The sequence below is a fragment of the Cygnus atratus genome, chromosome 2 (genome assembly GCF_013377495.2).
Source record: "Cygnus atratus isolate AKBS03 ecotype Queensland, Australia chromosome 2, CAtr_DNAZoo_HiC_assembly, whole genome shotgun sequence".
In the NCBI taxonomy this organism is placed as follows: domain Eukaryota; kingdom Metazoa; phylum Chordata; class Aves; order Anseriformes; family Anatidae; genus Cygnus; species Cygnus atratus.
This window is the reverse complement of record NC_066363.1, coordinates 145,909,220-145,981,308: the sequence shown is the minus strand read 5'-3', so window position 1 is coordinate 145,981,308 and position 72,089 is coordinate 145,909,220. Positions and strand designations below refer to the sequence as shown.

General features: G+C 40.3%; 1 protein-coding gene across 3 annotated transcripts; it reads left to right on the top strand.

The window, feature by feature from the left end:
* Positions 1-39,692: 39,692 nt before the first annotated feature.
* RAD21 (RAD21 cohesin complex component) lies at positions 39,693-64,263 on the top strand. 3 transcript variants are annotated; one of them, XM_050708439.1, is made up of 15 exons: positions 40,102-40,303; positions 45,883-46,457; positions 46,795-46,968; positions 48,803-48,932; positions 51,212-51,311; positions 52,279-52,385; positions 53,319-53,522; positions 54,121-54,246; positions 54,445-54,567; positions 55,814-56,037; positions 56,350-56,515; positions 56,872-57,023; positions 58,498-58,647; positions 59,959-60,042; positions 62,443-64,263. In XM_050708439.1, the coding sequence occupies exons 3-15, from the start codon at positions 46,825-46,827 to the stop codon at positions 62,632-62,634; spliced, it is 1,902 nt and encodes a 633-aa protein (XP_050564396.1). In that variant the 5' UTR covers positions 40,102-40,303; positions 45,883-46,457; positions 46,795-46,824; the 3' UTR covers positions 62,635-64,263. The 3 variants fall into 3 exon arrangements, with proteins under 3 accessions (XP_035412056.1, XP_035412057.1, XP_050564396.1); XM_035556163.1 differs by lacking the exons at positions 40,102-40,303; positions 45,883-46,457 and adding an exon at positions 39,693-40,014; XM_035556164.2 differs by lacking the exons at positions 40,102-40,303; positions 45,883-46,457 and adding an exon at positions 39,725-39,912.
* The last annotated feature ends 7,826 nt before the right edge of the window (positions 64,264-72,089 follow it).

Genomic DNA, 72,089 nt, shown 5'->3' with positions numbered 1-72,089 from the left:
TGTTGCTGAATTTTCAGTAGTTCCTCTTCACTGTGCCACACTGTCCTTTATACCAATGGCCTGACAACACAGTGATGCTTCTTCTCCACATAACTCAAACCAGAAGATCTGCAGCATTTTGGAACTGCCATATCTCAAGATGCGGTCGCATCCTTCCTTCTAGCAATGAAGATCCTATTAACCAGAAAGTCAGTCAGCTTATCCACTTTTAGAACTAAATGGAAGGGGAAGAGTTCAAAACGGATGTAGCTGAAAGATGGCATTGTGCATTGGATATCATGTAAAAGTGGGTTTGTGTTTGGATTTATTCTTTTTAAACTGAGCACGGAGGGCAAAGAGCCATTATTGACACTATGCATCATACGTCACAGTATGAAAACATGTCTAGCAGACTGGCAGATGGAGCTGGAATTGCATTCTGTACTTCCATATGTTCCTGTTTAATGGAAGAAGCCCAGAGGTCCAGCCCCGTGGCACCAGTGCAGGCACATAAACCCTGTCACAGGCAGATTTGGCTCTGATGGGCTCCATCCCACCCAGAAGCAGCTGAAGTGCTCCACTGCAGAGTCCTCCCCCCAAGGGAGTGCTCGGTGATTTAACTGCATACAGCTCTGCTCACAGATTGTCAGACTAAATGGGGTCAGTGCTACCTCCACCCCACAAAGACAACAGCTACCGACTCTCACAATGTACATAGAATCAGTGGTTTTATAATATGAAGATTTGACATCTCTGCTCCGATGCAGCAACTTAGATTTTCATGTAATTCAAAACCTCCTTCGAAGAAGAGAGAAAGAACCAAGCATATTCTTTGACTGAAGAACCTAAATATTTAGTTTTGTTCTTGTTCCTCAAGGTGTTGCCATAGCCCAAACTTACAAATATGTGCAATAATGAAGCTTTTAGATAGCTTTCCCTCTTTTAGGGTAAGAGCCATTTACCTCAGCATTAGACAAGGACAAACACACTGTTTGGCACGAGGAGGACATCCCACCACCCCTGCCTGGCTGTCCATCACCACTCACCCTCCCAGAGGATACAGCCCCTCAGAGCTGCTGGAATAGCTGCTTGCATAATCGATCCTTGCAGATTTAATCAAAACTCCAACTAAAATTCACGACTGCATTTTTCTGATCTAGTTCTGGTTAGAACCTAGAAGTGAGTGGGAGAGTTTTTGCATGCTGAATTTTGTATCAGCAGAACTGGAAGGGCGGTATCTTCCAAGGTAGGGTGGTACCAGGCTGCTCTTGACAAGTGCAGGGCTTCAGGCTTAGAGGTCTGTGTTGGCCAGGACCAGAGAGGAACACAGCCCTTCCTCTGGGAGCAGGAACCTCGGCACAGCCAAGCTGCTTGTAGCATCCACTGGAGCATGGGACAGAGATCATCTCATTTCTGCTAGGCAAGCTAGCTGGAGAAGAAGATGTCAAAAAGCTGCATCATTTGGCCTCGGTTACCAAGTGTGGTGCTGAGCTGTGACAAGTAGATGCAGCCTTGGAGATTGCTTTATTGTCTTTTATGTAGAGTTATTCTGCAGATTGTTTCAGAGCCTACACATCTCCTGAAGGCCTTGTCTGTTTGTTACTTACTAGGCCTATAACATATTTACTTCTTGCAGATGATTAGCATGTCTCTTGAAAGTATTTTTCTAAAGCTGTCTCTAGCACATGCCTCAAAGCCTAATAAAGTTCTCTGTTTTTGTTAAGCACATGTTGCTGTCTGCTTAACTGTGAAAAACATGGCAGAAAAACAGAGAGGCTGCTGTGACTTTGCCAAAAGGTTTCATATAAGTATTAAAAAAACAGTGAGCCACCAAGACGTCATCATGTTCCTGGTCAGAAAGGAGAGAGAGTTGCATGTACGGTGTTATTTAATATAGTGAATAAATTAATCCTCCCCCCCCCCCCCCAGTATATTTCATCAAGTTAAAGAGGTTCAATACACTTATTGTCAATTACCTGTCCCCTCACATTAGGACTTTAAAAACTGAGCAAAACTAGCACTGAAAACATTGGGACGTACCAGCGCGAAGATGCCCATCTTCACTTTCCATGGACAGAAGGTTTTAGCAGCTGATCTTTACAACACAATTGAGATGATGTGAGCCCCACTATTTCTTTGGCCTGCTTTCATCCCAGGCCTGGATTTCTTTTGTGGATATCTTGTACTTGTGTAAGTCAGTTTTCTTTGTGTGGTGCTTGCTTTGTGTAGAAGCCCTGCTGTGTAGCTTTAGAGGATTTCAGCAGTGCACCAAACCAAGACATCTATATGATACTTTTCAAACCTGAATTCAAAAAAAAAAAAAAAAAAAAAGAGATTTCTCAAGCAATAACCAATTTCTACAAGTTCTGGAAGTGCCAGTGATTTATTAGTGCACCTCCCAGATGATGGGTAAATTTGACATCTTAATGTGTGGTAAGATGTCCTGTTCAAATGAACAAGGGACTGCTAAGAGAAGTATAACTGGAATTTGACTGGGAAAATTGTAGTCAGTCATCCCTACCGAATATTTTCATGCAGAAGTTCTGAAGCTACTGCTGTTTAGCTCATCTCTGCCAAAGGACTTGACCTCACCATATCACACCAGAACTCTTCCAGAAATGCCCATGTGAAGCATAAAAAAACGAACAAACAAACAAACAAAAAGTATTAACCACAGTACCCATTCTTTTTCATATCTGTCTCTGTTTTCTACTGATGTCAGTCCAACAGCCATGCACACCTCTGCCATGCTCTGATGGCACTGTCAGCCACTCTTTCTCTCTGTAAAAATGGCAACATAACATGAAAACACCAAATGGTGTTAGGAAAATGTCATCCAATGTATTTAAGTACTTTATCACCTTAACACATGGACAAAATTAAGCATTACCTTGGGTAAATACAAGTCTTATGCTAACGCCACCAGCTAAGGAAATGCCAATACAAGACCAGGGAGGCATAACTTCAGCACTGGTTCTACATAGAGGGTTTGGAAATGCGATATTTATTGCCAGCAGACCCCGCACTTCATACATGTACAAGTAAGCCCTGTGGACACAGGCAGCCAGAGCTTTCAACATGTCAGAAGTGTGTGTGCACAGAATTCGATTTGCCTTTCCAAAAGTACAAGATGGATGTCAGCATCCAGCAGTGAGGACATATGTGCCGTGGTAATATTTCAAGCAGGGTGTGAAGTGGTGACTAGAGAGATAAGCCAATTCCACAGGAGCAACTTTTTTGGTCACTGAAAGAACAAGGTCTGGACTATTAATTGGGAAGAGTATAGCTGCCTTGGCTCCAACAAAGTTAAAAGGCTTACTTTGCCAAGGCTGCGAGTGAGGATTTCAAGGATTCTGGCCAGGTCTCTACTACAAAGTTTTACAAGCATATCTGGCGTGCTACGAGCATGGAAAAATCACACCTATCAATGCCAGGAACAACCCTGATCTGGGCACCACTGAGAATACTTCTGTTTGTTGAACTCATGTTGTTGGGAGGTTTTGAGCTGGGCTGGAAGCAAGCCCCGCTAGGTGACTCTGCTGAGGGCTGTGGTGGGGACACTGCCAGCAGAGGCCAGGTGGACCTGGGACACCCAACCAGTGCTAAAGCCTCCTGCAGTGGGACGAGGGAGCCTTTGCTGCCAGAAGCTGCTCGAGGGCTTGTTCAGACTGAAACTAGCTTTCCTCCAGGGGCTGGTAAATTCTGGTTTGCCAGCCAGGACAGACTAGGTGGTTTAAATCCTTATCTCGGGCTGCAGAGGACTCCTGCTGTTAGGTATTAATAGTGTTTAGAAACAGGAGGGCATGTCAGCAGCCACAGCCTCTGCAAGGCAGAACTGCCTGCACTGAAAAATCTGCAATTATCTAGTTATTAAACTCTGATGGCTCGAGCACTTGTTAATGACTTCTCTACTACTTTGATACTGCATGTGTAAGACTGATCATCCTGAAACCATGGCATTATTGCTCATGTGGAGGGCAAGACTAGCAATGAAAACAACAACAAAAAAATGAATTCTATGAATTCATATTCATTTTGCAGGCCAGTTAGATTGCTTTCAAAAAATGCATGAGTCCCTTTAAAGTTAATGGTAGCAAAAATCACTGGTCATTAAATGCAACTATTTACAGTGTGTACAAAGCTGATCAGACTCCCTGCTTGCTTAGAACACACATTTTTTTTATTTTGCAATGGAAAATCTTATTTACATAGCATCCTTTATGCTATATAAATGTTTATGCTATGTGAATACGCTATTTAGGACTTAGAATTATTAAAGATATGTAAACACTACATTATTTAGCACAGCATGTATACAGCAGTTTCAAAAATATCCAATTAAGTATTTTTCTTACCTACAGAAAATATCATATTTGGGCAGCAAAAGGCAATACCACCTCACCCAAATGCTGTAATGCTGAATGTAACCAGCCACACTGCCATGAAACCATAGTCTACTGTGTTGACATCAACATATTACAAAGCCTATCCAAGGACTGAGACCTAGATGAATACACCATTTGAAACTGCCTAGTGAAATTCAGAAGTCTGCCATATTAAAATTCTTAACTAAGAATGGATCTTGCACTGCTGCCATCCTCCCTGAAGACACTGGATTTCAACCACACAGACTATAATAATGGGTTTTCTTTATCCTAATAGTTTTGCCATCCAATCATCACCATTTTTAATGCTATGAAATCTGCATTTCTAAACAGCCTGTCGCTCTAAGTGTTCAACCATCTGGATTATAAACGGTATTGAAAGCATTTTTTTAAAAGTTTCTCCTATATAAAGAAACACCTTTTCCCTGCTCTCCTTTTTTTGATGCTGATTTTTGTATGAAGTAAGAATCAACAGTCATTTTATGGAAGAGACTCTTGTATGCCTTCAACCTTATATGAAGACAAAACCTTTTACAAAGACAAAAACTGCATTACACAGTTTAGCAATTACAGAGATCTGTGCAACACTTCTACTACTTTAATTGCAGAATACAGGAGATGCAATATTACTGCCACTGTGTAATAATCATCCAGCTTTCTTTGAAGTCAATGGTAGACTAGTGTTGCCATCAGTCAGAAACAAATCGGGCCTCAAATACTTACTCATTTCAGTAAATTGCTTGTTAGCTTCTCCCATCAAGGCTGCCATTGCCAGGCTGAAATAAAACTCACAGTCACTTAGAAAGAAAATGTAGAAGTGTTGAAGAATATGATTTTTTTTTCTTGTCTGCTTCCTCCAGCCACCCCACAGAGAGGAGAAGGAGAAAAGGCAAAACCAGCAGGCACACAGTTCCCATTGATGGGAGGTAATGAGTAAGAGCCCCAGAGCAGGGTCTGCTGTACCACAAATAGAGCATCGCCAATGCTAGCAATGGGTAACAGCACTTGCAGCCAGTTTGCAGAGCTCGGGACAGAGGCTTGTCAGGCTGCCTCACCATGCCTGGAGCTTTGCTTTTACTTCAATTTCTTGGTTTTGCTTTGCTTTCTTCTGATAGGATGGCTATGGCTAATTTGTTTTAATTGTATGGCAGTTTTATACAGATAGTTATAACAAGCCAGATAGAATGAGATATTTATGGCTAACATAATGATGTAGTTCAGAGAAATACTGGCCTGGTATGACAGCAGAGATCCTGAGAAGTAGGGAAACAGGGTGCTGTGATGTGGAGACAGGCAGGGGATGAGAAGGGTTGGGGCACAGGCTGATGCTGGAGGCTCAGCAGCTATAAACAACTCACCCACAGACAGTTAAGTTAAATAAATGCAGACCTGGATCTGAACAAAAACAGCTTTAGGAGCAATGAGAAGAACAAAGAGAATGCATCAAACATACATAAAATACATCACTTTTGGAGTAAATTTGGTTGCATTATGGACTAAGAGAATTTAATTAAACTAAAGAAGAGCAAGATGTAGATGTGTTAGCAAACACCAAAATTACACCTATGCACATCCTAGAACAAGGAAGAAGAAACCATTAGAGCCATGCTCCTCCCAACAGGGACTTGTGTTGCCATACCTCCTCCCTGCCAGCCTGAAGCCCAAAGGGAAGGGTGGGAATAACAAAAGGAAAAGGGATAGAAATTTGGAAAGATGCTTGTAAAAAAAATAATATGTTTTTTGTTAACATAACTTAGACTTCTTCTGCATAAAAGTATTCATTTCTTTATCTTATTTCTTTTTCTGCAATGAGTAGATGTGATCTTGGATCTGACTGGTAGGATTTCAGTCACACTAACAAGAAATTGTTGGCTTTACATGTGTTTCCCTTTTGCCCATAACAATGCTTTAAGCATACCATCCTCCACCTTCCATCTTACCCCAAAGCCCGAGTAGAAACAGGGTTCACTGAGAGATCAAGGACAGGTTGGGATGAATGTCCTCCAAACACATTCACAGCTTTCTCTAGCCACGGGAAGTGTAGCTGGGTGTCCTGCTCCACACACTGGGAAATGCCCTGTTTCAGGAATGGTTATTCCCAATAAGATGGAGGCACGTTATCAGGGATAACACACAATGGAAGTACTGGATCACGAGGTGCAGTTTTTCTTGTACCTCTACAAAAATCCAGAGATCTGCAAGAGGAGCCCAGGAGTTTGGGAGCACGAAAATATCCCAAGAGTCAAACTGCCTGCCCATCCTTATTGTCCCCTCTGAGAAAATCACTGAGCAGAGAATACAGAGTTTATAATAGATTTTATTCCTGGAGAATGCCATATGGTCTGTCCTTGGCACATTTACCAAAATGATTATAAAATTTGTCTATTCCACAAACCTGTTTAAAAGTCCTGAATGTAATAAGAGGGTTAATAAGTGAGTTTCTCCTCTGCCTGTAGATATTAGTTTTTATGGCTAAAAGTTAAATTTTACAGTTACATACATTTTATATGCACTGATTTTATTACCTACACTTCTCTGTGTTTATGAATCATCCTCAGGTCCTTTAGCTGCTTGAATCTAGGAATGAAAGTTAAAATGCTGCATGCTACTAATTTGTTTATTTGTTTATTTAAAAAGGCAACTTACAAAGCATTAAATCCAAGGCACAGTTAAAAATTCTCATTTTTCAGGAAAGAACATTTAAATGAATTAATACCTGAAGGAACAGGTGTCCTGGTGAAATGGGTAGAGAAATTTAAATGCAACATTAAGAACTAAAAATTGTACAAAATTAAATATTTGAAGAATAACTTGAGAATTAAAAAAATACTGTTTCCTATACATACATATTTGGTAGATACTTTCCTTTAAAAAAGGCAACCTCTTCTCACCAAAAGACAAGTTAAACTTTAATACAAACATCATTTTCCCCTACAACCTCTCTAAAACATTTCTGTAATTTTCAAACAATGCCATGTATTCTGCTACCAAATTGGATCAAGAAGCTTGTGCAGCTTATCCATAACGTTGTTGTCAGAACCATTTCTGGAATATATATTTCATCTTCAGGATGAAACACAGTGAAACACAGTTTATTATTCTGGGCTCATGGCAACGTTCAGTGCTTTGGATTCAAAAGCTGCTGACAGATCATTTTCATTTCTCAGTCTCTGCATTTCTGTGTTTAAATTCAGGAGGGTTCTGGCAAGATGATGACTCTGGGAGTGCACCTCCAGCTAAAGACACAATGAAAAAGATTTTTATTAGCAGAAGACAACCATCAGCCTAAATTACTACATGAGTCTTTTAGGACAGATAGATAAATTTGAGTGGGAACATAAAGGTAATTGCCATAGAACTCATCAGAAAAAAAGGCACTTCTCATACAGTTTTCGAGTGATATAGCCTCCTTATGAGCTACAGGGCAGCCAAAACAATCCTTCACTGAAGAGGAAACTACTGGATATGTATTTATTAGCTACTCAAAGAATTTGAAAAGGAAGCAAAAATAATTAGGATCAAAAAGTGAGCAATACACAAGCTGAAATATATCATCAAATGCAAGTGTATGAATTAATCCAGCCTTAATCTTGTAAAGTGTTGATCTCTCTGAACCAAGCCCACCAAATCACTTCAGCACACTTTCTAACTATGAACACGTCCCACAAGACTGTTGGTGTATGCCTTGAGGCAGCTGTGGGAGTGTGGTGTTGAATAAAGACACAGCACCTAGCATCTTGCTGGACTGCACCCTGTACATTCATTTTATATGCCCTGCAGTGTAAGATTTAATGGCATATGCTTTCCAAATACACAGCATCTACAGGCACAGTGAGAGGCATAAACATGCAGATCCAGAAGACTGCTTCTCTACTTACAAAATGGCTATTCTAATTTAAATGTTTGTATGACCACCATTTAGAAAGAGAATTTAAGTTTAAATGATATTGTTTTTGTTAAAATCACCTCCAGCCATCCCTACAAATCCTAAATCCTTTTAAAATGAATTATTCAACCTCTGCGAAACTTTTTTCCCTAAACACGTATTTCTCATATCATTGTCTATTTTCTTTAATGTTTTCTTATTAGCAATAGCTATTATATTTTGCCTATTATGCAAAGCTGTTAAAAGATAATTAAATGTCACCAAAAATGCTGGACATTTCCTAGGGATTATTACACGCCTTTAATTTCCTAGCAAATTCAGGTTGGTTTAGGTGTAGGCAGGGATTCAGTATCCTACTCCTACATAGAGCTTGGCAAGTATTTATCCTGTGTTCTTTCCCTGTGTGAGACTTTCTCCTATTTCTGTTGCAAAGATGAAAGTTGCTGACTACTGAGAGTCTCAAAGACTTTGGGGATGAGGTAAAAAAGTTAAGAAGCATAACACATGAATAAGTTCCAGCATTCCTAGATGTTTCCTATAAATGCAAAATAAAACCATATTGGTTATAGTCAACACCGACTTGATTATAGTCAATACCAATTTCCATTTTAACCCTATTAAATGAAGAAATGGACCATGATAGGTAATCCTAATAATTCAAGCTGTCTGATGTTTTCACACGAATTCCTTGTTTTTGGTAGCTTACATTTTGCCAAATAAAACCATTTAGACTACATTTTCCTTCTTTATCCTAGATAGTTATGTTTTTGTTTTGATTTTTAGGTTTTCTTACAGCCAGTTCAACTGTTTCTGAGAATTATGGGGGAAAAGGTTATTAGCTTTGCAGGAGCTTGAGACAATATTTTACATGCTTTTTTTAGCACACTCCTTCTGTTTACATATAGAAGCGAGGAAATGCAACTTTGTACTGTGCCCATTTAAAAAATGCACTTTGGGTAAATGACAAGACTCTAAATTTATATGTATTATCCACAAAATGTATGTGTCTGGTTCATCTTATCTATAAAATATACATGTAATTTGTACACACAGTGGCTTCAGCCTTCCCTACATCCCTAAGTCCCCCCACCTTCCCCGGCTTATCAATATCAAGCATAGCATGCGTACTGTCAGGAAGAGTTAAAGCTCTGAGTGGTTTTTCACTGCAGAAATCACCCTTTGTCCAGGGAAAATAAAAGTTAAACTGGAAGTCAACCTTAGCTCTAAGTGAATCTGCACCTTTGATTCTTGGCTGTTCCAGTGCAAAAATGAACTTACCTGAGCCTCCCAACCCTGATACTCCTCCTTCGGTGTTCACCTGCTGGTTTGGGGCCAGCCCACACTACTATTGTGCAGTCTATAATTTCTGCCAATGCAGAATTGCTGAAGAAAACCCTAACATTCCTCTGTTGGAAAGAGTTTCCCTGAACAGCTCAGTAACAGAAATTATTCCACAATGATAAATTGCTAAATTAACATGCCAAATGCACTACATGCCTATCTATAAAAGTCAGGATAAGATTCATTTCAAGAAGCAAGATGTGAACTCACAGTTCATGACTGACATTACTGCCCTATGGTTAGCACACACTGATCTCAGCACCTGCCAGGACTGAAAACCAATGCAGTGACAGAAACTTGAACAAACTAACACAGAGTGAGGGTGAAATTCCATGAGATGGCTGAACCTGTCTGACATCTCCTTGTCATCAAGAGAGAGGTCTCTCACCTTCCTGTCCTCCAAGGCTAATATAGTTAAAATACAAAAAACTTGTTGTTATTATTTTATGGAATCATAGAATCACAGAGTGGTTTGGATGAGAAGGGACCTTAAAGATCACCCAGTTCCAACCCCCTGCCATGGGCAGGGACACCTCCCACCAGACAAGGTTGCCCAAAGCCCCATCCAGCCTGGCCTTGAACACCTCCAGGGATGGGGCATCCACAGCTTCTCTGGGCAACCTGGTGCACTGCCTCACCACCCCTAGAGTGAAGAATTTCTTCCAAATATCTAATCTAAACCTTCCCTCTTTTAGTTTAATGTCATTACCCCTTGTCCTATCACTACATTCCCTGACAGAGTCCCTCCCCAGATTTCCTGTAGGCCCCCTTTTGGTACTGGAAGGCCGCTGTAAGGTCTCCCTGGAGCCTTCTCTTCTCCAGGATGAACAACCCCACCTGTCTCAACCTTCCTTCATAGGAGAAGTGCTCCAGCCCCTTGATCATCCTTGTGGTCCTCCTCACAGAATCACTATTCTGCCCACTGTTTCAACAAAAGAGCTTTTTTAAAGTGGTAGGGAAATCCATACATTTGGGAGAAAACAGACACCAATAAGACATACTGTTCAGTAAAGAAGCACCTTCCTGCTCACACAAAAACTCCTAAATTGTGATTAGATTTAGCACATTGTCTTAATTTGAACAGTTATTTCATCCCACTGCATTAAGGTATTCCCTCCCACTTCCCTTATCCCATGCCGTTTATACGACCATAGCTCAGGTTAGGTGCATGGTCTAAGCTTGAGCTAGGCCAGTTCCCAAGATGTTTGGTCTGAATGGTTGAAATCTGTAAAGAAGATCTGTAAATCTGGCTAGCACAGGAGCTCCTTCACCAGTTGCTTCCATTCTAATCCAACCCCTCTTCTGTGCCTAGGCAGTAGCTTTTCACTCTACCTGCCCTCTGCCCAGCTCACTAGTACTAACATAAGCTCATCAATTAGCATAAATGAGTAAGCTGATTGTCAAAATGACTGGATTTAGTGTCGGTGGCTTGCTGTAGTCTCCCATTTTTCTCTCTGTATCTACTGACTAGGGTTGAGATTTCCTTAGTAGCTACCTGGAAATCAAAACATCACCTGACAATTATTTTTGCTAGTAGGAGGCTGTGCATAGACAAAATTTAAATTATAGATTGAACTAACTACACAGTCACTCAGGGTGCCATAGCTCAAGAAATCCAGTGACTCCCTTACATTAAATAAAACAGCCTGCATAGACTTCATGTGGTTTCAGAGCATACTTCAATGGTGCTTGCTGCAGTGACAGACAGACACCTGAAATATTTTTAAATAAAAAACATGGGTAAGAGAAGCCATATAGCTACATTACAGCAGAGCTCCACATGGATTAATTTTACTCAAGATTGCTGACGCAAAATGCAGCACTACTGCAGCCATTTTGCTTCCTGCACCCAGCCCTGTCCCTTTACAGCTTGCCCTGGACAGCTTTTGTACCACACCAGAATATGGCTCTAGAAACATCTGGAAAAAAGCATTTCCAGAGCAGAGTCCCTCCAGTCCCATCTTGCCTCTGCATAATACACGTGATAGATTAAAGAGAAATATTAATGGATTTGAGCCCTGGGTCTTTGGGGACAGGGATGGGGCTGCTTGGTGACTTGGGACGGACCTTACACAACCCTCCTCCCCCTGCTGAAATCAGCCCCAACATTGTCCAGTCCTTCAAAGAGCAAATTGGGATGGTTCACCAATCCAGAACCAAAAATATGTGCTTCTGAACTTTTGGTGGATTTTTTTTTTTGTTTTGTATTTGTTATTTTTGTTGTATCTGTTTGTTTGCATTAATTTTGGTTTTGTTTTTTTAAATCGCAGAAAGCTACTGGGATTGCAATGGGTCCTGTCAATCAGCACACCATGCAGCATCTATATTAACCATCCAACTATGTCACATTGAGAGTATGAAACTTCCAAAGAAGGCGAGAAAGTATTCAGTAGGTTTTGTTAAACATTTGGTATGTTAAGGGACTGAAAGGTCAGCAAGTGGAAATTGCATTGCATCTTCTTTGCATCTTCCTTGCATCTTCCTTGCTTGATGACTAGGTCAAAAATGTTACAAATTCAGACACAAGTAAGAATATAACTAATGATGGGCAGGGATGGATAAACAGAGGATTTGCTATATTGTTCATTTTAGTCCCTATACAGTCCATGGTCCCCATGCAATGGATTCAGATAATATTTAGTGTATTGCTAGAGAATGGAATAACTGCTTTTCAGTTTCTTCTGCATATTTTTTGTTCTTTAGGACTATTTTATCTGCAAAGCTAGCATAAAATTCCTAGTAAAATACCTTTTTGATCAGTTCTTGGCCATCTACAGTGCAAAAATGCATGGAGAAATGCTAATTTGCCCTTCAATTGGCAATATTAGGCAACTGCACATCAGTTGCATTTCAATCTTATCGACCCCTAAGGGATTTTGTCTTATCTTTGAACAATGTAGGGATGTATAGTAGCTCAGTACACCTGGTAAGATTGGCTGGATAATTAGTGCTGAAAAATCCGTAGTTCACATTTCCTATTTCATGGGGTAGAGGTATGCTTTTGTGGAAAAAGAATTCATCAAAGGGAAGGAGAAAGGCCAAATCCATACCTTCTGTGGAGAGGCTGTGCCTTGCCTCAGCAGAACTGAGCCAGAAGTTTTTAGCAATGAAGCTTCTGTTATGTTGAGTTTAAGAATAGTTGTCATTTCAGCAAAAATAAATGAAAAAGAATAAAGATTTTTTAATGGTTAGGGCAGGCAACTGGTCATGAGGCATTTCTGGGCTTTTTGCCCAGATCTGTCATTGACTTCTTGATTATTTAACTGTCTTGTGGGTCTGTCTGTTTTACTTTTTAAGGAACAAAAAAAGCAATAATCAGAACATTAAGAAAACCAGGAGGTTTGATTTAGTGCAGCATGATCTGCAGGGTCATGTTCCAGGCCGGGTTAGGAGACCTTCAGTGCATGTTGGTCTTTCTCTATATCCATTTTGCTATTTGTCTTTATTATGCACTGGCTACGATTCTGTGGTCCCCAGGGCAGATGCTCTATCTGATTCTGTGTATACCATGCAAGCAAAAGTGCAGGATAGAGGTGTCTGTGCTCGCTATAAATGATACCTCATTAACCATTCATACAGGCCTAGTCACCTGGCTTCTCTGAGAGACACCAGGGTCTGTGCTGACCTCATGAAGATGCTTCTGATGGTTGAGATAGCCCCAGCTGTGGACTACACAGCTAGCCCCATGCAGGACTACACAGCATGGACTTATGCATGAAGACTGAAGTTACTAGAAAACAGCAAGGGGAAAAGCCAGCACTCCCAAAATTGATAAGTTCTGGAGACTTGTGGTCTTGTTGAATCTGGTATAACTGATAAACTCCAAACACCGAGAGTCTGCTGCATGTGGCCAAGACCATCAGCATGCATTAGCATTAACACACAGTTTTACAATTCTAACCATAGCCAAGAAGGTGGTGGCTGCTATATGCCAACCCAGACCACAGACTGAGGGATTTTATATACACCAGGTGAAGGAAGGGTCTTCCAAACACCTTCCTAGAAACCCGTGGTGCATCAGCATGACCCTCAACTTCTGAATAATGGCCAGGGCTGGTTTCCCAGCTGTGTAAAATGAACCACAGCCTCACTGAGGTAACTCAGGACATCTAGGTACTGCTGGAAATACAAACACAATAGAGATAATAACAATAACAGCGCATTAAATTACCAAGATCCTTAGATGGACGGTGCTGTTCCACCCCTTTCATTCTACGAGTAAAACAGATATAAGTGGATAGTCATATAAGATTATGGAGTATTCTTGCCCGATGATCAATTTTTGCAGAACTTAACTCATTTTAAATGCGTTTTAATTTCTGGAAACAGAACACCTCAGGAACAGACCTCTGGAAGCAGACCACAGAATATTCTCTCATTAATGGTGTTAATCTACTCGTGAACGGACAATTAAATGTTGGCCTTTCTTTTCTCCAGCCCTGTTGCTAAGAGCTATATACAGTAACAAACTGTTCACATAAATTTTCACATTTTTCGTAGCTAAAACCCCAACAGGAAGGAAAAAGAAATCTGCTGACATTGATAAAGAATTTGAAAAAGCTCCTATGGTTTTTGCCGTTCCAGACGGCCAGTTTATAGTCTGGGAACATTATCATGGCTTCATTTCCACAACAAAGAAGCCCCATTCTTCTCTTAAAGGTCCGACTGTTCATCCTGTACTTGGTGTTTTGCATCAGAAATGCACTTATGCTGTCAGCCTTTCTATTAGCACTCACTTATCTCGGGTGCCAAAGAAAAGTCTAAGCTAAGGACAAGTGTCTAACGGGTTACTATAGTTTCCTTTGTGCTCCGAAAATTTGCAGACTTCAGGCGTTTAAAACTGTAATTAACATTTGTGCGTATTATAAATTTAAAAATTGGGTGAACTTTTCACACTTGCATGTTAACAATTTCCATTGTCTGCTCTCCAGTAAATTTCAATCACTTTTTTTTTTTTTTACTGTAAGTGTTTTTGCTAGGCTGTAATCCTGCTGGGTTGTACTAGGCACAGAACAGGAAACAGCCGTTTAAAGTTTCAGTGTAAATCCAGCAAAATAGAAGGTATTTTCCCAGCAAAGGTGAGAGAAAAGTATTTCATTTATTGCAGGGGTGGGAGGCCTTTTGCTAATATTGCACTGCTGAGTTCTGTTTTTCTTTCACTGTGATTGTATATAGTAATTTAGCCAAAAGTCCATTTACGATATGCCGTCTTGCTGTGTATATCACAGTCTCGTATGCATATTCAATAAGATTCTGGAAACATCTAAAGGTACAGCAAAATTGCTGCAAACAAGGGTGGACAAAACATGCAACTAGAGATCTCACATACTGGTGTTCTTCCACTTTAGTTCCCCTACTAAATTCCAGAACAGATTAATAGTTATTGGAAATTATCATCTGTTGGTTACTTGATGTCCTACAAGAAGTGAGTCTGATGTCATCTGTGTCATCTGGTTTAATGTGTACTTGTGTCTAGTCCACAAAACTTATCACCACAAATGAGTCTGGTTGGCCAATATCAACAAATCCAGGAACTGTTGCATTATCCTCTGGTGGCAGTATTTGCAATCCAAGAGTGGTAAAACAATACCAGGTAGTCTGCAAGGCGCATATTCTGGGGTAATATCCTGAATGTCATGCTCTGAGGCTGCCAGCAGGATGTTTACCAAAGATGCTCGTTCACAGCCCTTAAAAATGCAGCAGAGACTTTGTCTGCAGGAGGATATTGCACCAACCTGAGCAATTAGAATTAGAAAGTGATAGAATTAAGTCAGTACCACGGAATTTTGTTGACGCGTCTCTTTAAAGACTGGTGCCCAAGAGAAACAAAATGCTGCAACAAAGAATTTGAGAGTAAACACCTCAGCATTTTAATAACTGCAAAAGCCATTTTTGTTTGAGTGCCATGAACATTATTGCTGTAAGATAAAATGAAGGACAGTCCTATAAAACAGTACATAAAAAGACAAAGACAACACTTGCCACACTGCTTATTTCAGGGCTAAAATGCTGGCTATGTGTTCCCGTTGCACTATTTTAATGTTCCCAGCTGGCTTCTGCAGGGGAGTGCTTACTTCTTCTCATAACAGAATGAGACTGTTCCTTCATCTAACTTGATCCATATAGGAAACAGAGAAAAGCTCTGCCCCTTTTACCATCTCATTGGGCTCGTGAAATAAAAGGGTACTACCAATCACAGATTACTAGCACTGATATGAAATTTCTGGAGGACAACGTCAATAAATCAGTATTGAATGAAAGGGCCGTAAGTTCAGTTCAGAAGCCTCACCCCATTGCGTATATCTGTAGTTTCTCCAGTATGCATATACTGGTGTTAGGTCTGAGCATCACAACAGCAATAAAGTCATCAATCAGCTTGCTAATGTTAGAAATAGGATGAAAAAAACAGAACCAATAATATTTCCTCCTACCAAAATAGCAAGAAGCCTGGAGAGAAAAGAATATGAAGTGAGGACCCTGGGATGAAAAAAATAGGGGGCTGGAGGTAAATTCAAAGAGGTTCTCAGAGACGCAGGTTACCCAAGGCATTCAAAAGTATTACATAGTAAGACTCAGGAAGCGGGTGAAATGAGTAAGATTGGAGGGAGACATGGTTAAAAAACAGAGCATGAAGATGAGCTTAGCTAATTTGTTTTAGAAAATAGCAAAAGGATGCTTGGAAATGAGGACAAAGGTAGACAAGTATCGAAGCAATGAAGATAAATTGCCATGGATAGACTTGCTAATGTCATACGGAATAAAATTATTTGATTTAATAAGTGTGTAGATGGAGAAGCAAGGGGAGAATGAGAAATCAGAGTTGACCTTAAGGTTGCAAGACAAGGAGAACAGTACAATTCTGAATAAACAAAAATGGGAGAAAAGACCATACCAGGGACAGCTAAGAAAGTCCCATCTGAAGAGAGTTTGAAATAGCAAGGTAGCATCAAAGAAGGTATTTCAGTAGAAAAAAATCACAATAGGAGAAATAATGTTGTAAGAAACAGAAACTGTTTGGGAGGATGAGTTAGTCAAAATAGATACTATAAAGAGGAAAGGAGGAGGACTGAGGATGAAATCCTGAAGGGTGCCAACAGATAGTGGAGAGGCAGTGGGAGGATCTGCCAGAAGAGGTGCTGAAGAAAGCAGTGTTTGATGTAAAAGTAGAAAGCCAGGAATGCAAGCTCACCAAATGATAAGGTGGAGCAGAAGATGTGAAGTGCCAGTGGTCCTGAAGGCAGCATGTAGGGGGATCTGAATTTAAAGAAGCCCTCTGGCTTGTCTAGGAAAGAACGTTAGTGAAGGGGGCCTCATGGATACCAACAATAGATAATAGAAAAATAAATGCTAGCAGGGAACAAGTGTTCAAATGTTTATCCGGGTGTTGGAAAAGCTCAGGGAGGAATGTATAACCATGTTTTCAGGCTGACTGAAAGAATCCAGACAACTGAGGTGGAGCAGCAGAGAAGCAGCTGAGGAATAAGAGAAACAAGGGGCAGCAGGACTGTGTGAGCAGTGAGTACAGAGAGAGGACACCAAAGAAATCTTACCTACAAGGCACAGAAACCAATGAGAGATTGGATTTAACTGGGAGACACACAAAGGAGGTACAAAAATCATAATAACTTTAATTGTCTTTAAGGCAATTTTGCTATTTAATAATAGCAAAGGATTGCACACATTGAAATTGTCCCCTGCAACTGCAAGATTCAGAAGTCTCGATAGATGCAGTGCTATATATTAAACTGATGCTAAACTTGACCTTGTTTCCCGAAGGAGAGACAGGAGATTAACTTATATGGAAGCTTTCCAGCCACTAAAAGTGCAATAGAAGTAGGCAAAATATCATAAAATCTGTCTCGGTTATGGGGCTATCTAGCCATTAGCATTGAAGTGAATATATTTTGGAGAATCATTAGGCTTGATTAATAGATTTGCAGTCCCTGTAAACTACAGAATAAAACTCTATGGGGACCCCTATTTTCAGTCTTTCTTCTGAGGAGACTATGATCACTACTGTGGCCACATTAGCCTTGAGGCTGAAGTATCCAGGTAGGATGCTTTTGATTTCTTTCAGTTATTAAAAGATCAACTTAACCTGGCATGATCCAGGAGGAGAACTTGCACCTAGATGATTAGTTTAGGAAGTCAGCAGCTCGTGAAGAAAACACTGATCTTTCATAGTTTTCCAGTCATTAAATAATCATGGTAAAAGAGGCCAACAGTTTCCAAGCTACTCGTGGCTTACCAAAGAGTTTATGTTGCTCAGAAGGGCTGGTAGGAGACAGGCTCTATTTGCACTGTGGCACCAAATGTTTATGCCCTGGTTCCAAGGTGAGGGGCGACAATGATGCAGTATGCTGTGCTGGTACTCTGGGGCTACACTAGTACTGTCATGAAGGTCACGTTCCCTTATAAATTCAATAAACTTGCCTCAGATATCAAAATATCTGCCACTGGTGCCAACACTGTAAGCAGCTGCTGTATGTCACATCCTCTTGGGATGCATGGATGCACAGTAGTGCTAACAATTTTGCATTAGTTGAATATAGAAGAAGTTGTTGACCTATAGCAAACCATTGACAAAGCTTGTCAGAGTGGTTCCTGTCTTAACCTGAAATATAAAAATGACTTTATGTATCCAACATTGAAAATGCTTGGGCACTCTCCCCATAACCAACAACAACAAAAAAAATCCTTATATATGACATCCAGTTTCCTGCAACTGAACAAGATAAAAAATATGTAAAAAGAGCTTTCTAAATATATTGTTCTCTTCCTTGTGTAGAAAAGTATCAAATAATAAATGATAATGAGAATAAAATGGCCACCCACCTTAGCATAATGAAGCTCATTTAGCAGGGCAATGACTTACTTTGTTTACAGAACAACTTGCAGGTTGATCTTCTTAAAGATACTAAACAAGTAACACATTTTCAAAAGGAGTTTCACCATTCAAATTACTCAAACCAAAAGACAGAATTTTAACCACTTTAAAAAAATACTTTTTTCCTGTTTGTTTTTCAACACAAAATCAGCCACACAGTAGTCAGCATTCTATAAAAAAAATGTCATGGTAGGAGGATGCTTTCAGATTTTTTTCTCGAAGATTATACATTCTTTATGGCTTAAATACAGAGACAGCCTAACCTCTTTAGGAAGCTGGGTTGATAAAAATTTTAGAGAATCTATGGAAATCTATATATAGATAGATCTGATGACTAATAATGTGATTTCCTCATAACTCAGATCCATTTATATCTTATAAAAGGCAAGAACTTTGCTGAAACTTCAGGCCAGAAAGGGACAGATAATCCTTTTCCAGAAAATGTTTGTTTTATTTCATTTATACTAGTCTGTCCTAGGGAGAAATACAGAGATGTAATTTCCCAACTTTTGTCTTTCGTTTCGTGTGGATGTTGACAGAAATTCTAACTTGCTTATGAGATCTGCACTCTGAGAAGAGTGAAGTGTAAGAGGATGCTAAAATCTGACTGATGAGTTTTGGCACAAAATACATGAAAATCAAAAGCATGTACCTCTGTGAAAGATGAAAAGACATGGCATCCTTAGATGCAACAGAAATTTACAGAAAAGACCATGCATCACATACAGCAACTCATGCAACTTCACTTTTTCCCATGACTCAGAAACCAGTCATGTGAGCTGGAAAATATCCCAGGCACCAGAAATCCAGGACATACCCACACTGATGTTAATGACTGGAATGCATTAGTAATGGTTGGGTGTTTGGCAGAAAATCAGTTCTGATCCAATTACAAGTCCTTCTGAATTAATTCTTGCATGGCAAATGCAGCATGTTTGGCCAAGTCAACAGTGCGTGGTGGTGGTTCTTCGGCTGCTCAGAACCAGAAGGCTGAAACATTTCCTTACTCAAAATATTACCAGGACACCTGTGGTGAAGGTACACGGTACTTGCATTTTTGAAACTTTCATTGCATTTGTTCTATGAATCATCATGGTTTTTATTCTTCAACTTTGTTATTCTGACACCTTTAACTAGCAGTGAAATGACAAAACTATGTACACGATCACTTTATAAAAGAGAAGAAATAAACCCAGATCAAACGAATGGAATTCACAGCTTTGGGATTTACATTTCATTTATTTTAAAAGTGCTAGATTTCCATTTATGTCTAAGTGCATACTTTCGAAAAATCTACTAGGATATGCTTATTCTTAACAACATAACTTTGTGGGGTGTACAAATACAATTCTCTGCCTTCGGGCCCCAGAAATCTACTGATAGGAGAGGGAAAAAGGAAAAGGGAAAGGGAAAAGGGGGAAAAAAAAGGGTAAAGGGAAAGAGGGGAGGAGCTCCCAGCCTTGCAACCCCTCCACTTCTACCACTGCTGCGCAGGTAGCCCAGGAGCCCAGAGCCAGAGGCACTACAACAACCGTAACAGCCCTGGGGACAGGAGGAAGGATAGGCAGAGCAGTGTAAAGCTGGGCAAAAGAGCAGGAGTGTGGATATTGTACAGGTATTGTCATCATATGATTTTGATACCTTTGATTATTGGATAAATTTAGAATCACTTGCCCTGCAGTACATCGTTTTGTTGCCCGTCACCACTGTAAAGCCTGTGTCAGCTTAGATATGCTAACAGAGGCCTCTAGCGGGAGGACAGCAAATGCCAAAAAATTGCTTTCTTCCAGTATAGTTAAAATGACATGGCACAAAGCCGTCTCCATCAGTTGTGCCTACAGTGACAGTTCAGTGTACGAGTGGTGTGGCTTTTCTTTGCCCCATCCCTAGCTGATACTTGATACCACATATGGAAAACCTGTGCAGTAGCCAAGCTTGAGACCCTGAGGTTCGTGAATCTGAGGTTCTTCACAGAGGATGGATGCACTTGGCAGTGCAGAGCTACAACCAAGGTCATTCATTCACAGAACCACAGAATGGCTGAGGTTGGAAGGGACCTCTGGAGGCCATCTGGTCCAACCCCTGCTCAAGCAGGGCCACCCACATCCAGGTGGCTTTTAAATATCTCCAAGGAGGAAGAGATTTATTCCTGAGATGAGAGAGGAGAGAACTATATGTGTGCAATGTGTGCGCCATGGATGCGTGCCCAGGATACTATGACAGGAGATGGGTGAGGTTTGCTGAGCTTTCAGCAGCAGGGCAGGGCAGGATGTGAAGATACTGGGTGGATAAAAACAGTCTCACTGGGATGCTCTACAGCTAACCACTGACAAAATAAATTTTTAAAATATCCTTGTCCTAGTGTGTAAGTATTTGAAGCATAAGCTCCAACATTAATCTCTAAAATTATCATAATCTTCAGCATTAAATAGTTGCTGTTTTATTTCAGCTCTACAGGGATTCCTCAGAACTCCTTTCATCAGAAATGTCCTGGCACTAGGCAGGCACTAGACAGGTACATAGAGCATATATTGGGCCTGCTTCTTTACTCCACTGTATCAGTTATTCCTGTGCAAAATTGACAGAAAAGAGAAACAAGCCTCCAACCTCTGTATCTGAATTGCCAGGCCTTAGTTTTAGTACAGAAGAAAATAAATCACTGTATCTGTTACTTAATTCTTATCTCCAGAGGCAAAGCCATTTTGGACAGGTGCCCCAGGGAGCAGAAAAGGCAGTGTATTTTCAGCTTTTGTGATATTTGTTGCTTCTTGGATCAGAAGATTACACAGTAATCTCAACAATAAAATGAACTCCAAACAATAGTATTCCTCTGATGATGTAGCTGTCCAAGATCCAGGGAAGAAAAACCTCCTCAGTGAAGACTTTGAAAAGAAATAGGAGGTGATAGAGGGGTTAATTTGGATGTAATTTTATTCTTAAAAGGATATGCAGGCATAGCCTTGGATATGAACTTGTTTAAGTAACAGTCTTTCCCAAGGCTAAGCTCAGTGAAAAACAAGTAGATATTAAGTGAAAAACATTATTTCTCTTCATTCTTGTTCATACTGCAAGATAATAGCCTATTTTATACACACACAACTATAAGGGCCACTCTCTCCCTCTGAGCAAACATATGCTGATACTTGAATGGTTGTGGTTAAACTGATGAGAGAGCTGGAAGTACAAACTGTTGGCATAAAGAGGGTTTCCGAGCTGGGTATGTGTTTCTCACAGCTGTTATGTTTTCCATAGAAGGCATGAAATTTACCCTTTGAAAATACACTTCCTTTTTGAAATTGTTGTTGGCTTTGAGAAAAAATAACATGTTTAAAGCTTTCTTTGTGCATGGTAAGGAAACACAAACAGGATACAAACACATTTAAAAAATTCTCTGCAGGTCACCTTTAAAAGCCTGCAATTTTCTGTAGGAGGACCGTGCTGCATTTTCTTCTATTAGATCCCCCTGTCTCATGTCTTCTCAGCACTCTGTCATCTGCTATATGTGAGAAGGTATCTCAGCAGTATAACATCACATGGGGGGCAACATTTTTGCACGAAGTGACACACTATCACAGTACAAACAATTTTAGGAATTGCCTGAGCTGGAGTCAGATATTACTTTAGTTTTGACAATCATAGAAACACAGTATGGTTTGGGTTGGAAGGAACCTTAAAGATCACTCAGTTCCAGCCCCCTGCCATGGGCAGGGACACCTCCCACCAGACCAGGTTGCCCAAAGCCCCATCCAGCCTGGCCTTGGGCACCTCCGGGGATGGGGCATCCACAGCTTCTCTGGGCAGCCTGTGCCAGTACCACTCAGGTGGTGACCTTCTGAGTGAATTTCCTCCTAACATCTAATCTAAATCTCCTTTCTTTTAGTTTAAAACCATTATTCCTTGTCCTATCCCTACAACACCTGACAAAGAGTCCCTCCCCAGCTTTCCTGCAGGCCCCCTTTAGGTACTGGAATTCCACTATAATGAGACAGGGAACAAGATAAAGGATGTTGATTCTGTAGGTCTTGGCTAGCACAATTGTATGTTAACGACCCAAAGATAAGGGAATAAACGACTATATGCATAGATAATGGAGTCAGCCAGAACTGGCTTGACTGCTGAAGTCTGCCAAAGACAGGAAAGGTCAGAAGTTTAGCAGCGAGGAAGACTTTTGGCCTTCATCAAAAGACCACCAGAGTATGCCTGACGACCACCCAAGGACTCCAATACTCATGTGAATAGGGGCGGGAACCTATGTTAATGATTTTTCGGAGACCTGAGGAATATGCAAGAGACTTACGGGAAATGAAATGAATATGTATTTATCCCACTAATATAAGCACACTGCCAGTAACCCTTCGTGTGCAAGCAAGGTGGAGTTATCCCCCTTGCGCCCAGCATGTGTGCACAGCGCCCAATAAACATACCTGCTTTATAACCATCCCGAGGTTATAGTCTGATTTCCACAAATCGTAGGGTCTCCCTGGAGCCTTCTTTTCTCCAGGCTGAACAACCTGTCTTCAGCCTCCCTTGGCTTGTCTTCGTAGGAGAGGTGCTCCAGCCCTTTGATCATCTTTGATCTTGACCCTCCTCTGGACTTGCTCCAACAGATCCATGTCCTTCTTGTGCTGGGGGCCCCAGAGCTGAACGCAAGCCTCCAGGTGGGGTCTCAAGAGAGATCTGCCCTTAGCGAAGCCTTGTTAGCCATCACCAATCACCTTATTTTCCTTATTTTCCATGATGATCTTAAGTGGTGTGTTACAGTGTCTTAGGAGGACAAGGGAAAACAAAAAAAAAAGAAAAAAAAAGGGAAAACTTCAGATGCTTAAGACCTAAAAATGCCACAGGGAACAGACTGTAGAGATATATATTTGCATACAGGTGTGCTTTAAAAATATGTTGGTAAATAGCTACAAAAATATACCAAAGTATGACAGTTCCTTTTTGTACTTAAATGTCTTCTCTGGTAGAAGTTCAAAGCAAGATCTAGCTGCAGAAAACAAAATGGATAGGAGAGTTCTTTCTTGCTTTTCTGCATAGGACAATCTTCCTCAGCTCCAACATTTTGGCTGTCTTGTCATGCAGATCTCTTCCTAAAATGCAAGTCTGCAGCCAGAGCTATCAATGGTAATGTCTCAGTAAACATTCCAAAGGGACATTTACCTGTTCATCAAGGGTGCTTTTACCTTTACATTTGTCGTCTAAATGTTGGCTATCTAGTTTAAACCAGTTGTCCAGGGAACCTCTCCAATCAGTGGAGGGAGTCATGCATCTTCAAAGGGCAAAGATACACATCTTAAGATGCGTGTTTAGCACAAATAACATGAACTGCTGTGTAGATGTGCCCTGTCAGCCCTCTAAAGGCGAAGACAGCTTGCTTAGACATCTCAACTTTCACATGACTGCAGTTCAGTGAGATAAAGCCCACAAATGCATTGTGGCTTCCTGCAGAATGTAACGCCCAGATTCACTCCTTTGTCTGCAAAGTACCTACAGGGAAGAGTCACTTGCCTGGGGGACCTTCTACAGGGACTGTGGCAGACACATCCAGGGAGTGAGCCATACCCCAGGGCTGGGATGCAACAAAGGCTGTCCAGACCACCTACAATCTGCTGAGACACTACAGCTGGAGCCAAGAGTGAGCCTTTTCCATTCCAGGCAACCTGGACAAGCAGTTAGCATTATATGGGATGCACCCTAGCTTAAACCCCCATGAACTGTGCATTTCCACGTGTGCTGTACAGCACTAACTGCAATGTCATCATTGCTGCAAGATAAACAATACCCGATAACAACCTCACACGGCAAATCCATGATTGTCTGAAATAGTAGCTCCTGGAGAGTTTTTGTAGAAGAGCAAACCAGATGTTGGCTTTATGGGTGTGATAAACTGTTTTTAAAATCATAGTACAATAGGATTTCAGCTGTTAGCACAGACTCTGTAAGGTCATCCACATATGTCCGTGGAGAGAATTTGTCCTTAATGACTACACTTATTTTTAAGTGACAGCTTAAAAACATTAGATCAGAATGAAGAGCCAACTGCTCTCTTACTATGTTTATTAATTTCAGTGCAGAGACATTTTAGTGCTTTTTATTTATTTATTTATTTATTTATTTTCAGAAGCCTGTGCACCATATTGCCCAAGATTTCCGTTGGCAGTACTGTGGTGTAGGGAGATAAGCACTGAGCAGTTTGTGTGTCAAACAAAAGCAGCTGGAGTGTTTCTGGTCCAAAGCTTGTCCTGGAAAGCATCAGAGTATCCAAGCCGAGTATCTGACCAGCAAACCAAGGGTTTGATTAAACCTGTAACTTTAAGTCGTTTTTCCTGTCCACCCTACAACCTCTGCTCACCTGTAATGCCACTCTCGGGAGTAAGCAAGCTCAGCTGAATGAAGAAATACCCTTCCTTCACCAGTCTCCTCTAGTCCAAGTCCCAGGACTAGTACAAGCCCTGCTCTGAAGTGCAGCTCCTTGGCTATTTCTGCTATTTCTAATTTAGCTGCTGGTATCTCAGTCCTGTTAGATCATGGCACAGAAAGGTCAATCGATACTGTTGCTAAACTTGACTGGCCTCCACTGTGCAAGGACCCAAGGCCAGATTAGCTCAGTGCCTCAGCTTCACTCTGTACAAATCTCCTAAATCAAAATCAGATCCCCTCCTTCCCCTTCTCCCCCTCCTTCCCCTTCTTCCTCTCCTTCACCCAAGTCTGCATCTCCTTACCAGGCTGTCCATAAAGTCATGCAGGAGGTGCTCACTGCGCGGCACCTCCTGTTCATTTATTCCCTTTCATCCCTAAGGTAAAAACAGGATTCTACTAAAACCTAAGGAAAGCATAGGCATAAAGAGAAATTATGACTAAGAAGCAATGTAATTCATATAAATGAATCATACCGAAATCTAGTTTTCTCTCAGACAGAACAGAAATTTCTATGCTTCTAAATAATATTCTTACAACGTTTACATGCGATTGGATATAGATTGACTCCTAGGCTCTCCTCTGGGTCACTGTGGACTTTTTCCAGTCACCAGTGATTTTCACATGCTTGCCTACACTGATTTTTTTTAGTGCTAAGGTAACAATATGAAGGTAAACTTATTTTGAAGGAACATTAAAACCACATTTATAACAGCATGTGATGTTCAGCTGCTGGGAGGTGAAGATCTTATATACGTGAAGTTTACTGGAAATCTCAGAGCTAAGCGTTTTCTGCCTATTAGTTATGACAACTCTGGGAATATTTAGATTTTGAATCAGAACTTAGGTGGGTTCAGCGACATGAATTTTATCCTGAAAGGAATATTATCGTGCTACTGGCAAAGAGTACTGGCTGGTTTCTGCACAAGAAAAACTTCATTTTAATAAAAAGTATACAATAATGTGCTGACTAGGCAAACTTGTGCTGAAAGATTGTATAAGATTTATGCAAAACCTTATTTTGAGAATGCATAAAGACCTAGAATAGGATGTGAGGGGGTGTGTATACATATATGGCTTTCATCCTTAAAACACTATACTGATAAAGGCAAGAAAAAACTGGGACTGTTGTGCCCCCGTTAGACTGTTAAATGTTCACACTAATACATATAGTTACCAACTGAAAAAACATCTCTTGTTGTTGAGATTGTTATATATTGGAGTTAGAGATAAGGAGGAATTGTCAGAATGAAACTAGAACATATAGGTAGGTAGGTAGGTAATTATAAACTAGTATGGCTTCCACATTTTAACCAAAGGCAATTCATCTATTTCTTGGAATAGAGGGAGCCACAGTATGGTAAAAATAGTTATTTACTCCATGTTAAGCAGTTTAGGTGAATTAGGAGCTTTAGTTTCCATTGGCTTGTAGCAGAACTAACTGCCTGGCATAGCACAAGCATGGCCCTACTGATCTGTCTTTGGCTTTCTCTGTGAAATGCTGCCCACAGCAGAACAAGCTGTTAGCCTGAATTTGAAAGGAAATGAGGCTTATTCAATTAAGGTATCTGTCAATCCTTTCTTAATAACTTTTGAACCAGATGGCCAGTTAAAAAAAAAAAAAAAAAGTCGAGGGGACAGAAGTCTCAGCAGTCTGAAATTCCTAAAAGCTTTCAGAAAAGAAGCAAATACGAAAAGAAGGGAGAAGTAAATATTGTGTACCCATAGGAGAGGGCAAGTACCCATTTCATTTGGCCTGCCAGGCAGCCTGGCAGCAGAGGCATGCTCAGCCAGTTAGCATCCCAGCAGCTCAGGGCCAGCCAGAGTGCATTCCTTCTTGCCTTGCCCACAGGAGGAAGCTGAGGACAAAAAAGGCTTAAGTGACATGAGGGGGAATATTTCCAGGAAATATGAAATGATAGGGACTGTGAGAGAGGCCAGTGCTCTTGCAGGTGAGGGTGGAGGGAATATGTAGTAATACAAACACAATTTGATAGGAAATGACATTAATTAGTTCTGCTGCTAGTGTGGCTTCCTGCTTATTAAACATAATTATCCCAGTATCACGCATAAGACTTTTCACTGAACTGACATTTGGCAAGAAGTTCACAAAAGATTGGGATATGTAAATACATATACGCATGCATACACACACGTATGCATTTAGCTCTGATTAACCCTACTTTATCTGAACCTTAGGTATATAAAAACATTTCTGGTGGCAATAAGAACGGTAATTTAAGCAAAGGGAAGAATAAAAATAAGAAGTAAAAATTATATTTTTCTTTTCTCTTTTTCTTTCCTACGTGTCAGAAGAAACATTGGCTTGCAGTATTTACATTTGAAATACTACTTGTAGCTTTCTCTATATATTGCTGTGCCCATAAAAGGCTTCCAGCAAATTTAAGCTGATTCTAAAATACCTACAATATTATCAGAGCCAAGAATTCCTTTATCTTTTGCATCACCTCAATGGAAGGTGAGCCTGAAAAATGTTCAGTAATGTAACAGATGAGTTTGCAGACCTACAAAGAAGGGAAAGCAGTACAGCAATGCCAATTTATTTTACTGCATCCTTTATCATTGAGCATACATACCTGAATTTCTCCTACTGCTTTCACATTGGTGCTATTTCTATTAGACAAAGCAATGTATATTCTATATCAAAATGTCTTACTGTTTTATCACAGAATAAAACACTGACCAGTAATAGATGTCAACAGAAGATGCTGGAAGCCAAGCAGTAAGCAATTATGGGATAAACAATTTGGAGATAACATAACCTGCATATAGGAGAAAATTGCCCCTCATTTTCATAACACAGTTTTTGTACGTTGTACAATGACATGTAGGGTTTGTATCACTGGAGAAAATTCTGTCTGAGTGTGGGAACATTATCTATATAAGTATCAAGTTTCTAATGTACCTTACTTAGCCCTTGACCTGAGCCTGTTCATGAGTGCCGTGGGTCCTGTACAACCTGCTCTAGGTGACCCTGCTTGAGCAGGTTGGACTAGATGATCTCCAGAGGTCCCTTCCTACCTTAACCATTCTGTGATTCTGTGGGGCAGTCTTGCATTAGATGCTACCTGTTTTCTTTTACTAATTTTATAAATATTGCCTTCTAATTATATCGTGGGTTCCACTGCAATCTTTCGCTAGTGGCCACACCTCGCAGCCTGTTACAAACTAGGCGGCAGGCTATGATCCCAACGCCTCATTATTCTTACCTATTTTTTGACCTTCCCTAAGGTTAAAAGGCCTAGTCACCTAACTTAGACTAAACATATGACTTCTGTACAACTTAAACAAGATAAATTCCACTGGAAAGTTCAAATCCCAATGATGTAAATAAGACCGTTTCCATTGATCTTACTGGGCAGTGGCTAGAGGCATTAAATACTTTAGTGTTTCCTGGCACCCCGGGTCTCTGGTAGGCTAATGGTTTGTATTTTCCTCTTTTATCACTTGCCTTACAGTATGCCTTGCCTAACTCCCACTCCAACCCAGCCCCTCCTTTCTTTTGATCTCAGTTTGATTGCTTTGCTCCTTTGCTGACTGGGTTCTCACAGCTTATGGGGAGCTGTGATTGAGCAAGCAGTACAGCAGTAGGCACATCACACTGTAATTTAGGAACAAATGTAATCATCCCCACCACAGTGTGAAAGTTTAGAAAAGGTCTAAGACAAATTACCATAGCATTATTATTTTTTGTACTGAAAAGATAACAACATAGCCTAAATGCATTTTAGCTATCTATATTTGAAATAGAAATGCTCTTCTTGAATAGAGTTTATCTGTAAACGTTTAGGAAATAAAATAACAGGTTTTAGGAACGTAGAATAGGAAACAATCTGCCAGTCCTGTTTTAACATCCCCTTCCCAAAGGACCTGAGCTTTATATTAAAAACAGAAAGTAAAATAAACATAAATAGGTTTCATAAATATGTTTCCTGTTCTCCTGACTGTCTTCGTACTTCCACCTTCCAGTACTGCAGTTCAGGTCCGTGTCTCTAGGAATAGAAAATTGAGAAGATGATACTTATACCAATAAAATAATAATAATAATAATAATAATAATAATAAAGTAGCACCAGGGCATGAGGGCATGGTCTTGTGCACAAGTACAGGATCATCCACGCTATCAGAACACTAGCCTATTCCCTGGCACAACGTTAGCCCTTGCCATCCAGCATTCCTCCAGACAAAACACGGTTTGGGGGACAGCACAAGTCATGGTAATTCCCAGTAGATGCTCTGAGACGAAACCTGGGCTTCTTTTTTGGGGACTGATGTGATGGAAGGAATGCAATTGAAGCTTATGAGCCCATTTATTAATATAGATATATGTTAGCCACAGCTTTCCAGACATTAATGAGACTTCATTTACATGCTGTCAGTGCCTCCATTGGAAATATTTGGATAGAGTTAATGATTGCATTTGCTGTTTTCAGGGACACAATACATGGATTACATCACATCAGAGCCCCTAGAAGCTGCCTTTGTTTACAATGCAACTTAATTACAGCTGAACTAGTTTCTGATCATTCATTTGAAAGTAATTTTCCATGACTATTTTTTCAATAATGTCACATCACAAAACAAAACAACTCTAATATAGTACCATTTCTGATTGGTTTTGCTTGGTGCATGTTCTTGTCAGATACCAGGCTCAGAAATATCTAAATTTTACCATTTGTTCTCCAATGTGCACCAGAATGACAAACTAATACTTAAGTGAATTGCATCTATGTCTAAACTGAAACCTAAGAGGAGATCTCTGTCAAACTTCTACCACTCCCTTCAGGCAACATTCTTTTTTTATCCACCATGTCAGCAAGGGTAGTATAACTTTTTTTTTTCTTCTTTTTAACACCCCTTCTAATTCAATTATAGTCTCTAAAATCTAGTGATCTCTTCTATTCTATACTCCCTTTAATATTTTTTTCCTGAAGAAATGATTTCCAGTTACTTATTATTACATATTTTATATTTTACAAAAATTAATCCTATTCACTATATTCCTGTTTTTACTGAAACATCCAGTTTCATGTTTGTGCTGGTTGCTCTCATTTATTTTCTTTCTTGTGTGTGGCCATCAGGTGAACACAAAGTGATGGATGAGGTACAAGACCAACTCAGGAAGCCTCCTGAGCACACCAGCACAGGGCTGGTCAAAGGTTTACTGACAGCACAGCTCAGGCAGCACAAGGTGGGTCCCCAGGTGGTGTCCCAGGGGGTCCCAGGTGAGGCTGGTCAGGCCACTTAAGGCTTATGGGTGCACTAAGAGTCCTAACACCCACAGGATCTTTTAGATGTATTTGTTAAAAGCGTTGCAATGTTATTTCCTATGCATCCAGTTGATTTTTTAAAACCTCCAAGGGCACAAATTCACAATCACTTGGACAATCTGCTCAAGGGCTTAACCACATCCATGGTAAAGCTTTCTCTTGTCATTTCACTGTGCTGACCCTGTCTTTTCTGAAGTCACTTTTAGAAAGTGGAATATCTTAGATCCCAACTGAGCCTTCTCTTCTCTAGTCTAAAGAAGTCCGGTTCCCTTTACCTATCCTTCTACACCATATGCTCAAACTCTCTCACCAGATGTTTTACTAGTCCTCGGCAGTCTGTTGACATCTCTCTTATACAGGGCAGATCCCAGCCTTTATGATGTGCTTGAGATATGACCTCATCTGTGTTGAATAAAGGGTAAATGGAGAAGATAAATGGAGGCTAAATGAGTAGAGGCTAAATGGAGAGAGATCCATTACCTGAGCATCTCCCACCTTGCCATAGTCATCCTTGGTCTCTTTCAGGTCATTCCATTTGTTCCCAGGAGAATGACAACCAGAGGAGACTCTTCTGGTTCATCAGTCTACCAATGTACACCAAACTATAGCATGGTCAATCTTCAAAACTGCTGCAACAGCCAATATGTCTATAGCTTGCCTATGACCTTGGTATATAAAAATCTCTAGCATCATCCACCTATAGGCTTCCAGTCACCCTCAGCTTATTTTATATGTAGCTGTAATGTAACTTATAACATTTATTTATCATCTATTAATTCCACATGAAGTATTTATAAATGTACCCTTCATATAAAGTATGATTCTTTCATCTACAGAAATTTATTGTTTAGGGGGTTGCATTATATGAAAAGGATCTTTATTATTAGCAGAATGAAATTATGGTATCCTATAAGAATCATTCTTGTTTATAAAGACAGAGAAACTACGTAGACATGCCCAATAGTACAAGAAATAGGATAGTATAGCTATTGTACTGTATTGGCAATATGCAATTTTTCATGGCTGAATAGTGCCTGGCTTCATTCTTTAATTAATAGCTATTTTGATCTACCACATTGCTCTAACTTATACCATAATTCTCTGTAAATCACTTAGTCTACTTAAGTGTTTTAATTAATTGTTCTACTTTATCGGAGAAACAAATACAGCCATACCTACATACAACCATAAAATATCTAGGAGAATTTTTTCAAATGATAGTTCCATACATTTGTACTGAAAAATATGACCACTTTGAACTGTAAAGTAACACAAATAGGAAATGTGAAATGTAAGAACTCACAAATGGAAAGTCCATAGCTAAAGAAAAAGGTCATTCAGTGAGAAGACTGCATTTTTGTTTCTGAAAGTAAAAGATTTCAAGACCTGATACTCACCTGATATGAAATAGTGTATCTCTACTAACTTTCAGTACTTGATGTATTGATAGGCTGATTCATGCCACTGGGCAATCTTGCCCAACATCCATTAATGTCACATAGTTCAACTCAGAATCTCTATTCCACATTTTTTCTTAAGACTTCAGCCTTGCCTACCAGAAGGTTACCTTGCAATAAGAATATTCATTATAGTCATGTCACTCTAACAGGGATGCTTCATCCATGCTCAATGAGCTTTCAAACTCCCCTTTCAAACACAGTGCATTGCGGAACAGAATCTACCAAGACCTGAAGGATAGCTAACAGAAACCAGGTAGGTGGGAAGTCAAGTCAATGTCATTTCAGGAATGGAATCAATTTTTTAAAGGGGCAGGATTTGTTTGCAAACATTACTTATAACTTTATAAAAGTAAAACCCTGATATAACTTTCCATACTCTTTCAAAAGATTCTTCCACGCTTCCATGATTCTTTGCTAATTGTCACCACCGAATAACTGCACCTTTGCAGGACAGACACAGCCATTGACTGGTTTTCAGGACAGCAGCTATATCTTGCTACTGTACTGCCAGAGACAGAGAGTGCAAAACTTTTTCCAGACTTGTGAAACATGCTGCTAGATACAGACACATTAGCTACAATTAGCTTTGTAGCTGTAATCTAACCAGAAGGAAAATGGGTACTTTCCTGGTGATCTGTGCAGAGCCCGCCTCAGTGGCAGTACAGCGTAAGAGCTTCTTTGCATCTGCTGAAACTTGGGGCTATTTTCCTCTGAAAGTTCAGCACTCCACATTGCTTCTGGTAAGTTATAACGAGACACAGAGCTCACTCTTATAAATCTTGTGATGAACACAGGTGCTATTATTTAATAGATAACACATATTTTAGGGCACACCGTTCTGCAGGAAATTATTAATAGTTTGGCCACATCTTGGTGTACATCACCTGAAAAATCATTTTATAGTCATTGCCTGCACCACGGCTACCAGTCTGAGCAAATGGTGGAAAGCAGGAAAGCATAATTTGGAAAGCCTACAGGTATATATTTTCCAAAGCTTCTGATTTGTTTTCGTGGACAACTTTAACTCAAAAGACTTAAAAAATCCTAAATAGTTTTAACTACATACATTATCTAACATGGGGCAGCTGCTGGACTCTTCTCACAGAGGCCATCCCTGCAGCCCCCACTACCAAAACCTTGCCGCTTAAACCCAATACACATGAATATCATCATGCTGATAGAGTCTGATATGTGCTCTCATTACTACAAAGTTTACATTAATGTAAACTGTTCTCAACCAAAATGCTATAAAGCATCAGCGCTCAAGATATGTGTAAATTTGGTGTATTTGATTGGAAAGCTATTTAAAAATCAATATTTATTTTGTAGTGCTAATGCTTCCCCTGCAGCACTGTCCCTGTACTCTTTTCCGTTGTCTATCCACTACCAGTCAAGATCCTCGGTTTCACCATTCTGATCAATTTTAAAGTTAAAAATGACCACAAATTACAACTTGCAGGTTAGGAGGAGAAAGGCAGAGGTGTGTGGGAAGACAGGAGAGGAGAAAGACTGAAACTGAGCAGCCACTTCAAACCTTCAGGACCAAGAGACCATTACTGGTGTTAATTGCTTAAAATTAAAATACATTAATCTCCAGTACATAAGAGAAACTGCATCTGATAAGCTGCTGCTTAAAGGAAGACCCTTTCCAGAAAATTAAATTACAATTGGCTAAATGCATAATTAAGTCTACTGGAAACAAAATGTATTAGGAAGACAAAAGGAGGATACTTTCAAAGTTTCCCATTAAAAAAAAAAAAAAAAAAACTTAAATCTTTTTAAAATGTTCAGCAGGAGTGGGCTGATATCTACATTTGAGTGAAAAGGATGGTGCAAGAATGCTGAGTCTATAGAAAATTTGAAAGTCTTATACCATTTCTCCTGAGCTGGAAAAAAAAGCCATTTTAATTCTAAGAAAAATAAATAAATAAATAAAATAAGGAGACACTGAAAACTTCAATAGAGCCAAGTTTATTTGTATTGATTATTTTGTGCATGATTTTCTGTGTCAGATCTTAGCATCATTCTACCTATCCGGTATTAGCAAACACCAAGAGCAGGATTTCCATCGTCATATTGTCGTTCAAAAATCTAGACTTTTTCTGTCCACAGTTATATCTCTTTTTTTGTGTTCCCCAAAAGAAATAAAGTGGTAGGAAACACCTTTGACTTGTCATGTGAAGAATTCCCAATAAATATAAAACCTCTCTGCCTGGAGGTACTAGCGAAGGATTGTGACCTGGTTAACCGGGATATGGAGAAGGCTGAGGTACTCAATGACTTTCTTGCCTCGCTTTTAACCATCAAGTACAAGTGCTCTAGCCACACTGCCCAAGTTCCAGAAGGAAAAAGCAGGGACCAAGAGAATGAAGAACAGCCCACTGTAGGAGAAGATCAGATTTGAGACCAGCTAAGGAACCTGACGGTGCACAAGTCCATGGGACCTGATGAGATGCATCCTCAGACCCTGAGGGAACTGGCAGATGAAGTTGCTAAGCCAGAAGCTGCAGCAGTACAGTGAAGTTCCCACTGAGTGGAGGAGAAGAAACATAATGCCCATTTTTAAAAAGGGAAAAAAGGAAGAGCCAGGGAACTACTGTCTCACCTCTATGCCTGGCAAGATCATTGATTCCTCCTGGAAATGATGCCAAGGCACACGGAAAATAAGGAGGTGACTGGTGATGGCCAACATGGCTTCACTAAGGGCAGATCATGCCTGACAAATCCGGTGGCCTTCTGTGATGGGGAACTACTGCTACTACGATGGGATGCAACTTTTACAGCATTGGTGGGTAAGGGAAGAGCAACTGACATCATCTACCTGGACTTGTGCAAAGTGTTTGACACTGTCCTGCATGACATCCTTGTCTCTAAACTGGAGAGACATGGATTTGATGGATGGACCACTTGTGAGTAAGGAATAGGCTGGATGGTTGCACTCAAAGAGTGGTGGTAAATGGCTCATTGTCCAAGTGGAGATCAGTAATGACAGTTGGTCCTCAGGGGTCATTATTGGGACCGGCACTGTTTAACATCTTTGTCAGTGACATGGACAGTGAGATTAAATACATCCTCAGCAAGTTTGCTGACGACACCAAGCTGTGTGGTGCAGTCTACACATTGGAGAGAAGAGATGCCAACCAGAGGGACCTTGGCAGGCTTGAGAGATGGGCCTGTGCAAACCTCATGAAGTTCAACAAGGCCAAGTGTTCTGCACCTTGTCCAGGGCAATCCCAAGCCCAAACACAGGCTGGGCAGAGAATGGACTGTGAGCAGCCCTGAGGAGAAGGACCTGGGGGTGCTGGTTGATGAGAAGCTCAACATGAGCTGGCAATGTGCACTTGCAGCTCAGAAAGCCAACCATATCCTGAGCTGCATCAAAAGTAGCACGGCCAGCAGGGCGAGGGAGGTGATTCTCCCCCTCTACTCTGACCCCACCTGGAGCACTGTGTTCAGCTCTGGGGACCCCAGCGCAAGAAGGACATGGACCTGTTGGATTGAGTCCAAAGGAGAGCCCTGAAGAAACCAAAGGGCTGGAGCCCCTCTCCTATGAAGACAGGCTGAGGGAGTTGGGGTTGTTCAGCCTGGAGAAGAGAAGGCTTCAGGGAGACCTTACAGTGGCCTTCTAGTACCTAAAAGGGGCCTACAGGAAAGCTGGGGAGGGACTCTGTGTCAGGGACTGTAGGGATAGGACAAGGAACAATAACTTTAAACTAACAGACGGTAGGTTTACATTAGATATTTGGAAGAAATTCTTTACTCTGGGGGTGGTGAGGCAGTGTTGCAGGTTGCCCAGAGAAGCTGTGGATGCCCCATCCCTGGAGGTGCTCAGGGCCAGGCTGGATGGGGCTTTGGGCAACCTGTTCTGGTGGGAGGTGTCCCTGCCCATGGCAGGGGGGTTGGAATTAGATGATCTTTAAGGTTCGTTCCAACCTAAACTGTTCTATAACTTTATGTTAAGTATGACTGTGACTGTCACGATTTGCTTATTTGATGGGTCAAAAAAGCAGTTTATCTGGCAAACATGTTACTAGTAATTTGTAGTGATTCAGCAAAATGGCTTAGATTGGAAGGAACTGGAGTATGGGTGTGTGACTTATGATCTGGATCTCAAATTCCAGTGTTTACCAGGGAAAAATGATTACTTCAGTTATTCAAAATGAATTACAGCATGTTGTCCTCTCTATGAAGAAAAAGTTATTTATACATGAACTAAGCTGTTATGCACTTTAAAATTATGGGTGTGTAGCCTGATAGATACACTTGGCTGAAGCTAGAAATGAAACAGGCTTTTTGCCTCAGTTTCTATCTAAATGTCACTGCATAATGTGGTTTGCTATATGCCAGCAAGAGTGTACATAACAGTCACAAGTTTGCTTTTTAAAGTACCATCTGGAATGCATGTGGCTGAGCAGAGCCAGAGGAAAAAATCAGCAAAGTACTCAGTGCAGCATACAAATCAAACAGCATGCTTCTTTTCTTTGTGCTAGTTTTTTAGGAAAAAAAAAAAAAAGTTGGGGGGCAGGAAGATGAGTTACATGGTCTGTTTGAGGTCAGGACATTCAGGCACTTTCCAATCTGGGTGAAAAGAAAACTGTGAACAAACATTTGTAATGGAGAAAAATTGCTTTTCCAAAGAATTGATCTTCCTGAGAACTCAAGTGCAAAAATTACACTTGAAAAATAATGTACTTCATCATAAACATTTGAATCAGTCATGCAATAATTCAATATATAATCAATTATGAAGAGAACTTATGTTCTTTAAAACTGATAGGTCAGTAGATGGAACTCAGGGGACATGAGTTCCAATGCACTGTATTTTAGTCTTTCTTGTTTAATGTACTATATTATTTTCATTTTTAGCAGAATACCTGAAAAATATGCACAAGTTTAAAATAATTGACTTGCTCGTGAAGTCCATTCATCTCCACAATAAAAATGAAACATTTTTATGTTGGGCAATTAACCTTAGCTGTGGACCATGCAAAGAGACTGTCTTGATTTTCATTTTGATGGAAGGAAGCATTCTTGATAGTTGAAGCAGAAAAGTACCTACTAAAACAACTTGGAAAAAATAAGCCATATTAAATTAGACTGACACCATTTTAATAATACATTTCAGAATAAACTAGAGGACAAGATTATAGACTGATCTTCACAGTAGTCACATACCGCTATGAGAAACAGATGTGATAACAATTCAAATACTTCAGATTTAAATTGAGCCAAATTTAGACTATAAACTCTTTGGGATTTGCATATACTTGCTTCTTTGAAGTATGCATTTTTAAAGCCTGATCATAACTAAGTATGGAAAGACTGGAAACTTGGAAACTAAACTTTGGAAGAACTGCAATATCTGTCTACAAAGAGTCACCTGGAAAGGACTGGACCTATGCACTACATTTATGCTTTTAATTAGGTGGTAGGTACTGCCAAAAACTTAACATAGAGTCATAGAATCATAGAATATCCCGAGTTGGATGGGACCCACAAGGACCATCAAGTTGAACTCATGTGTCCCCAAAGGACCATCCCAAAAATCAGACCCTGTGTCTGAGAGCGTTGTCCAAACGCTTCTTGAACTCCAGCAGGCACAGTGACATGACCACTGCCCTGGGGAGCTTCTCCCAGTGCCCGACCACCCTCTGGGTGAAGAACCTTTTCCTAACACCCAGCCTGACCCTCCCCTGTCCCAGCTCCATGCCGTTCCCTCGGGTCCTGTCGCTGTCCCCAGAGAGCAGAGCTCAGCGCCTGCCCCTCCGCTCCCCTCATGAGGGAGCTGCAGGCCACCATGAGGCCTCCCCTCAGCCTCCTCTGCTCTGGGCTGAAAAAACACAGGGACCTCAGCTGTTCCTCATACATCTTCCCCTCCAGACCCTTCACCATCTTTGTAGCCCTCAAACATGTAACATCAAACATCCTAGATTTGTTTTTTAACAAAAGATGTCTTTCACATACAGAATTGCTTGCTTAAGCAGTTTAGAGTGTGAGACAAATAAATAAATAAATAAATAAATAAAATCTGAGACATTTTTTAGTACTTTACGAAAAAAATTGGGTAATTGTTAAGGAAATGGTAATGAAGATTTAAAAAAAAATAATAAAATTCTTTCCCACAGGTAATTTCTGTTATAAGTCAAATGCAATTTTGATGTTTTCTGCTGGCCAGCCAAGCAGCATGCAGTGGCCAATACTAGCTAGAAAAGTAATTTTGGCCAAAAACCACTAACACGCAGTATCTGCTGAGACAGAGAAAGAAGTATTTCTTATTAAAATGCATGCAACTCTGAAATAAGTAGTCATCATTACATAAGCAAAAGCAAGGATATGCTATAGACTTTTCAGTAATAATGTAAGTTGGAGTACAAGGAGTTTACATTTCCAACTCACACAGTTGTGCTTGAAGAAGCCCCGTTATTAATATAGTTGAACAAGAAAAAAATATGGCTTTGCTGGTATGGCTTTTTTTTTTTTTTTTTTGTCCAGTGAGTGATTGCTTTCCTATAGCAGCAATTTGCATTTTTTCTAGTCCACGCTTTTGGTGGATGCTTGATTTGATGCAATCCAGTATATCAGTAATGTTACACTGATTTACGAATTTCTAATCTGTGGTCCAGTGGACTATAACCTAGACACTAGCTGGTTCAATGTCTGGACCATTAAGCCATTTCATACAGAGGTAAAAGGAGCAAATAAATAGTGGTGGTACACCAGATGTTTTCTTGCAGAAAAACAAACAAACAAACAACAAAAAACTTGAAACATTACAATATGTAGCAAACTCCATGTGGAGCATATGGAGAATCAATGTGTGTTTTGAATAAAGTTTCTAATGAGGCATTATTAAATGAATATTGAAATCCACATAATTGTGTTTGAGGAAAAAGGAGCAAGACACTTGAACGTGCATATTATTACACATTATTTGTTGATGTTATCATTTATTAAAATACATTATCTGATATGATAGATTCACAAATAGCAGTAACACTTTTAAACCCTTGGTAGGAGGATTTTCTAGGTATTCTAATATTTCAGTTGTGTGTGTGTGTGTGAACCGATGCCATGTTTACATAGACACACACACAAAACAAATTATTTCTTAAAGGCTATTTTAATAACCTTAATGTATTTTGGTTTCCTTTGGGTTAAAACCTGATTCTTGTTGATCCAGAGTGTTATTTTATGAACTTTTAGCTTTAGATTTGCTTGTGTCTTGGAGTGAAGACCAGAAAAAAAAAATCCCCAAAAGAGCCTCCTTGCTTTCCCTTCCGTATTTACTAGTCATCCACTCCCGTTTAAGCCTAGTTGTGTCCACAATTCTCTCTCTGTTATACCACTGGTGGTCAAATTCAAAACAAGAAAACTGTTTCAAGTCCTACTGAAGTCAAATTACTCCAAACAAAGAAAAATGCATGATGCTGCATGCAGGTGTTCCTGAAGTACTCAACAAAGCACAAAAATAACACCTGCAGTGTTCCAGATGGCACAAGTACACAGCAGAGCTCAGAAAGAACACCTCAAGCGCATTGACCTCCTTAAGGAAGGAGGCTGTAAAAAGGGCCATTTATTTTAAAGGAGAGTCCTTTTTTACAAGTTAACTAGAAATTTAATGTTATGTTCAGGAGTATAGTTATAGTCAGGCATTGGAATGGGTTGCCCAGGGAGGTGGTGGAGTCACCGTCCCTGTGGGTGTTCAAGGAGAGGTTGGACGCGTGCTCAGGGACATGGTCTAGTGGGTGACATTGGTGGTAGGGGATGGTTAGACCAGGTGATCATGGAGGGCTTTTCCAAGTTTACTGATTGTATGATTGTGTGATTCTACGGCTTAGCGTCCGTAACAGGCTGCGGGGCTGCGGCAGGGCAGAGCGGCCGAGCCCCCCGACATCCCCACCAGAGCGGGGCCAGGCCCTCCGAACCAGGCCCTGCAACCCAACCGTTGCCATGGCAACCGCACCCCTCCACACTTCCGCCTCCCGCCCCTCCCCGGGGGCGGATCCCTGCGAACTGCGCATGCGCCGCCCCTCCCCTCACTACGCCCCTTTCCCCGGCGGGAGCCGGCGGGGCGCTGCGCATGCGCGGCTCTCCCGTTCCCACCGCCCTCCTTGCCTGCCTCCCTCCCTCGGCTGCCGGCGGGCGGTTGCGTGCCGCGCATGCGCGGTGGCGGGCGGCGGCGGGGGGCAGTTTAACCGTAAACATCCTGCCGATTTGAACGGGCGCTTTGGGCGGCAGGAAGGGCCGCGGCCGCCATCTTGGTCGGGTGAGGGAGCGCCTCGCGGGGGACGGGACGAGAGGAGGAGGAGGAGGAGGAGGGAGCGGAGCGGGTTCGCAGCCCGGCCTCGCCAGCCTGCCCCCGACCCGGGTAAGGAGCAGCCCCTGAGGGAGCCGCGGCGGCTCCTCGGCCGCTGGGCGGCTTCGCTTAAGGGGTCGGGCCCAGGCGCTCCGCCTCCGCGGCCTGCCCGGCGCCGAGCACCGGGGGGCTCCCCGCTGCCAGGCCGGGGCACGCCGACAGAAGCCGTGGTTTGGTCCCGCTAACGGAGCGGCCCCTGCCCCCGCGTTGTAAAGGGGGCGTCCGCGGGGTTGTTGCGGGCTCGGGGGGACGTGGGGAGGAGCAGAGTTTTGTCTCCCGGCCCTTTATTTGCGGGTGTAATGTAAGCTTTCGCTTGGGCAATGGCAGAGCGTTGAGTGTGCTCGTGGTTCTCCTTAATGGCGTGTGAGCTGGCTGCTGGGCGCTGGGGTTGTTGGCCGGCAAAAGGCCCCTTTAAAAATGTTTACTTCTCGGGAAAACGGAGGTCTTTCTTCGGTATCTCTGGCCGGTCTCGCGTAAACCTTGCTGTCCTTCTCGTGATTTCTGTCTGATTATGAATGAAAGGCTTCTGCTAAGTGTACAGCAAGGTGTTGTGTTTGTATCGGTAACAAAGGAATTTGGGGTCACTGTGGTTCATTGGCATGGCACAGCTGAAGTGAAAATGGCTTTCGCTTAAGTTTAGACCCGTGGAAAAAAATGCTGTAAGTTTATGCAAGTTACCATTTAGGCCCCCATTGTGTGAATGTTTATATTAAGCATACTGTTTCATTGACCTATTCTTCCATAAAACGAGTTACGCGAAAAGTGTGGAAACATCAAAGCTTTCCTAGGGTTAGGCTTGAGTTTTATTTTGCGAATGTTCTTTTGTAAATATTTGACATTCTGTGAAACTTGGCAACACTGACCACACCGATCTAAAATCTTAACTACAGAGAAGGCGTTTGGGGGAGGAATAAAAGGGAGGAGCAAAAAGTTAGTGAGACCTACGATAAATTTAAATCGCCACACAAATTAGTGTTTTCTTACCATCGGGGATGTTGATAGTGTACTTATTGGGGTTTCCCACAGAAATGAGAGTAGTTGTTCAGTTAACTGTGTAATATCTTGCCTCAAAGTTGAAGAAAGTATTTTTGCATTCAGCTTTTTGGGTGAACAGCACAGAGGAGTAACTGTTGGGGAAAAAAAAAATCTGATAGATGCAGTTCTAGCCTCTTAACTTTTGTACCCTTAAGGAGTGTACTAATAAATGGTTTGTGCAAGTGCATCTCAGTTTCGACTTGGAACTGCAATTGCACAAAACTGTTTGGGATGGTTGAGATGGGATCGAAGAATAGTAAGATTATTTTTTCTACTGGATGAATGGACGTGCTGAATCTGGCTGCTAGGGCAGGATACTTGCTGAGGTTTAGATATTGAGCTAGAGTTGGGGGGGATGGCAAGGGGAGAGAAGCCCTACTTACTCATAAGATTTAAACATCTCAAACTGTAGGAGCATTCTGAAAGATCTGCATTTTGGATTAGTGGGGTGCTGGTTCCAGCAGTGCGATGATGTGGATGTGCAGTGTATTGTAACTGGAGAACAGGGAATGCAGTTCCTGTAAATGAGAGGTGTGTTTTGAGCAGTTACAGACCTGGTAGTGCAACCTCGGCCATAGGATGCTAGAAGAAGAGTTAATGGGAGAAAAAAAATCTGTAGGCAAATAAATGCATGCACAGAGGTTTTTATCAGTCAAGTTGGACTAGTTCAATTTCATCTTTTCAATAATTGATTTTGTAGACATAAGAAATTGAGGTGACTTGTCACTGAAGTTCAGTAAAGCTGAAGGTGACACAAAGAAATCTATTAAATTATAGAAAAATGCAGATTAACAAGGATATTACAAAGGCGGTTGAAGAAAGGAGAGGAAATAATACTGAAAACAGGCATTGAGCTGTAAGGAGTTACTAGTGGAGTTTGTAAAGGCTGATCCTGTGATTGATTTTTTTTTTCCAGTGGCATCAGGTGTTAAGCGTGCTAATGAAAGTTGGTCGTGTAGTGAGACAGCGCTGGTAGGTGTACCTGCACTGAGGAAGTTTTAGACAGGGCTGGCTGCGTGGTGACAGGCTATGAGGTGAAAATAAAGAACCCAATGTGCAGGGTCAGGGGACCTGGGAATTAGTAAGTGCTACAGTTCATGACACTTCTATTGATTTGGGAACAGGTAAATAAAAACAAGTGAAGAACTTGGCATCTGGAAGGCTTTGGATCGCTGGCGTGATGTGTGAGGGAGACACAAATGTCACGGGGTGAGTCAAGTAGCGCCCTGCTAGTGAAGGTGAGGAAGAGCGGATGTCACACAGTGTTGCGAGGCTTCCTGGGGAGCGTGCTGTCCTGTGGGACTTCCAAGGTCCAGCTCTGACAGCTGCAGGTGCACAAGGTCAGCTTACTCTTCCCCAGGACTTGTTTAGCTTAGCAAAACAGAAACTGTGTATGTGTGGGAACAACAGAGAAAGTGAGAAACTGAAGTGGAAGGATAGCATAAGGACAAAAGAATTAAAATGACTGGCTGATTTTAAACTTCAATATGGGAAGTATCTGCTGATAGTGGATGAGCGTCGTTCTGGAATAACTTTATAACAGGAATAGGTGACAGTAGATTAAGACTTGACCTAAGAACTGGTGTGCGTATGCATAACGTGGCCTAGTAGGGTAGCAGATGTGGATTTAATGGGCTAGAATGGAGGAATTCTCATCTGAAATTCTTCTTAAAAGGTAGTTGCTTTAAATGAACCATGGTGAGATTAAAACGTGCCACAGCTGAATATTGTTTCTGTTGTCTGCAGTGTTGTTGTCAACTGTTGTTTCATAAAGCTTTCTGAGTGTGTTGACAGACGGTACTCAGGCCACGAGAGGGTTCTTTTCAGAGTGTATATACTTGTCCTTCTAACGTGCAGAAGGATTTTAAGACTTCATATTTTTGAACTGATGGTTAAGATGAAGTTTCATGGGTAGTGTCTGCCCAGCTTTCTTGTTCCTTCTTTGGGAGGCTCAGTTACCAGATCCCCAGGTAGGAAAATGAAATACTATCAGTATTGTATTCGTGTCACTCTGCATGTTTGGTTACTTTGTGTATAAAATTAGTAATTTTTAATACTTCTGCAGAAAGAAAAATAGTGAAAAAAGAAAAAAAAAATGCAATTCTTGGGCACATAGTTAGGCAGAGGAACCTGAGGACAATAACAGCACATTGAAGCAAATTCAAAGTTAATTAAAATCAAGCTAAAACTCTTAAAAGCACAATTGGGCAGGGTCAGGATTTGGTATCAGTTGGTCTTGTGTGAGTACATACGATTTTTTTGCCTCACATGTTTTTCTGTTGCTTTTGAAGCTCTTAAAATAAGTTTTAAGGTCCTGGTTCATAACCAATCTCAAAAATTAGCAATTCGATTTTACTGTATAAGCCTGCTAAGAGCCATCAGCTACCCATTTGCTTTTGAGGGTTCTTATGGAGTTGCTTTTGCAGCCAAGGACATATGTTCCTTGTGCCTGCATGAGCACTCTGCCACTCCAAAACACTCTTTAGTTCCTTTAACATTCATCCCAGTCTTGAATTATGCCAGAAAATGTATTTCTCCTTTTATGCCTCTGCAACAGCATACTCCCTGTGAATAAAAGATCAGGCAAAAACCCTGGAAGAAGGAAAGGGATTATCTGAAAAGAAAGCAAAAGAAAAATATCAAGAAAATGAGAGCAACCATCGGGGTCTGCTTTAAGCAGTTGTGCCGATGCTCTAAACAACAGCAGCAGAACTTCTTGATGCAGCTAAGAATGTAAAGACGTGTTTTGTGCACTGGCTGTAGCCCAGGTATTACTGTACAGCACATTTGCTGGAATTTGGAAGTGGCAGAGACTCCTGTTGTGCTGTGGGAAGCTGGTGCTTCGATGAACAGAAGCACTATCTATTAACAATAGTTCAGATTAAAACACTTTAAATGATCTCTAGTCCGATGGTCGTCCCTTGGCAAGACTTCATTAATGGCTGAAGAGAAAGGGACAACCTCTGTCAGAAGTCAGTTACCTTTGGTTCTCCTTTGCTACAAAAGTTTCTAAATACCATCCACATGCAATGTGCTCTTCTCACCAGGCTTGCAGACAGGACTACAAGCAGATGACCGTTTACTCTTTCTGTGGTGTAACAGTTGTCAGGCTCTATTCTTTGATTTAATTGCTAATGGAGCAGATGTTTTGAAACCCATTGGCATGTGTGAGCTCCCTTTACAGGGAGTATTTTGGCTTGGATTGGCACTTCTTTGGAAGACAAGTTATTAGTGATGTTTGCTCTTTTTTTTTCAAGTCAAAACAAACAAAAAAAACCCACCTCAATTCTGTGACATAATCGGCCTTGCTGTGATTCTGACATCTCAATTTTGGGAGGAACCTTGTTTCCTCTTAGATATCTCAGCCATTTGTTTTATGTTTGCATTATCCCTTTAAATCCTGGAAAGCAGGGGTGAGTTATTCACTCCGAGTTGTCCGGGTAGTATGTTCTGCATTTAACAGGAAATCTTCACTATATTTTCAGGCTTACAGTTAACAATATATTTGAAATCATGTGAAGCCCTTGCTACATATTTTAATGATTGTAAACATTAGCGAATAATCATGCCAAACTCCATGAATCAAAGCACATTCTTTAGAAATTGTTGGAAGGTTTTAACAGAGTAATGTAAGTGGTTTTGTTCGCCACGTGTTTGTCTTCCCCTGCTCATACTCCTCACTTTTCTGGGTAATTTATGGGCCTGCTGCCACCAGAGCCATGGAAGGTTGTGGTAGCAACTCCAGATACCAAAATGCTGTGCTGCAGAGTTAGGTGTCTGCATATACACAAATACTGTGAGGCTTTTGAAAATGTGTGAGGGACTGAATTGTCCGGTGGCCTTTGGGGCAGCGTGATGCTTTTCAAAAACCCCTGGGGAAAAATACTTCCATTCCTCAAGGAGATTTTGAAATTTTTTTTGTGCTTCCTAGGAAAACTTGCTCATTTCCAGCATTGTGCGGTGCTGTTCTTAGCTCCACACGTTTTCAGCATCATAAAAATGTTATTTCAATTTTAAATTTGCAGCTCCGTTATGACTTAGACCTGTCTACTGAAGTCCTAGCAGTAGTGTTAATGCTTGTTGTCTACGGTGTTAGTTCAAACTGAACTTTGGTTTTCTTTAAATCTTGTGGTGTGTCCGTTCTTGGTTATGGCCAGAACTATTGGTCAGCCTGTTGGTTAGACCAACAGGTTTAATAATTGTTTGGGCAACAGAACAGATTCTGTATTTAATGCAGCAGAAATTCAAAGCTTTCATTTTGTGTGTTGAGCAGTACCTCTGAGTGGGTACAAGTATGGAGCATGGTAACACCACAAAGATTATTTTTCCCTATGCTTTGTTATCCGTCAATATCCATTTAACAACAACATTTAACAACAAATCGTTGGCATTTACTTTCAGGGATTTTTCCTTTTGTTATCCATGTATCTAGAGATTGGCTTCGCTTCCACTGAGCCAACGATGCCTGTGCTTTTTGTGAAGCTTACCCTATAAATACCAGCCACTAGCTGCTTTGAAACCTATTTACCATTACAAGTTAATTGTAATGGTTTAGAAACTGGCTTCCTGAGAATCTTTCTCTGGCTATCACGTTTACCAAGGCTTTGTGTTTCCCTGTGATCCCTATTTGCTTGCAAATTGCGTTGGCATGCATTTGGGAAACATGTTTTTTATGCTTAGGAATTAATGCGCCTCGCCTTGGTTCTGCCTAGATTAAATGACCCTGCTCACTGCAGTGGTGTGCTTCTGGCAGTGTTTCTGTGGGCACAGAGGAGGCAAAAACTGCAATGCACTTGTTGCATCTCTCCTGTTCTATTTCATTTCTTTATTATTTCTTTTTTTTAGGTTATGGATATTGCTGGAGAAAAAACTGCATGTGGGGAATCTTCTACCTCTTTAAAGCAGACTTATCTCCAGCTTGTAGTTGAACTGAATCACATGCTTACCTCATGTGTGGCATTGGCTTTTTTAGCTTGTAAGACGTCATGGTGTCCTGCTTCCCTGGGGCTTTCAGCGTTGGCATCGTTACCAGCAGTAAGAGGGTAGTCAGGTAGCTACTAGCCAAAGGAAGTCTGGCTTTGTAGTGGAGGAGGAAGAAGGAAGTGAAATCTTCAGGAAGTTTGGGATAACGCAGGCAGTTTTCTTGTAATTTTAATCAACTCTTGAATAAAATATATGAAGCGTTACTAAGAGGATTCTGAAACAGAGAGCAGTTTGCTCCGAAATGAGGGGAGTTCTACTTTCTCTTTAAGAAAACATGGAGCAATCTGAAAAGTTTACAGCGATATATTTTAAAATGCTTAATGGTTTACTGAAACAGTGCTGAATATTTAATGGTATAGTATAGTAGCAGCTACTGGAAAAGCTAGAGCAGAAAGAAACGGACGAGGTGGAAGACGGCTGTGGGAGGGAAAACCAAGGTGTGTATGTTTACGTTATGACAGCTTGGTATCATCTTCATCAACTTTGCGTAATGTACTTAAGGGGTTTTTGCCTTGTGGGATGGTAAACATTTTAAAGTTATGTAAATGGTCTTAACCCGTGAAAGGAGCATTGGGTGATCACTGATCTTCCTGCTTCATATTTTGCAGTAAACGTGTGTATAACATGACCACCACCTCTAAGTGTTGGCTTCTTTAAATACAGATAGTTTGATGTGAATGATTGCAAAGCAAATGTGAGGGGTGTGTTTACAAGGATGTTACCCATCAAGAATTCTCTAAATATGTATGTATGTGTTTGCCTTTCTATTTACAGATTTGCACTTTGTTATAGACATCTGGGACCATGTTCTATGCCCACTTTGTCCTCAGCAAGCGTGGGCCACTGGCCAAAATATGGCTGGCCGCCCACTGGGATAAGAAGCTAACCAAAGCCCATGTTTTTGAATGTAACCTGGAGAGCAGCGTGGAGAGTATCATTTCACCAAAGGTATCTATTTTACACTGATGTAATGTTATCTTGTACTGAAAAGAAATTGTGTATGCCTCGGTAGTTACTATTTGGGTCACTTGGTGTTGCTGTTTTAAAGGGTGAAAAGGTCTGTTCAGGCTGTTTGATTCACGAAAGTATTTTGTTGTCAATTTTCTAATAACGGATTATTGTGCAATTTATTATAAAAAATGTTTTGCTTTCCTTAAATGGAGGACTAGTATCTTGATGTATCATGCATCATTTAAAAGCAAATGTTTGGAAGAGAAAAAGCCTGGGCTTTCCTACAAAGTAACTTCTAAAGGCCTTATGATGATGTGCTTTCAGAGGTGGTGTTGTTACTGGAAGCTGTAGAAATAATACTTGAAATTTTCTTGTTTATGCTTGTGACTCAAGTACAAAGCAGGTTTCTTCCTAGCCACAGCGAAAAGAACTGAAGAATCACGGTAGCTAGTAACGTTACTGGTGGTGTGAAGATGGTTTTTCATGCAGTAAAAATACCACACTGTAGTGTAAAAGCCTTGTTTTTGAAGCTTCTAGTTTCTTGCTTGGCTTTATAGAAAGCAAACAGATAGGGACAAAACTGAAAGAATGTAAAACTTCTGTATGGTTATTGTGAAACAAAGGGAAGGTTTGAAGAACTTGGTGGTCTTAATGTGTGTTTTTTTTTCCTCCGCTACTTATAAAACTGGAATTTACTATTCAAGAGCTAGTGGACTGATTTGGCTGTAAGCTTTGTCACTTAGCAGATGTTTGAATATCTTATAAGAAAAGCCACTATGTTAAAAAGAAATAAGACTTATTTTTATCTTTGTTTTGGTTGCAACCAATAACATGTTTCAATAGTGTTGCTATGGATTTTAGAAGAACTGCTGTTTGTGAGCAAAGTGTTTATAATACAATCACAGACACGCTTACTGTTCCAGAACAGGGTGATTTCATTCAGTGTCAGCTCTGGAAGGATTTAGAGAGAAGATAATGTTCATGGACTCGCTAGTGAGCTGCAGGGTTCTTGAAGAGAAAGGAGGAACTGCTAGGCACTCCTTCATGTTTAACTCTCTGTAAGACTTTCATCAGTTAGCTGAAGTATGAGATATTATGTGCCATTTTGAATTCTCAAAGCTTGAGGTTAGACCCTCTGGTTTAATCTTTCTAGGAGCTAATGTATTGCGTATATGCTTCAATGTAAGTCTCATGGTCTTTTGGACTAAAATATTTGAGTCCTTCCCTGGAAATTGTTTTTATTGGTTTTCTGTTCCGGTAGTTCATGAAGTACTCAATTTCATAGCAAAGCAGTGAGGTTAAAGAGGAGGGGAATTGAAGCTTATTTTAATGTGACAGTGCTTGTTTATGAATACCCTGCATCTTCAGCTGTTCTTCTGTGCTTTTCTTAACTGAGGGACGGATGATGGAGAGGTAGTGAGATACTGGTTTTAACCAGACTTTTTGCTTAACCAAATCATAATTTCTGGCTGTCCATTTTTTTATTTTTATATGCAATTAAAATAACAAAGGTGTCAGGAAAGGTTGTGGTAAAATGGATTTTGTCTTGTCATCTCTTTCCTAGTAGACATAGCAGTGTTTGTAAATTCCTTGAGTGAAATTCCTATTAATTTACTAATGTTTTTCCATCTCATCCATGAGTAATATGTAGAGGATCATCTAGAACTGCAGAGCTTGCATTGTTTGTTTAGAGTTTTCTACTGTTTTTTATACTTGTTTTGGATATTTGATGTTACTGAAACACTCATGTGAAGGTGACTGAAACTAAACTTGATGGGAGGAAAAAAAGTAAGGCTACATCTAACTCACTGGTTGTACACTGTGCTTTTAGGTGAAGATGGCACTTCGAACCTCAGGACATCTCTTACTAGGCGTTGTTAGGATCTACCACAGGAAAGCAAAATACCTTCTTGCAGACTGTAATGAGGCCTTCATTAAGATTAAGATGGCTTTTCGTCCAGGTACCTGTCTTAAGTTCTATGACAACATGTATGAAGCAGATACAGAATTCTACTGTCTTGTCTTAATAGAAGAACTGCATAAATTTATATAGGGTAATTACAGGAGAAGCTATTTTCTTTAGTGTGAACTTCAGGCTGGCTATGTGACTGAGTTGTGTGCTGAAAAATCTCGATTGAATTCTGAACCAAAGCTTTTCCTATTGGGGTTGATTCAGTAAAATGATCTCAAATACGACTTTGGCTGTTGGTATATGGTGTTAAATGGGAATATACTGCATGGCTTTTACCTTCTGTCACAAGTCTGAAAAATACCAGTTGTATTTGCATGTACTGAACAGAAGGGAGCTTTTTTTCTGTCGGGAGAAAGATTGCCTTGCTGTGAGGTACAAAAGGAAATGGAAATAGGCTGTTTGGTTTTTTTGATGCTTTTGCATTTTAGTTTTTTTTGAAGAAGTGTGAACTGCAAAGGAACAAAGGTATTTTCACTTCTGTAGGTGCAACACATAGCTTTCCCCCCTATTGTTGCGTACTCTGTTAAGTTTTTCCAATAAAGACTGAGGGGGGAGCCGTATTAATACTGAAAATGATAGTCCGTCCAACAATGAATTTCTTGGGTTATATACACAGTTGATAGTTTTTGTTTAATTCCATCCTTATCCCAGGAAATATTTTCTGCAGATGGAGGTAGCTGTTGCTTTGACACTGCTGGATACTCACAGCTGCTTAATCACCTTTTTAGTTTTGTGCGAGTGTAATAGATTTTAGAGCTGAACTTCAGGAAGCCTCTTCTAAAAGGCAGCTTTTGAAAGCCAATGCACCAATAAATTTGAGAATAATTAATGGGTATAATGTTTTTATCTTCATTTCCAGATCTGGGTATAGTGTTTTTATCTTCATTTCCTGATCTTCACATTGTGATCAAGGCTTTAAACTTTCTAGCTTTCAGCTTTTTAAACTGTAGCTTTCGGTGGTAGATTTCTGAAAGCTGCCAATTTTTGGTGATGTTGTCAAAAGTTTATGTATTTTCAGAAGGTAATTTTTTTCCCAGTTTTCCTGCTCCCACCAGAGTGCTCATAGAAGGTGAAGGACCTTAAAATGACACTTAGAAAAAAACAGCATGCTGACCTGAAGCAAGCCGAGGCACTTGTAAACTGAGAACAGAGACAAGATTTGTGGCTTGGGCATTGTCTTATGTCTGCTCTGAGGATCGTTTACATGTTTTGTTTTAAGCAGCTAGCAGGTAAAAATATTAGATAGCCTTGAAAGGAGGACTAAGCTTCTTTATTCCTAGCCAAGGACCAAGATGAGTAAAATGTAGGCTCGTGCTTGTTCCTGGTCTCTCTGGGCAGTGGTTCTTTGATTATCCATTGCAGAGGAAAATACAGCAGGCACTGCTTCTGAAGTATCAGTACCTCAGAACGGCCTGTGTTGTGTGGGTCAGAAGGCAGAACATAAAGCTCAGATCTCCTGCAAGTTACAGCAGGAACTGAACCTGCATTTCCCATCTACTTTCGAGTGTCCTGACCTCTAAGCTTTTGAATAAAGCAGGCACCTGGCATTGTTTTTGTGTGATAGCTAACCTGATAGTCATACTCTGAGGATACCCATTGAATAATAGATTAAGCATCTCAGGAGGATTTAAATATGTGTGTGTGTATATATATATATATATATAAAAATAAATATACATACATGTGGTTTAGATAATTGAGGTATTTTAAATGCTGAAATGGAAGAGTTGTGCATGTAGCCCAAGTACAGTCAGTACTGTGCTGGGACTTGAGGGGTTGGTTGAGCTGGCTAAGTGAGCAGAAGCTGTGTAGTGATTGTGTTGCCACTGCTTTACCCAAACCAAAATATAGGACTAACTAGCTCATCTGGAGCATCTTGATAAAAATTATTTCCTAGCAGGTACCTGCACTGGTAGATGCCTGTACAGTGATGTGATGACATAAAATGCCTGTAGTAGCCACGTGGCTCAGCATTGTGCCACACAAACATTATTTAGTGAGTGAAGGCTTGCGGTTCTTGCAGGGTTATACAATGCAGTACAGTGGCTTAAGAGGTAGGTATTTTGCATTTAGGCTGAATTCCCGAAACTGACAATATCTAAGGTTTCTTCGTAGATACCTAGCATCGGGTCAACACAACAGTTTAAAGACCATAAAAAGTTTATGCAGGTAGAATAATGCTGAAGGCAAAGCTTCAGTGAAAGCACAGGGGAAAAATGCCATCCTTGTAAGGAATGGGAACTCATTTCTGAGTGTTCTTCTCTGCAGGGGTTGTCGATTTGCCTGAGGAAAACAGAGAGGCTGCTTACAATGCTATTACCTTACCCGAGGAATTTCATGATTTTGATCAACCACTTCCTGACCTGGAGTAAGCTGATGATTTATTTTTGCTTTTTTTAATGCAAATGCTGTTTGGTTTTACATGAGAAGGATCTGGTTTTAAAGAGCAGTGTCATTGCTAAGTTCTTTAAAGAGAAAAGAGCAGCAGGTACCTTTTGAGGCTTTTAAATACACCAAGCAAGCATGCAGTCATCTTTGTATGGACTTTAAGCTCATAGTGGCCTGTGATTTTAACCAAAGTTAAAACTGTTATGATAAAAACTTTTGGAAAAACTCAGGTTTCTTCATTTTGTATTTTTCTTCTGTACCTGACACTACGTTTACTTCCTCAAATTAGACAAGATTAATTTTACAGAAATGTCCTAGCTGAGCTTGTGTAGTGGTACTTTTCTTATAACTTCCTAATACTGAGTTGCCTGTAAACATGCTGACGATATGCAACTTTAATTGTTCTTAACTTTTAAAAAGTTGATGCTACCATTTTGTGGATTATTCATAAGGAAATTTTGTGGGATCCAGTTCGCTTTAATCAGCGCTCTCTTTAGTTTATACACAGTTTGGATTATGTACTAAATTTCAACTGCAAAAAAATCATGCTCTTTTAAGAAATGTACTTTAACACACTGCTAAGAAATTAACTTGGGTACTAGTTATGCTTTTTGATAAATTGTACTAATAGTTTTTGCAGTTGAAGGGGGGAGAGGCTGTTCTTACTTACTAAATTGGACTTTAAGTTAGCGACCCAGCATAACACAGAGTAAGAGTGGTTATTGATATGTTTTCCAGAAGCTAACACAATTTGAATTTTAGATTTTAACCTTTAATAGTCTTAGTGTTACAAGTAGTGCTTACTATTCTGTGTTCACTGTCAACTTTTTCATTAACTGACTTAAATACATAGTGTACTATTTAGGAATTAATGTCACATTTATCTAAGGCTTTATCTGTTACTTTTCCTTATGGAGATTTTAATAATTGCCTTCTGTTTGTTTAAGTGATATTGATGTGGCCCAGCAGTTCAGTTTAAACCAGAGCAGAGTGGAAGAAATTACCATGAGAGAAGAAGTAGGCAACATCAGTATCCTCCAGGATAATGACTTCGGTAAAATCTTGTGTTATGTTGTTACTAAGCTAATTTTGATAACTCTGAAGCTGTAATCTTGCGCTTGTGGAATGGAATTTCCATTATTAAGTACAAAAAACAAATTAGATCAAACATGATGTGTTTCCATACATTTAATTTTCATGTTGTTGAGTTTTTCCAGGAAGTCTGTCTTCTAATATTCAGCAACCTTCTAGCTGCCCATACAAAGCCGAAGGACATTCAGTCAGGTGAATTAGTGAAATACTGTATCAGTATTACTTCTTAAAATGTGGTATGAATAAGTCAGCAGTCACTTTAGTTTTAGGCATATTTTCAGTCAGTAACTGTTACGAGGTTTCTAAAGTTGGAGCAGTTAGAAGTGACTGGTTTACTGCTGCTTCCAGTATCTGTACAAGGACAGTGTTCTAAGAACTGAATCAAAGCCTGAAAGCAGTTGTTTGAATATCCAAAGATAAACAATTTCCAAAGTGTGATAATATCTATAATTTAGAAATCTTACTGGAAATGTAATCTAGGTATTGATTAGGTTGTTGATTTGTTATTGGTCCAGTCCCTGCACATGCAGCCCAACCTTGAGGCATAAGATGTAACTGTTTTGGAGTATGTGGTTACAGGATCTTGTTAAAATCAATTTCAAATAGGTTATAATAAAAAATGATTTAAGGAGCAGAGATGGTTATTTTTTGTAATTGAACAGTATATTTGCTGTAGTATTCCTGGGCGTTATTTCTTCTGTTTTGTCATTAACTCTGCAATCAATAACTATGAAAAGATTTGTTTCGATAGAGATTTTCGTACTTCGTGAAAAATTGCAAGATTGAAACAATGAAAAAGTTTTGGTCTTGCAATTGGGTCTTTCTTGATTGATAAGCTAGGTCTCTCACATACTGGTTCGTTGGCGTTTATAGCGATGAAATCATATTCTTGCAGGTGACTTCGGGATGGATGATCGAGAGATGATGAGAGAAGGTAGTGCATTTGAGGATGACATGCTAGTGAGCACCAGTGCTTCCAATCTCCTGCTGGAACCTGAACAGAGCACCAGTCACCTTAACGAGAAAGCTAATCACCTGGAATACGAAGACCAATACAAAGACGATAATTTTGGGGAAGGAAATGATGGTGGAATATTGGGTATGTTTGAGAAATTAACTTTTTTCCTGTCCTGCGTTGTGCCTCAATGATTAGTTCTTGGGGAGGAGATGGGGAGGCGGTTTCCTTTGTAGCTGAGGTACCTCTCTAGGTTGTGCATTCAGGAGTGGAATTCTGGTTTTTGTGTGCTACAGCAGCATTGATGATGTGTACCATATTAAGTGCTGCTTATTTTTAAATGAAGTAAAACTAAAACATCCAGAGCTTTTCCTTTGTGTACATAACGTTCTTTAGAGAAAAATCAATGTGCAATTCTGCAGCTTGTTTGACCCATCACAGGGTTTCATTAATACATTGCGACTTTTATTGAATGCTTTCTTGAAGTACTGAGAAACCTAGCAAGATGCAAACGTGGCAAATATTATTGTAATAAAGGTTGTGTGTATGCTCAGAACTTGAGCTGAAATGCACCTTGGAAAAATACTCCTAATGGCTTTCATGTCAGCATTGAAAGTATAAGTTTCATTAACTTTTGCACTGTCTTTATCCATCTTGTCATAAATTTCTGTACTTTATAAACTTGCTTGTACTGATTTCATGAATTTGTAGATGCAAAACTGTTTCCATACGTTCTTTTCAGATGATAAACTTCTCAGTAATAATGATGGTGGTATTTTTGATGACCCACCTGCACTCTCAGAAGGTGGAGTAATGATGCCAGAGCAACCTCCCCATGATGATATGGATGATGATGATAACGTTTCAAGTGAGTGCGATCTAGAACTAGATCTAGAATTACTTGTTTTTAACTAATTTGATTAAGAATCTAATTACTTTGGAGCATGTTGAACTGAAAAGTATGAAATGTGGTGGTCTACTTTAAGGCGTGGAGGAGGGGATGGGAAGGGTAGCAGAGTTTGTTTGTTCTGATGATACGGTGCATGATATTTGTTCTTACTGGCAGTGGGTGGACCAGATAGTCCAGATTCAGTAGACCCAGTAGAGCCATTACCAACTATGACTGATCAGACAACGCTCGTTCCCAATGAAGAGGAAGCTTTTGCTCTGGAACCTATTGACATTACTGGTGAGTAAACTGGGAATATTCTACTTGGGTCAAAAGAGACTACCTTAGATTGATGGATGGAGATGAATGTGTAGTGCTTCTACTGAGTGCTTCTCAGCTGAGGGAAACCAGGGACTTGAGTGCTGAATTCCTTTTATTCTAATGTGGTCTTCCAGTGCTTTCCAAACAGGTAACTTGTATCAATAGTCTTCGACAGTACTGGTTTGTAGCTTTTGCAGCTAAAATGGATAGCAGCATGATTCTGTAGCTTTTAAGCAACGTGTGAGTTATAAAATGAATTGGAGTAGACCTCCTCATGTCTTCAATTCTAACGCAGTGCCTGTAGCGCAGCAGCGTTCTCAGTATAGTATTTTTGGTGGCCAAGCGTGCCTGTTTACACTGTGAATGTTGCCTATAGAATAAGTTACTTTTCTAGTGATTCATGACTTCAATGAATTGCTGAATCCAGCAGGTAAGTCTTTGTATTGAAGTTGTAGTAAATAAAGATGAGCAATTTCACTAATGCAAGGCACTGTATTTTAACTCATACTGTATTTGGCTCAATAAAAACAGATCCCTGCTTTATTCAAAAAGAAAAAGATCTAGAAAAAACGTAGTTTGTCCTGTATTTTCAGACTGAACTCCAGGCTCTGATTTACTGCTTGGCCAGTTAGAAAGCCCTAGCACTGCCCTCTGGTGGCAAGCTAGCAACAGAGGTCCTAGCTGATCAGCTGGGACCAGCAAAGACAGCATTTGCCAGAGCTTCAGGGTCTGCTGCAGAGGGCCAGGCTGTAAACAATTTACAGTAAAGTCATTCTAGAGCAGGATGAGAGGCACAGGTAAGATAACCACCCATGTTAACATTACTGAAATTCAGATAGGGCTTAAGGGAAAAAACTTCATGTAGTACTTTGGCTTTTTGGCCAGAGGGCCCTTACATCTCGGGTTTGCTCATGAAGAACATCAGCCTAACAAGGAAGCCACGAGGGAGGGAGGCATATGCAGCTGAGGATATTGATGATGTTTAGGGAGATTCAGTTGGGCTGTCAGCGTACACAGAAGAATTTGTAGGCTGTGGGACAGCATTCACAGTTTTTAGCCTTTGATAGTGCTTAGAGGCTTTCATTCCTTCCAGTGTTAACATGGCCTCTTTCTCGAGGCTGCTTTATGCATGGGCAAGGAAGACCTGTAGAGACCCCATAAGATTCCTACTACAACGTGGTATCTGGTTGAGCTAACCTTCATTAATTTCTAAAAATCTCAACAGTCAAGGAAACCAAAGCAAAGAGGAAGAGAAAGCTGATTGTGGACAGTGTGAAAGAACTGGACAGCAAGACCATTCGAGCTCAATTAAGTGACTACTCTGATATTGTTACTACTTTGGACTTGGCACCTCCTACAAAGAAACTGATGATGTGGAAAGAAACTGGGGGAGTTGAAAAGCTTTTCTCTCTGCCTGCACAGCCTTTGTGGAATAACAGGCTACTGAAGGTAATGTTTTTGTACAGGTTTATTTCTAAATGGGCTGCATTCAGATTTGTGCCTCAGATAGTAAACATCAGTATATGAATAGCAATATAGTGTTAGGAGTACTCATAATCAAAATGATAATTAAATACAACACTAAACACCAGTACTTAAATATTGATCAGTTACAGAAACAAGTGCAAACTTGATCTTTTTTTTAATGTTGCTCTTGGAGAGGAGCTTAAAAATGGGAAGGGAAGATGACCTATGATTACTTGATCTGAATTAAGAGGACAGTGAGCTACAATAGCGAATAATGTAACCTTTCCCCTATAGCTCTTTACTCGTTGTCTGACACCCCTGGTACCAGAAGACCTAAGAAAGAGGAGGAAAGGTGGCGAAGCTGACAACCTTGATGAGTTCCTTAAAGACTTTGAAAACCCAGAGGTTCCCAGAGAGGAGCAGCAACAGCAGCAGCAACAACAGCAGCGAGAAGTCATTGGTTTGTTTCTTGTCCAGGATGCTCTGCTTTCCCTGGGAGCTTTTGTTTTCCACTGTGCTTTATATTAAGTCACCAAAGATAATGAAGCAAAGGACTTTGTTTGCTTAGCTTTCTATACAGTCTCTGACTTAAAATAGCTTTTTGTCTAGAAATAGAAGACCAGAGATTTGTTTTGATCCAGTGGATTAAGTGGGTATTGTATTGGTATGTATGCACATCTGTACCGATTCCATTTAAGTCACTGCAGAAACTATGCAAACTGTTAGGGTGCTTCATTCTAAATAACAGATTGGACTTTGAACTGTAATTTCAAACTGTACTGACATATCTAAAACTGGTTTTGTTATGGAATACAGATGAACCTATTCTGGAAGAACCAAGTCGCTTGCAAGAATCAATGATGGAAGGCAGCAGAACCAACCTAGATGAATCTGTTATGCCCCCCCCACCACCTCAGACTGGTGTTAAACGCAAACTGCAGCAAGTGGAACCAGAACCAGTGTTACCTGTGAGTAATATTTTTCTTCTGTACTTTAGAAGTGGGAGGTATCTTTGAGCAGGAAGTGATGTGGATTTAAGGTAGTCTTTTTGTAGTGCTGGAATAGTAGAATCTCTTTATATGGGTAGTCTTTATGGTGTCTTTCTTAAATGATTAAGCTTTTCCCTGAAGTCAAGTAGAATAGGGATGTGTCATTGTTTCATCCAAAAGAAGTCGTCAAGGAGTAAATTATATGAAGATCTTTTGTTGTGGCAAGTGTATGTGAACAGCTTTCACTATCAGAAAGGGTAGTGCAAACTGCAGAAACTCTTCCTTTTTGAAAGACAGTACCACTGGTCCGTGGTTAAGGGTTCAAACAAAAACTTTGATCTTCAGGAAGGGCTTTTTTGCTGGGTAGACATGGAAACTGTTTCATATCTACCCCTTCTGTAAAAGCTGTGATACAGCCTGAAATGAAACCATATTTGTCAAGGGGGAGAGAAACAACGTTAAACGAAGGTGTGTTCTTTCTGAATGCTAATCTGGTGAGAAAGAACAGTCCTGGATTGTGCGGTCTTTCTCATATTTGTACAATTTTTTTTATCCAGCGCCTTGTGTTTCATGGGTAGTGGGTTCCTGTTGAATTAAACTACTAAATGTTACGCTGCCTTACAAAAAGGGAGAGGCACTGGATGAAATTTACATCAATTGCTTGTACTTTGTGCTGAAGTGAACAATGTGTTGGGAAATCTTGGATCATGCCAGCCAGAAGCATACCTCTAGAAATACCTGCAGTATGATGCTCAAATACAAGTTATTTTGACCTAGTTTGGGGTACACATATACCCCAGTTTCTGGTGCAGAAGTAACTTTACTGGCAAACATCTAACTGTGTATAGCTTGAGGGGGGGGGGGAATACTGTATATTTTTCATTAGAATGGACTACATACACCTTTCTAAACGTTTTTTCTGAATTTTCCTGTTGATAAAAATATCTTCTAAGAATGATAATCTAGCACCAGAATCACTCATAATATATTCAGAAACTTTCCAAAGTGCCTACTTAAATATATATATATATATATATATATATCCTTCCTGCTTATATTGCAAAGGAAGATATTTTGATCCTCTGAATATGTCTTGTTCCAGTAAGTGTGTTCATGTAGCACTGCATCTGGTTACATGGGGTTTTAAAGTTGCACGTGCTGATCCAAGAAATAAGATTGGTAGTTTGGGTGATTAACTAAAAAAAGTTGCTGGAAAGCCTTTTTCCTAGTAAAGTTGTAATGCCACGATTTTGGTTTGAGTAGAACATAGAGGATTAAAGCTACAGGTATGGAGAACAAAACAAAAAAAGCTTCTATTTTTTCAAAGCTTCAGATAAACAGCTAAGATTCAGAGACTTGGATTTTGTGAAACTGTTTTGTAGCATCAGTATTCTATGGTAAAAGGATCAATAAGCTAATGGTCTCTGCTTACCTGTACTGTGTACTCTTAAAGCATCCACCATCACAACAGTTGGAAATACCACCTGTAGAAATGCCTCCAGAGGAGCCCCAAAACATCTGCCAGCTAATACCAGAGCTGGAACTTCTGCCAGAAAAAGAGAAGGACAAGGAAAAGGAGAAGGAGGAAGAAGAAGAAGAGGAGGTAAGATCTGAGCTCTTTAAAAGCAAGCTGTGCAGAAAGGGTTTGTGTGTTCCCTGGCACTGTTTTGACTTTAATTTAGTAGATTCATAAGAACCAAATCTTTACTTCCTTACTTGGGAAGTGATACACTTTGGAAATAGAGATTTTAAAGTTGCTGCATGACCACTTTACAAATTACATATGCATTCACCTTAGAACTAGAGGGTGCTTCATTTCTCAGGTATGGTCTGATTAAACCACCCTTTATGGTTTTGATGCCTTACACAAGAAGTTTTGAACTCTTATGATTTCATCTTACTTAACTAGTTCATCCCACCTTAACTAGATATTGAAAAAAAAAAAAAAAGGAAAGTTGTTCTTAGCCACAATATTTAATATTTTGTGGATATCAAAACAAACTTTATTTACGTTTTTATTTACGTCCAAAATGCATAAATAGTAAACTAGCTTTTTAAAAAGTGATTTACTGTTGGAAAAAGAATATAGCTGGACTTCTGCAGTTTCCTTCTCTAATAGGTCACATATACAAAGAATTGTGAATGACTTTAGTCAAGATGGTTTTCTTAGCAGTGCAAAAAAAAAATGCTGTTGTTTGCAGAGAAATGTTAATTTCAGTAGTACAACGAAGAAATAAATGCTGACTTAATTTTGAGGAACATAAAATTTGTCCAAGCAGTGTTTTCTGTTCAGTTTGAAGTTCTTAAGACTGGAAACAAAATAGATATTGCTTGCATATGGTGATTTTTTAAAATTGCTGTTTTGAAACACAACTTTCATTTTTAAAGCCATATGCAACATATCTTCTATAAATAAGCACTCTTCTGTCTTAAGTGCTTCATTGGACATGGTCAGCAATAACAACTCAGCTCTCTTTTGCAGCTTTTAGCAACCTATTTTCCTTTTCACTGGTTCTATTTCCACAGTGAAATGAGAGCAGGTCTGTGTTTGTTAATGTTTACAAAATAAAAGCACTGCTGATACTATGCTCAATACTAGTGGTCCTAGAGTAGACTGTTTTCAGCCATCATGACTGAACAACTTTGTTTTACTACTTGTCAGCATAACGTTTTGAGGTATAATCCTAGTGGCATGCAACCTTTACTAAGGTACATCAGCTTATGCGTGTTTTCCTCTGTACCCCATTTCCTGCCTCTCCTAGCTGTATCCTGTGAATCAAGTTGTCTAAACCTGGCTAAATCATGTCTATCTAGATGAAAGAGCTGCAGTGATATTTAGAAATGCCTCTTTTATAACTCAGTAGATGAGATCTTCTGGTGTTTTAATAAGCGTATGAGTTTTGGCTGCTTGCAGGAAGAAGATGGCACAGGGGGTGATCAGGATCAAGAAGAACGGAGATGGAATAAGAGGACTCAACAAATGCTTCATGGGCTTCAGGTACGCATCATAATTTACTTTCTGTTAAGGTAGCTTTTGAGTGTGCCCACTGATGCTTTCAACTGGAGTTAAAAGTTTAAGTAAGAGTTTTATTGTCAGATGTTATAGATTTAAAATATCTGTTTTGTCTTAGGGAAGAAAAAAATGGCTTGTAATTGAATAAATTATAATATAATTGCCGCTCTTTTCCAAAGAATATTTGAAGCAAAACTTTTCACTTAAGTATTTTCCAGACGTGCTTTGTGTGCAAGTAAGATTCCCAGAAATACAAACTCTAAAATAATGGGGTTTGATTGTCTTTTTGTAATGAAACCTTCAGACCACTGACTTTGTGTCCTATAAGACTAAGGAAACATCATTGAGGTCTGGGGATAAAACTGTTTTACAGGATGTTTGCTCCTGGATAGGCTGGTTTGAAAACTTCTGTGCTATGATAAGCTGAATCTGCAACAACTGTGGGAATATGTCCTTGGCTGAAGTGCTGCATTACTTTTCAGCATGTGGCCTCAGACTGCCAGTGTTAGTCTGCACAGATAATCTTCTGTAGAATGGATTCTTGCTTGCTAAAACTAAAGGGCTTTTTTCTGTTAATAAATTTGAAAACCTGTAGTATGTCCTTAAACTTAAGTGCAAACTTGCCTCTACTTGCATATAGAGGTCTATCTCTGCTCTTCAGTCTGGTTTGCAGTTTCATCCCCATTCCCCCCGTTAATTGTTTTGGCAAACCTGGAGAAGGGTCAATCCAATCTCTCTCAGCTGGTTTTGTTCTCTAGATTTTTCCAAAGCTGTCTTTTTTTGTCTGAAATTAGGCTCTATCTCCTGATAGAAACTTCTTGTTGCTATTGTATCTCTGAAGTTCCATTAGTTTGTTTTTTTCAGGAGCTGCTGAGTTTTCAATAAAACAAGATTTAGGAATAATCTGTATTTTCTTAGAAATACATAATCAAGCAAAAGCTTTAAATTTTTGGAACACAAATGTGTTACATTGAAGACTAATGTGAATTAAGTCAGTTCTCTTGCATGTCTTCAAGAATTCTGCCAGTTTAAGGTTGTTTTAAACTGTTCGTGTGGGTTAACCCCAGTAGGCACCACACACTCACTCCCTCCTTCCTCTCAGCGGGATGGGGGACAATATTGAAAAGTTAAAAGCAAGAAAACTCACGGGTTGATGTAAAAACAGTGTAATAAATGGAGCATAGCTGTGCATGCTGGCAAAGCAGAATAAGGAACTCATTCACTACTTCCCATAAGCAAGCAGATGTTTAGCCATTTTCCAGGAAAGTAACACTAACTCTGAAGACATGTCCTACGCCCCCTCCCATTCCTATTATCCCCCAGCTTTTAGTGCTGAGCACAACATCATATGGCATGGAATATCCCTTGGATCAGTTGGGGTCAGCTGTTTTGTCTGGGTTCCTTCCCAGCTTGTTCATTTCTCAGCCTACTCACTGGTGCGACAGCACGAGAAACAGAGATGGCCTTGGTGCTGTGCGAGCACTGCTCAGCAACAGCTAAAACATTGGTGTGTTATCAGCAGGGTTTGGATCACAAATTCAAAACATGACACCAGATGAGCTGCTAAGAAGAAAACTAGTTCTGCCCCAGCTAAAACCAGTGCAACTGTCACTTAAAACATACTTTTAAATTGTACAGATGTTTAGTTGGTAACGTTGCCTGATGTGTTCTTTTTCTGTTTCATTATGGATTTCTGAAAAGAGCTTCAGAATTCTAATTCTCTTTGGGCCATGTCTAGCTTTTTGTTTGATTCTTTCTTCCATGTGCCCAAAAAGGATCAGACTGGATAACAGAAACATTAAATCTGTAATGAGATTCAAAGTTAAGATCTGTTTAATATAAAGTAATTTGGTTTGGCCAGCCTAATATCTTTTCATCTCGTAGATATTCCAGAGCAGACGGTTCTGTTTTAAATTGAAGACGTCAGTAGTTGTTCTAGCCAGCAAACAGATGTATTTTCCTGATTTTTTTTAATATTCTGGCCAAGACTTTGAAAAAACATAAGCAACTTTTGGGTACTTAGTTTCAGACAAACAAGATTTTTAGAAATAAACAGGCTTTCACCTTGGGAAAAGTGCCTCATTAAAGAACCTTAGCTCCTGATTTTTTTAAATAAATAATGATTATTTTTGGAGTTTCTGGAATATGTAACTATAAGTTGGACAGACCTCAGGATTGATTTTTTTTCATACATCCCTGGGAAACCTACTTGGTTTCATTTAGGTAAGACCCATGCAGAATTTTTATGTACATGTTATAATGTCCCCATCCAGCATTGAGTCCTTCCCAGTCTTTCACAGTGTCTCGGGGGTGACAAACAGAACCTTCCAGTTGATGTTCACGTGCGTATGTAATTTTTTAATTTGTGGTATTGATGTTTTTCAGAGAGCTCTTGCGAAGACTGGAGCAGAATCTATCAGTTTGCTTGAGCTGTGCAGGAATACAAATAGAAAACAAGCAGCTGCAAAATTCTACAGTTTCCTGGTACTTAAAAAACAGCAAGCTATAGAGCTGACACAGGAGGAGCCTTACAGCGACATCATCGCGACACCTGGTCCTAGATTTCACATTATTTGAATGGTTAGATACAGCAGACCTAGTGTTCGTTTCACTAGCGCGTATGTGTATTGCCCCATCTGTAGGGCCCACAAGACCATTGCAGAAAAATTTAGATTTTATTGTCTGTATAAAGTCCTTGGTTTTCTTTCTGGGTTACTTTGGTTTTTGTATTTTAAATCTACCACTTAAAATTTTAGTGAAACTGCTGGGGTGGGTGTCTTGAGTTCCAGCTGCAGGAACCAGACAGCTCAAGGACCCAGGCGAAGATTGTTCTACCAGCGCAGAGCAGATGTGTGCAATATTGGTGCATGTAATGTTGAGTATCAATGAAAACGTCTTACTATAATTTGACTAGTTGATTCAATAGTGATATTTTTAACCTATACAAGTAAACCTGAATGGCCAATCTATTGTCTGATTAAAAACTTTGCCAAACTTGTCCAAAATGTTCAGTCTGCTTCTCATAGTAGTGTTTTTTTCCCCTTCCCTAGATCTTCGTGCATACCGTGGGTCTCTTACAGCTGCCAATACGAAAGGTAGTGCCTGATATGTCAGCTTGCTTTGTCACTGCATTTTTGCAGTCAGATTTTTGTAGCCCTTGATGCTAAGGGGAAACGGGTGTCTGTGGAAAGCACTTCCTGTGAGTGATACTATTACATACATGAAAGGACAGAACATGTGTTAAGCATTTTAGATGAAACATTCCTTTTCACTTATCACCTCATTACGGTCCACTACTGATAATGGCTAATTACTGTTAATAAGTATCGAATGAAAACTCTACTCATTTCATTTAAACCTTTTAAGATATCAAAATGCTTTAGGTTTGTTAGACCTGTATATAAACTCCAGACTTTTTAAAACAGACTTCTAGATTGTAAATTATCTGATTTTTATTAAGCAGGCATATGAAGATAAGAATAAAAGAAGTTGAACAGATTGCCTTTGTAAAGATGCTAAATTCAGATACCACCTGTACTGAAAGGGCAACAAACTTGAATATACAGTACAAACGGGCACAGTTCCACTTAATTGTGTAGCGTATTAATGACTCTTTGGATATATTTATGGTTTTAGTATAAATTTTTCCAATAATGCACACTCCTGTGTTCGAAACATTTTATCAGTTTTGCAAGAAGTCCCATTTGATTTTACCTATCAAGAATGAAGCTTTACTGTTAGACCAGGTAGTACCAGAAATTATGTGAATATGTTGATTATGGAAACCTGTCTTAACTTTTTTTAGGGCAAAGTTATTCACACTGAAGGTTCTGGTTTTAATGTTGGCACTTTTGTGATATAATTTTGGGACTGAAATTTCAGTGTATACTCAAGTGTAAAATTATGTGAATGTTTAAAAAAATCTGAGACAACATGATGACCATGTTTTAATAATCCTTGAAAAAGTTAATTGTATAAAGTTGCTGCAGCTTTATTTTCAACATGATGTGCCTGTAAAACCATGATTTTCCCCTTTGTAAAAAGAGACATTGTAGATAACTTGAATGTTTAATTATAGAAAAGGTCATTAGTTTCTTGTTACACATTTTTAGTCTGTTTTTGTTGCTTTTCGAGGTTAATATTCTTGAAAATAGTTGATGCTGTTATGTATAACTTTTCTAATAAAAGTTGTGTTATAAGCTGTTATGTATTAGCTCTGTATCTTCTTTGAACACCTTTCATTTATGTAATAGGGACCTAGTATTTACAGGTTGCTTATTTGAGTATTAGAAGTGAAAGTGTAATGATTTAGCTGTTTGAGAGATTTAAAGCTTGACTGTGTAAATAGATTTCTTGCCATTAGGAAGGAAGATTTACTTTAGTGGCCGTACTGTGGTTTTGTTGAAGCATTCTATGCTAGGAATGTCTGTGGGGAAAATTAGAGGAGACTGTCTATAAAGTGATTCATCTCCATGCCAGTCCCTTCTGAATGCCGGAACATATCCAGCTTTAATTCTTTTAGCTCTGCTGTTTTCTTGCGTCTAGAATTGCCTCTTTGGATATGTCAGTGTTTTCTGCTCCTCGTAGATCCAAACACTTGGGTCCAAGCGCGTAGAAGCAGTGGGTATCCTATGGAGTCACTTAGGTTACCTGCAGAGCTTATACAGAGCCCAGTGTAATGAACTCTGTTTGACACATGCTGTCTTTGGAAATTGAAGAACCAGCCTGGATCCAATAAGAGAACTTAATCTGGGCCCCACGCAGAAGTGACAGTGCTGCTTTGGAGTTTGAGCTACCTGTGGAAGCGGCTCGTTTGTTTTTGTTTGTGCTGCAAGACTTGGAGGCTGGCCTGTGCTGAGCTAGGTTGTGTGTGTGCATGTGTGTGCAGCTCATCTGCACTGGACAATGAGGAGTTGGTTTTTCATTTCTTCGGTTAAAGCTCTCTGGAGGGAAAAAAATATGGGAACAGATCATAAACAGATCAGAGAATCGTAGAATGGCTCAGGTTGGAAGGGACCTTAAAGACCATTTAGTTCCAACCCCCTGCCATAGGCAGGGACGCCACCCACTAGATCAGGTTGCTCAGGGACATTCAGACTAATGAAAGATAACTTTTCTGGGTCTTCTCTTATATAGATAAATCTAGAACACTTCTCACCAATGTTGCTCTGTTACACTGCTGTGATCAGCACTCATGACAATTTGATTTTACACGAATAGGTACTCCTGATGACACTAAACATAATCTGAAGCAATCTATGCGAGCTCTGCTTTGTACATACGGGATCTGTGATTAGTTTTGAACGTGGCCTGTATGTAGTAGTACTGAGAAATCTTTCTTAGAAAGCAGGCTTCACGGTATTACACTATTAGCTATTGAATAAGGTCTAAGGAATGATGATAGACAACTTGCTCTCTGTATCTGTCATATATCTACAAGAAGTGTATTTCCCTGCCTTTGACAGATGATGAGGTGCAGAAGGGCTATCTGTTGCACAGCATTTATTTTGTTACCCTATGATTGCTGCACTTTACACAGATACTGGAGCATTTTTTTTTAAATTGCATTTTATTATAGTTACTCTTCAAATAAATGTCGAAGTGACTTTGAAAGAATTAGCCGTAAGCATTCAGTTTTTACTAGTGAAGAAGCTGCCTTCCTAGCAATTTAGTGAGTAACACAGCTAGTTCTCAGAAACCAATCTTGTGAGAGATTTAGACTTGATTGATACCTTTCCTTTAAGATGTTCCTTGTTGCTTTAACACTGAGGCTGGAATGTCTCCAGCTTGTTTGGCTATAGCATTATACTACACCAGTGAGGGGAAGAAACTGCTGTGAATCTCTGTTACTGCTCAATCATCATCAGCAGCAGGTTTGTTCTGTCTTCAAATCTGAAGTATTTACATCACTGATTACTATCCATGCACTGCTTTCCAAATTGTTCGTCCTTGGTGGGTGAAAGGAAAAGCAGTTAGTAAATCTGAGGAAAGCATTCCTGTAAGCGGATTCAGCTGTGAAATTAATTCTCTCCCTGTGTGTCTGACTACCTTGAAGACATACTGCTCCAACTGCACCTTGAGAGAGCTCTGCTATCACTCTAGCTGGGGTGGAGGGAAGGAAGCCAGACAGGGAATGTTATCTGTAGGGTTAAATAGCCCTCTCTTCCTGGGAAGGATATGTATAGAGGACTTCATAATTGGCAGGACATCTTACGAGGCAAGTTTTAACATCTTTTGTAAGTGCTCACTGGATTGTCTTTTGAGCTAATGTACTCCACCTGCAAATGAAGTCAAACTTCAGAAGGTTATTGTCCACTCCCTGTTGTCATCCCATTGCCACAGATGTGTCTGCGTGGTGGTACCTGAAATGACTTTTGGGGGGGGAGAGGGAGCAGGGGTTTTGGTAAGTCTTTATTTGGAAACCTCTCAAGCGTTCACTCCTTGTGGCGCATAATTCCTCAGGTTCATCTGATGTTCTTGCCTGTGCTTTTCAACAATTCTTTTATTCAACATGGGAAAAAAATGGGTAGGTTATACACTGAATTTCTGTAGTGTATGTTGGAAAACTGAAGGACCAGGAAATTGATTGTCCCATCTCAATGGGAAAAGGATCACAGAATCATCTAGGTTGGAAGAGACCTCCAAGACCACCGAGTCCAACCTCTGACCTAACACTAACAAGTCCTCCACTAAAGCATATCACCAAGCTCTACATCTAAACGTCTCTTAAAGACCTCCAGGGGTGGTGACTCAACCGCTTCCCTGGGCAGCCCATTCCAATGCCTAACAACCCTTTCAGTAAAGTTCTTCCTAATATCCAACCTAAACCTCCCCTGGCGCAACTTGAGCCCATTCCCCCTCATCCTGTCAGCAGACACGTGGGAGAATAGACCAACCCCCACCTCTCTACAGCCTCCTTTAAGGTACCTATAGAGAGCAAAGGATGGTTCTCTCCGTTTCTTACTAAACTCCAAAAGTCTAATGAAGCCACCAGAAAGGCAAGAACAGGAACTAGAAAAAAGGAAAGTTTTCCCTTGCTATTCTCACAGGAGCTGTTTTTACTTTTGTTTCAGTTCAAAACATTTTATGCATAGAGTCCAAAAAAGTCCAAAAACACAGCTAGGAGAAAATATTTGTATTAGCCAAATGCTAAAGTTACTGTGTTATAAGTGAAGTGCCAGAAACTTTCTGGGAGAACACACCCTCCAATTTCATTTGGCCCCAGCTATTTCCCAGCAGCCAGGAAGGATACAAGAAGTAGTTTGGCTGTCATGAGCTAGGTCTCTACATGTTCTTCCCCCCGCCCCATCCCCCCTTTCCTTGCTTGCCCAACTTTTGTTTTCAATAAAAATATTGAACATCATAATGTATCCTGAAACTTAGGCTGAATAATTGAGGACTATGTGGTTGACCTTTAATCATGGATGTTTATAAATGTTGTTTGACATTGATCAAGAATGCATGCAATGAGAAACACTGAATTTGCTCCTGACACTTAACATTCATCTTGAGCAGATGGGGGTTTGAAGCCAGTAGCGTTCTTTATGTAATGGACTCCTCTCTAAATTAAACTATTCTGCTTCCTTCTTGGAATGCTTTCCCCTTCCCTGTCTTGCAATGCCTAGGTACTGCTGGCAATTATTTGTACTAGTTATCTAAGTTTGGGGATGGTGGGAAACGATTCAGGGTAAAACCCACCAAATTTATTTATTTTTTCCAGCTGGATCAATTCCTACATCCTGTTCGCTGGGCAGCCTTACAAAAACTTGTGCCAGCATAACACAAGAAGCACCAGGCAGGAGAATAGAGAAGGGAAGGGATGAGGACTGCTTTTTTTAGATGAGTGTGCCAACTTTACATGTGTGTTATATTAGTTTAAGAAAATTATTCATAATAATGCTGTTTGAATTCAGGAGTCCTCACACTGGCCAAAACTGGTGTATTGGCATGTTTTTCATCAACTTGTGGACAACTATTAATATTCCACATTTTCGAGGCAAAAGTTGAATGTTCTCCTTCAAATCAGATATTTCTATGACAGAGTTCAAGTCTGACCTGTGCCAGAGAATATGTCTGCACTAGCTTCCTATTCATTTCATAAAAGTTAATATATCCAGTCCTCATTAATTCAGAGTAAGCCAGAATTAGAGTCAACGTGCACTTTACAGGCAGGGTGGATTACACATCACAGTGGATTGCTGACTCTGAAACGAAGGGATAGGGATAGCATAAACCATTCCCTTGCTGACCATTTTTACAGAAAAGTTCAGCTAAATCTGTTATTGTACAAATTAAACTGCTTCTCATGTTCCTTGACTAGAGGACTAATCTCCAAAACAAAAGAAATGCTGATGTTTAAGGAATGAGAAACCACAGTCAATGTTGTGAGAGACAAAAAAAATAAATAAATAGAAGTAGCTTAGCATTTGGATACAAAAGCCAAATTCAATGCTTAGTATAGGAATGTTTCTTTGATTGGTCAAATAACCGATGAGAGATCCGGAAAATAAAATAAATACCTGATTTTGAGTTCTGTAATCGTGTGAATGCAAACTTGTAGATAGCCTTGATGAAGCTGAGGGAGGCAGCAATGAGCCAGAAAAGGCACGAGAAGATTTGTTATGGTGGCAGCTACTTAGCAACACAAGCTGCAGGTTTTCTCGATCATTTCTCAAGACTGAAATAAGTGCGGAAGACACCGAGTGCTTCCAGTGCTAAGTTTCATCTTCACATCTGTCAGAAGTGGTTCCAGTTGGTTAATTGTGGCAGTCAGCTCCCTGCGGTGTGAATTGGGGCTGGGATCTCTGTCGCCTTCACCACCGACTCTGGAATTACACGATGGCTATGTACAGAGCTGAAGAGGGAGCCCTGTTATTTAAAAAAAGTTTAAAATCAGACCCAAGAACAGCAGCATACCTGCTGCATGTGAGAGGAATGTCTCGAGAACGCTTAACCCATTCCTGGTTACTCTGTGCTGTAGCGACTGCCATCCCCCTGTCTCGTTTGTGTTGTCGCTTTGGCAGCAGAGATACGATCATCAGAGCTCTGCAGATGTTAGACAGTTCTTAATGATTACCGAGGAGCTTCCTTTGATGAGACGCAGCTGAGCAAGCAGCTCAACCTCTGGTGCATGACTACGGAGGAAGTTTTGGTGCGGCTTGTCCCGGGAGCCAGCAGGCCCCGTCCTGGCTGCCAAGAGCTGTTCCCTTGCGGGGAGATGTAGATTGCTCCCAACACGCAGAGCCCGAGGGAAGGAGGCTGAGCCTACCTCAAATGGGAGCTTTAGATCTGGCTAGATAGGTACGCACGTATCCCTACCCAAAGTTGTTTTGCCATTATGGCTGGCTTTGTTCTTATGACTCAGTCAGCATGGGTTCTGTCATGGAAAGGCCCTTCTGGGTCGGTGTGAGGTGCAGATCATTAACTCCTCAGGAAATACAGCAGGTACCACATCTAGCATACATATAGATGAGCTGTAGGACTCTGAAGCCCTGGGGCTAGTCTGAAAGTGAGAGGACTGCAGCTTTTCATCATGAATTCAGCAGGAGGAAGGCCAGGGCCTGCAGTGTGGCTGCTTCTGCAGCCACACCACCTACCTGAACGTTATTCCCAGGGCCTGGGACAAGGATGTGACAAAGCTCCCCCTCTATTCAAAAGACTCACAGGTGCAAACATGAATGTGTATTGTCTCTGTGTTCTTTCCTCAAAGCCTCCCTCTGTTGCTGTGGTCCCTGAGGCCCAGTTTTTCAGCTGTAACAGTGAGTTTCCTGCTTAATGTTAGGTCCAAGACTTTTTCTCTCAAAGGACCAGGTTTCTGGAACCAAGGCTCCATGTGCTCCCTCCCAAGAAAATCATTCTGCACTGGAAAGCAAAGCACACCTTTACCTCATGAGCAAATAAGGCTTCATCAGTGGAAAACCCCAATCAAAACATATTTACCATACTAGAAGAAAAAAGGAGGCAACTCGTTAGATCCTGGTGATTACATGCTCCTACCTACTACACATGGCACTTCCGTTTTTGTATTAATGTCTGGTTTTAGCTAACAACTAAACAACATTTTTTTAATTTTTATTTTTAACCTAACACTTTTTCCTTATGGCAAGAAGAGTTTGGTTACGAGATGCTTGGACACATGGCAGTGCAGTACGCGTGATTGCCATCTGTGAAGGAAATGGGCACATGGTATCGATGTCTGGCTGGATGAAGGAGACAATACTGTTACAGAAGTATATCACAGCTGTTAGATTCCTGTAGTGCAATGACCGGCTCACACACCATTTCTGAGTACACAGGGAAAAAGCTTGGCCTGGGTCTTCTTCTGACAAAATGGAAGATAGCCTCAAGTTTGGTACTTACCAGTGAGCTGCTAAGAGCTCCCTTACAGCCTTGGACCAGTAGTTTGCCTGGTCCATAAGAACTGACATTTTTCTTCGTAAGCACTATGCAAGGACATGTGGAAATACTCCTCTGTGAACTGCACTTGGCAATTCACCAGGAACACAAAATGCCCACTGGTATTCCTCTCCCATAGAAGCATTTCCCAGCCTGTCCTACTGGAAAGCCAGGTCATGGCTAACCAGGGGGAAGCTCATGTGAAGAACGCCATGAAGGTGATGAAGGTGTGTACCCTGCCATTTCGCTGCTATGTCTCGTCAGCTCAAGCACCTCGCAGCTGCAGAGGGAAGCCAATACTCTCTTCCCCTTCACCTGCCGGAGGCAGAAGTGAGGAATGAGGTGCAAAAAGTGCTGTCTCACCAGGAGCCTCACAGTGAGGCTGGGGTCCTTGCACCCAGATCAGTGGTGCTCAGTCAGGTCTTTGTCACTTGGCTAAGACTTAGAATGAAGCACCAGGACAAGGCCTGTGGAGAAGGGGAAAAAAACCAAACCAAACCAAACCAAAACAAAACAAAACAAAAACTCTTTATGCTTTGTAGTAGGAATGTGAAAACAACACAACTTTCAAGCAGGATGCCAGTCAATTTCATCTGCACATCACACAGATGTCCTCCAGCTATTACAGTGAACAGGTACCAAATCAGCACCAGGTTTTAAATGCAACGAGGTAGCTTAAAATGCTACAGTAAATTTGGTACTGATATTTAAAACAAAAAATAGGGTTTTAAGGTCATTGGACCATCCTGTCACAAAAAAAAAAAAAAAAAAAATTACTATTGTTTGAAAACTTCAGCTTCCAATTAATGCTGTCCAAAATCATTCTGCTCTAAACAGGGTAGAGAAATCCAATTTAACCAAAAAGTACAGGTAGCAATGAGGCGTTAAGTTTATGAAGTTTGCTTGCATAACTAATCGGCTCATAATTTGACAAGTCACCAGTACAATACATAGTCGGCATGTTGAAAATGTCCTCCTATAAGGAGCTTCTAGGTCTCAGTTAAATGTAGCAGAAGTAGCTAGTATTTAAACGAACCCCTTGCAAACTACAATTCCTATGGTGTTTTTTTGTTTTTTTTTGTTTGTTTGTTTGTTTTGTTTTGTTTTGTTTTTTCCCAATCAGCTAAATTAGATGGTTTTTTTTCAGGCTTATGGTTTCGAAGCACGATATAGTCTGGCAGGTATGAGTGCTTGATGAAAGCCAAGCAATGGTGGGCAAAAGGCCAAGAAATGAAGATTTAAAGGAGTTAATTTCCTGCTGACTGAAGGTTGTGTATGAGGTCACGTATTTATCTTCCATCACAACTCTGTATTTCCTCCTGGAAGGAGAAGGGAACTTGTCTTCATGGCATTTCTGTGCTGCTGTTTTAATTTCAGAGGACCCCAGTGTAAAAGAAGAACCAAGAGTCTAAGTGATCCATGGAAGGATCTTAACTTCTTGAAATATTTAAGGTAGTATGAAACAGAGACTGTCCATAGAAAAAAGTGATCAGCTACCTGCTGTCAGCCCAAATATCAGCCCCCATTGCCAGACAATGGTTAGACACCTAACCTATTCCTTCTGTGCCTGGATTGGTCTCACAGGTCAGAAACCTTCCTCAGAAATCGTCTTTCTCAGAAATCACATTCCTAAATAT

Coding starts and splice junctions, on each gene's coding strand:
- RAD21 (XM_035556163.1), top strand. CDS start 46,825: ATGTTCTATGCCCACTTTGTCCTCAGCAAGCGTGGGCCACTGGCCAAA. Junction 51,312..52,278: donor CAACCACTTCCTGACCTGGA/GTAAGCTGATGA, acceptor TGTTTGTTTAAG/TGATATTGATGTGGCCCAGC. Junction 54,568..55,813: donor GGAACCTATTGACATTACTG/GTGAGTAAACTG, acceptor AAATCTCAACAG/TCAAGGAAACCAAAGCAAAG.